Raw genomic sequence first — 72,089 nt, forward strand, 5'->3', positions numbered from 1 at the left:
GTGAACAGCAGAAGAATGAGCTACAGCCTCAACCATATCTCTAGGATAGAGTCACATCTCCTGTGATAATCCCTTCTCCAAGGAAAGACAGGAAACCAACTCTTAGACTTTGACATCCTTGTAGTTTTTGTTATTTACCTTCTGCTGCTTTTGTTATCAACTGACAGCCATCACTATTTTTTTTTCTTCTCTTTGTCCCCTTAAAATCAGCAAGACACTTGGCCTCACTGCTGGCACCCTCTTCTCTCTCTTTGGGATGCCACACTTCTCCCTGCTCTCTTCCCCCCCACCCCCACTCTCTATTTCTCTCTCTCTCTCAGTCTCTCTGCCTTTCTAAAGAATAAACTTTTTTACTTTTATATATCTTATAATAATTTCTGCGTGAGAACTCTTTCTCCACCCACACCATGAGCACCTACTAGCCTTTCCACCCTGACACTAACAATATGCTCTTTCTGCAAAAATGCTGGCTTGAGTTAACCTGAGAAGGGCCTTCCAGTTATTTTGGCTCCTTTGGCAACCTGTGAATGTGAGATCCTGTAAGCAATGCTATAGTTCTTTAGAACCAATAAATTCCTAAAGGGAGAAGACACAGATAAGAGCTCTCAAAATGTAGTCCAGATCTATGCTTGAGGGGAGGAGAAGAGTCGGGTCCTTTTGGTTTGCAAGGAGCCCACATGCCTTCATGATGGGCTTGGTCCTCTTATCCAGGGCATTTTAATATAACATCTCCACTGGCATTTCCAACATATGTTGGAAATGCTTCCAAGTCCAGGTTTTCTCTGCCATCCCCAGCTTACTTTCTTTTCTACTTCAAGGGCTTTCCTAGGGTTGACAAGGTATAAAAATACAACCCTTTGGCTGCCTCATTCCTGTCCTCCTTGAGTCTCCTGTATTATAGTTCCAAAAGCAGGAAATAATGACAAAGCTGCCACTTGGACCCACTCTTCTCTCACATGGCAATGCAAAGCGCACTGCTCCTGTTGTTCTTTTGTGCTTATGGCAAATACTTTCCAGGAAGGCACAGGAATCTCCAAAATGTATGCTGGGAAATTACTATGGGGGCACTTGGTTCCACCCTCAGCATATCCTGAGCAGTGGCCACATTTCTCTGTGGAAATCATGCCCAAGGTACACTGAAGATAGTGTGTCCTTGAAACATCACAGTCTTGACACTCAGAGAGATAAACATCCACAACCCAGCTCCAACTTCCCTACCCAAAGATAAGTATGAACCTGCAGGGTCGCCTAGGCTGTGCTGCAGTGGCAGACCAACAGAAATCTCAGGAGCTCAACACATAAAGTTGTGCTCATTTAAAGCCTTCCAGGAACCCATCTGCTCTGTGGGGCAGATGCTTTTCAGGCAGTGACACAGGGATCCCAGCTGGGCTGACTTCCCCTGAGGCTGTGTCTTCTCAGTGTGACCAAGCCAGTCAACATGGAAGGGCAAGTGGAAGCTGGAGGTTGCTTAGAAGCTTTGTGGCCCATGACAGGACGGGCATAGCTCAGCCCTCCCACATTCCGAGGGCCAGGACCAGTCACATGGTGCCAGCCCAACGACTGTGGGGAAACTTCCCCTTTCTCCCTGAAAGTCTGCTGAAAGATCAACTTACAATTAAGGTAGATCAATAAGAGAAAGAGGTTTATTTACCATGCACACAAAGAGTACCACAGAGTGATTACCCAATATGCTGGTGGGGTCCAGAAATTTATACACCCTCCTTTTAGAGGGGAGAGGGAGGTGAAGAATACAGGTAATTCTGTTTAAGGCCAATAAATGGTTGCTAGGGAGAATGAATACCTGGGAGAATGAATGAATGGATGGGGGAAACGGATTGACTTCTAAATGATTCTCTTTGCAAATTAAATGAATCTGAGAGACAGATATTATATTTAACATGATTTTGGCCAGGTCTGGTTGCATTCTTGATCTTCCTTCCTGCAATATATTGAGATAACAGGGAGGGGAAGGGAAGATGATTGTTCTTTTTGATGGGTCCATCTAGTTTACGCAGATAGAGGGAAAGCCCCTTTCAAAGCCTGTTGATCTTTAAGGGCCTTTCATTCAAAATACTCTTTATACCAAGGAGTCATATTTTGGGGTGAAATTTCCTGAGCTCCTTCACAGCAAAGGAGACTAGGAAGTGGAGGGCAGCACCTGGGTGTGTGATTAGCATTAAATGTCCCTGCTGTAACCCTTTTCTACATCAGGGAAAGCTAGAAGAAAGACTCACCTTCAGGAGTGTCAAATTTATTATAGTAATATTAGACTTTGATGCACAATACCCATTCTGTGCAACACCAGATGATTCAGGGATGCAGGAGGAAAAAAAAGGTGGTGATGTTCACATATCAATAGTTAGAATTATGGCCTTTTGATATCCACTTTCTAAACTCAACTACATTCATTTATATATCCCATTATAAATGATAAATTTTATTGGTTTTCCTAATCTCTTTTATTCTTTGTAGAGATGTTTAACAGTCATCAAAGTTTATTATAATGTACTTTTTAATGTTTTCAATTTAATTCAAGCATGAAGTAGGGTTTATGATATTTCTACAACCAATCTCATTATTAATTGTTTCTCCCACCCAACACCCTTGTTTTCCCTGTTATGTTTAATTAAAAATCCATCTGAAACACAACCATAGCCTTACTAATATTTCAAAAGCTCTACACTGCATGAGAAATGCATGAATCATTTCTCTAGATTGCATCATTCTCTCATTGTAACACTATGCTTTTTTATTATTTAGCACTTAAGAATTCAGGGGAAACATTCAAAAAGTTCATTAATCAGTTCACATTTAATCATATCTTTATAATTTTAGAAGGGTATATGTGCTTCATAGAGTAGATCATGCGCTTTCAGTAAAAATTACTTAGACTACTTTCAGGCCAAATTGAGAATATAATGCAATGATCCTTAAACAGCACCAAGCTGATTTGATAGAAAATTAATAATATGTCAAGTAAATGATAAGATTAACTACTACTTGCCTTCTTTTCTTAGTGACTCTTTTCCTATCTCTACTTGAAGGGCTATTAGTTCACTCAAATTTAAGACAGATTTAAATGCTTCAATAATAAGAGCATTTCTAACTACTCATCTGGGTATAGTTGTGAAGTGCTACATTATTGCTCTAATATATACAATACCACTTGAATTGGAAAGTCATATTTTGGTGTCTATGAGAAGAGTGATAGACTTAATACACTTAGTCCTACAAATCAGTTTAGAGGTGGGTTTAAAGATTCTTTGATGCCTAAATCTGTCTTCCCCTAGCACCTCTACCCTTATCTGCCTTGAAAAACTCACTCCTTCCAGAAAGAATTTTTTAAAAATTTAAAGGCCTTTTATTTCTAAGACATTCTTTTCCATTTTTTGTATTTTTTGTCTCATTAAGTAAACAGAGAATTTAGCTAAATGTTTTTTAAATATAATTTTTTCCAGTGGATAATATGCAAATTAGAAGAACCTTCTTAATGAAATAGTAACGAACATTAAGAGTTAAGAATTCTGAATCTCAGAATTGATGGTCTAGATCACGTACACTTAAGCATTCAGAAGTCAGTAAGTTGCATTGAAAGTAAAAAGTCTACTAGCAGGAAAGGGTGAAGGGGTATTGTTGCCAGTTCAGGGGCCAAGATGAGTTCAAGAAGTCTACGGGGCAAAGTTAGGACGTGAGATCAAAAGTGTAAAGCTGTAGAACTTTCTAAGGCCAGCGGTCGTGCTGGTAGCCAAGAAGATACATGGGAGTAGCTTCCACCACCGCAAACATGAAGGCTTCTACAAAAAGCGACTTTGCTCTCCTAGACTGACCGTCTTACATGATCCAAAAATGTGTTTTGTTTACAGGACACTTCCTGCATGAGTGACTCTGAAAGAAATCATTCTCTGAGTTCAGGAGCTCCTGATCTCTGGGCTGCTTCTCACTGGAGCTGACTTCTGAGCATCGTCCTGCCTGTACACAGCCTGGCAGGTACCAGTGTCACTAGAAGCTAATTTACCAGGGCAAATACAGTGTCAAAACATTCCTATATTAAGAATAAATACATTCTGAAAATGGTAGTGCCAGTTGAAAAGTTCAGAAATTTATTTGTGAGAAAGACACAAATTACCCAATAAGTAAAAAGATCCTGACAGAGACGTTGATGGGACCCGTCTTTCAGTCAAGAAGAAAACATGATTCTTGACATGGCAGGTTTACGTGCTAATCAGGTGTTTCACCTTAGCCATTCTTACACTTTCACCATTTTTCTATGTTTATTATTCTTATAGAGACTACCCAAAAGAAAAAGAAAAATGCCCTGGGTTTTCAGCAATATTTTTAAAAAATCGAACTATTTTGACTGTGACTGCTGATTTGGGCCCATCCCACTCACCTGGCCTCCGTGTTGCTTCACCATCATCTCACAGCTCAGGGAACAGCACATTTCTTTCAGGATCTGGTATTGCAGGTCCTGAATGAGTATGCCTGCCCAATAGTGAGGAGAAATACTTAGATTCACAGAACCAGCTATGTTTAAAAATGGCAAAACATGGTCCCCAAAGTAATAACTGACTTTGATAAAGATTAGAATTAAATCCTGCTGGTCTTCAGTTAAAACCAAGTTAAGTCGGCCTACTGGGAAGTATTGCTGTAATAAATAGTGAGGCCCAAGCCATCTGCTAAACCTGTAACTGTCAGATATAACAACTGCCTTCCTACCCTTTTCTGTCTTCCTTTCTCTATCCCTCCACTTTGCCTTTCTTCCTTCCCTACATGTAAACAAAACATAATATACACACAAATACACACATATTTATATACATATAAATATAATAGACATTATTTTATAGAGCATCTTTAGGATCATGGCAAAATTTCGGTCCAGAGATTTCCCATATACCAGCTACCCCCACATAGGCACATCTTCCCCTAGTATCAACATCCCCCACCAAGGCGGTACGTTTGTTACAACTGACGAACTTACATTGCTGCATCATTACCACAGAGTCCATAGTTTATATTAGGATTTACTCTTAGTATACATTCTATGGGTTTAGACAAATGTACAATGACATGTATCAATCATTATAGTACAATACAGAGTAGTTTCATTGCACTAAAAGTCCTCCGTGCTCCATCTATTTATTTCTTTTTCCCATCTAATCCCTGGCAACCACTGATATTTTTACTGTCTCAATAGTTTTGCCTCCTCCAGCGTGTCATATGGTTGGAATCACACTGTGTGTACACAGCTTTTCCAGATTGGCTTCTTGTACTTAGTGATACACATTTAAAGTGCCTCCATATCTTTTGATGGTTTCACAGCTCATATGTTTTTAGTAATATTCCATTGTCTAAATGTATCACATTTTATTTATCCATTCACCTACTGAAGGACATTTTGATGGCTTCCAAGTTTTGGCAATTATGAAAAAGCTGCTGTAAACATCTATATGCAGGTTTTTTGCATGGACATAAATTTTCAGCTCCCTTGGGTAAATACCAAGGAGTTTAATTGCTGGATTATATGGTAGGAGTATGTCTAGTTTGTAGGAAACTGCCAAACTGTCTTGCATAGTGGCTGTACCATTTGCATTCCTACTAGCAATTAATGAGTGTTCCTGTTGCTCCACATCCTCGCCAACATTTGTTGTTGTTAGTATTCTGAATTTTGGCAATTCTAATAGGTGTATAGTGGTTTCTCACTGTTTTAATTTCCATTTTTCTGATGAAATATGATATGGAACATCATATACTTATTTTCTATCTGTACATCTTTTTTGGTGAGGTATCTGTTAATGTCATCCAATATTTTTTAATCAAGTTGTTTGTTTTCTTATTGTGTTTTAAGAGTTCTTTGTATATTTTGGATAAGAGTCCTTTATGAGATGCGTTTTTAAAAAATATTTTTCCCAGTCCATGTGATATGCCTTTTCATTCTCTTGATGGTACTTTTACACAGAAGAAATTTTTAATTTTAATTAAGTCTAGCTTATCAATTCTTTCTTAAATGGATTGTGCCTTTTTTTGTCTTATCTAAAATGTCATCTCCAAACCCAAGCTCATCTAGATTTTCTCCTATGTTATCTTCTAGGAGTTTTACAGTTTTGGGTTTTGTATCTAGGTCTACAATCCATTTTGAGTTAGTTTTTGTGAAGGGTGTAAGGTCTGTGTCTAGATTCATTTTTTTTTACATGTGGACATCTAGTTGTTTCAGCACCATTTGTAAAAAGACTATCTTTTCTCCACTGTACTGCCTTTGCTCAAAGATCAACTGGCTTTATTCATGTGGGTTTATTTCTAGACTCTTTATTCTTTCCCATTGATCTATTTTTCTGTCTTTCACGAATATCACACTGTCTTTATTACTGTAGCTTCATAGTAAGTCTTGAAGTCAGATAGTGTCAATGTCCCAACTTTGTTCTTCTCCCTCTGTTGTGTTGGCTATTCTGGGTCTTTTGCCTCTCTGTACAAATTTGTCAATATCTACAAAATAACTCGCTGGGGTTTTATTTGGGATTGCCTTGAGTCTATAGATCAAGTTGGGATGAACTCTCATCTTGACAATGTTGAGTTTTTCTATCCATGAATATGGAGTATCTCTCCAACATTTATATTTTAAGATTAAGAAGTATGTTTGAAATCTATGCCTGCCAAATATCTGCTCACTATGTGAGCAAACTAGACAATGTATGTCAAAGGTAGCACTTCTTACATTTGATTTTATTTCTCTACTCTCTACCTTTCAGGCCAGCCACAGACCCAGACATCTACAGTACAAGAGGAGGAGGCATGGGTAGGTCTTCATTCTCCCAGCACTAGCTCAAGGCAGAGGGAGAAAAAGCAGTGCATTAATAACAGTTTAGATGGTATGTTGTGGTCTGGCTCTGCTGCTCTCTGGGTGGTCGATTTCTCTCCTGGGGTATTTTTCTGGGTTCTCTGGAGACCTCCCAACCTCACTCCACCTGCTGGGGAACTTTGATCCCAGCTCCCTGGCATGGGTGACATGTTCTCCAGTCTCTGCCTTGGGAGCTTCATCTCAGAGAGGCTCTCTGTCAATCACCTTGTCCTGGCAAGAGAGCCCCAGCCTGGCTACTTCCTGGCACCACTGTGTCCAGGCCAGAAAACCTGGCACTTTGCCCACCTGACTTGATGAGCCAAGGCTGCTCCATGCAGGCCTCTCTCTTGTAGCTTTGCTTGCTCAGGTCTTACCTGGCACCTCTCTCCTTTAGGCTTTTCTACTCCCTAGGCCCTCACACTCTAGGGCACAAGAGGTTTTTTTCCTCCAAGTGAGTACATCTGAAGCCCTCTCATTCTGTCTGAGGTAGAGATGTGGGGATGGTGGTGTGAGCACAGCACCCAGTCATTCGCGTTAGAGAGATTTTCACTCACCCATCTCCTCTGATCACACTCCTCCTATGTTTGGAGGTGGAAGGGAATGATTGGTCAGGTTCTTTGTGACAGTCAGTCCAGGGGCATGATCTGGCTACATTCTCTTTTACGAAAGTGTGGGCTCTTCTCAGCCCTTTGTTCTCAGCTTCTGGGTGTCAGCCAAAAATCTAAGACCATAAGAAAATTTACATCTAATGTCCCTTTAAGTATGGTTCATACAATTGGGCAACCCCCTCTCTTTTTTGGTGCAGGCACAAGGCATCACGTCATCAATCCACAACTATACCTGGCTAGGTCTGAGCCAGGTACTGAGGAAGTTACAATGGACGACTAGACGACTAGATTACAAGCCCTTGAGAACTAATCATTCCAATAAATAAAACAAATGGCTTTAATTTAAAACATATTAAGTAACAACAGACCTGTGCCAGTTGGCACAGCCTGATTAGGCTGGTGAGACCAGGCACATGAAAAGAGGGATAGGGGAGCTGCCTCTGAGGCCAGAGCCCCCGGAGGGGGCAGTGGGAGGTGATGTCCACTGGGCATGGAGTATCCCTCAACAACCCACAGGACAGTGGTCCAGCGGCCAAGGGCAAGAGCCTTGGAAGGGAAGAGGGTGTAAGGAAGGGAAGCAGGGGGCAGCCTGCCCGACCACACCGGAGACCTGGACATGTGCAAATACAGGAGGCCTCCAGCCAGTGGGTCACAGCAGCCTCTCCTGGGTCTCTCCTTCTTCAGGCAAGGGACTTTCCTCAGCCACAAACAGCCAGGAGAAGCTGACATGTATGTACCAAGTATCTGCAGAAAGTGGATGGAAGAGAAAAGCGTGGCTTTCACAGAGAAAAATGCAAGCAAAAAGTGAAAATTTGTGGGAAACAATCTTTTTGGTTGCTGGACTGTGTTTCTTTGACTGCATGAGACTAGATCATGTTGGTGGCATGTTATGAATGCTGTGTGTAAATAATCAGGAAGATGATGCAGTGCTAAATGGAACAGTAAAGATTATGAGCACAACAGACATTCAGAGAGTGGGCTGAAAAGAGTAGGCTGGAGTGGGAAGGGACCGACTTCATGGGACTTAGAGAACTGCTTAGATTTGGCTGGGCCAAGAAGGGCAGGAGAGTGCAAAGCAGGAGAGAAAACAGCTTTAGGAACCAAAAGTAACATCCATTGTCAAAAATCTTACTCTAACTAAGAAAAAACAAAACACTGTAATTTTCTCGTGTGTCTTTGTTCTCTCTTTAGTCTCAGCCTCAGGATCCCTCCTGGACATGGTAGTTTTGCCTGAAGTCTGCCTTACGTGCTCTAGGTTGGAAGCAAGTGGAACGCCTTTCTGCTTTCCTGTGCATTTTCCCCTCCTGTTTGGCTGTACCTTGCTGTGATTGAGGTAGAGACGTGCTTTCCATTTAAAATGCCGTTCTAGGTTTTCTTATTCAGGTCAATCTTTGAAGGACCTTAGGTCAGAAGTACAGGCAGATTGGGACTTTATTCACTCTCATAATTTATATTCATTTGCCATGTGCCCCTTCAAAGGAAATATTGGTTCACCATTCCCTACTCATCCATATTCTAGCTTGACTCCTTCATTTATTGTGTATTTATCTCTACCTTCATGAGTCAGTGGAGAGAATGAGCTTGCAGATCGTGCCAGACAGGAACAGAAGACATGTCTTACCTTCTCAAAACATTGCACCAGGACAGTCATGTTGAGACAAGCAGTTACAGCATGATTGTGGCAGAAATGTAGATGTCAGCTCCAACTCCACCCCGGTATGGTCTCCAAAGAGTTATAATAACATCACACGCAAGATCTGTGCTTTAGTTCGTTTTTTGTTGCTCATAAGAGAGCACCTGAAGCTGGGTAACTTTGAAGAAACAAAAGTTATACCTTACAGTTCTGGAAGCTGAGAAATCCAAGGTCAAGGGGGCACATCTGCTGAGAGCCTTTTTGCTGGTGGGGACTCTGCAGCGTCCTGAGACAGCACAGGCATCACATGGTGAGGAGCTGAGTGTGCTAACACACTAGGGCAGGTCTCTCTTCCTCTTCTTATAAAGCCACCAGTCCTGCTCCCTTCCCAACTCATTAATCCATTAATCAGTTAATCAATGAGTGAATTAATCCATTCACAAGGGCTCATGACCCAATCACCTCTTAAAGGGCTCTCAACACTGGCACATTGGGGACTAAATTTCAACCTGAGTTTTAAGGGACACACATTTAAACCAAAGCATTGTTTTTTGGCTCAGCCCCTTCTTTCCCTCCCTCTGTCTGTCTTTCTCTCTCTCTCTCTCTCTTTCCTTTCCTTTCTTCTCCTTCCTTTCTTTTTAAAAAAATTAGTTTCTTCTGAGGTATACTTTATATACTGAAATGTAACAATTTTAAGTGTGCAATCTGATAAATTTTGGCAAATGTATTGAGTCAGGTAGTCAGCCCACAATCGTGACAGAGAAGGCTTCTGCCACTCCAGGTGTCCCCTCAGAGCCCCTGCAGTCAGTCCCCTTCTCCTAGCCCTGTCCCTAGGACACTTTGTTCCATTCTTAAATATGAAGAGGGATGTTAATCTAAAAAAAGGATGGTCACGAAAATATCCCCTAAGGCTTCTTGTTCTCAATCTACAGTGATTTCACTTTGCTAATCATTTCCTAATTGACATCCTGAGCAATCAGAAATCATTAAAATCTATCTACCTTTTCCTCACTTATTAGGAGCCACCAGCTGGACTTGTCATTTTTGTTGACTTGCTCCATGTGTATCAAAGATATGTCATGCTAATTGGCATCCCCTCAGAGGCTGAAAACAAGCACTTTGAGCTTAAAGAGAAAGAGATGCACAATTGCAATTAAATGTAGTAAAGCCATGTTTCCTCTCTGGTTACAGTTCCTCAAAAAAAATGCTTTAGGATCTTGATCCCACTTGTTTAAAATTTCCACTGAAAACTCTGCTCTTGTCTGGAGCTGATCTGGGCGCAATGGTTTTGGCACCCATCGAGTGGAAAGTTTGCTCAACTTTAATTTTCAGCCAGAACTGTGTGAGCTGAACCAATTGAGATGGTGTTGGCTATTGTTTCTGCTGTTAATCATTGGTCTTCTTCAATTAGGGCATAAAAAAGATGAATTTTTACTCACAAATTGATATGGACGGTCTGTTGCTGTGGGCTTCATCCACAAGATCATCTTATACCTTGTTAAAATGAATGATCCATTTGTAAACTGTCGTTCATTTCTTTGGGGCATTGTCCCCATAAACTTTTCCTATGTGATTGCACCATTCTCCCACTCAAGCTTCACCATCAATTCGGTGTTTGTTCTTGCTTCAGTTTTCCCAGAATTCACGCTGCTCTGACAGGGGCCCTTTCCAAGCTGATGTCTTATTCTTCTAAGTGCCTCAAACTGGATCCTGTTCAGACATGCTGTAACAAGTTAGTATGAGTTTATTTTGGCACAAAATAGTGTTTAAATCCATGCATGGTTTGTTCATAGTACACGATTTCCATGAACTTTTTGAAGACCCCTTGTATAAAGAGATTAACAAAATGCATTATAAACCATTGATATTATGTGTCAAGCACAATGCTGGGTTCTGGGATACTAAACCAGAACAGGCTGCGAGTCCTGCCCACAAGCTTGTAGCCCAGACAATCAGGCAAAGGCGGTAAGTGTTCCGTGCGATGACGCCGGCAACACCGTTTGCCAGGGGAGCACACGCAAAGAGCAGGAAGCCCAGCCCTGTGGTCAGGGAAGCTTCCTGGAGATTGTGATATCTAAAACCAGGCTTGAAAAACATAAGGAATATAAAACCTGAGAATTTGTTTGTCAGGTTTGTTCACGGTAATAAGTGAGTCATAAAATAGAAATAGGAGAACGTTTAAAATTAAGTAGTATCATTCAGAGGTACTCAAGTGAGAAAAATTAAAAATCCAATCTGAATCAGATCATATTCAAATATAAAGTGATTAACTTGAATTTTAAAAAAATAGAGGGAGAGAGAATGAAAGAGACAGAGAGAGCATACGCCATGCCATGGAGCAGGCACCAGGTGAAGGCCCAGGCGCTGTGTGTGAGGGCCTAACACGCTTGCTCCTTCCCCATGGGGGCCCACGTCATCCATATCTGGGCAGTTGGCAGAAATCATGCTAAATAGGAACTGAGAGACTAATCTGGTTCCCAGTCTGGCTTAGTCTTTGAGGAACTCAGTTTATTACCTATAAAATCAAGAGATGGAGCTAAATTATCTCTCTAGCGCTCTAACCTCTAAGATTTTCTGATTTGATGTTCACTTGGCAGGTGTTTGTAACTTTGTCATGAGGTATAAAGATGTTAGGATATTTTTAGGTAACTTTATTAGAGGGATAATGATGGCCATATTCGCCCATGGCTCTCTGCAAAGGAAAGCAACATCAGGCAATTATTTTTCTTCAACTTGCTATGGCTTTTCCCATGTGTGTGGATGTCAGACAAAAATAACTCGGTTACCCTGGCTGAAATGACTCGGCAAGATCCAAAGACACCTGTGTAAATGTATGTGACAACTATATCATGCCAAGGAACTTGGCATGAAACACAACTAGTTTGAGTGACCCTGCCAGAGCTCTTCATGCTAGTATGAACATGAGACATAGAAGAAAAAGTGGGTTAGTAGAGCTGCTTTTGTATTCTACACCACCATGAGCCATTCTTTAAACACTTCATGATCTGCTGAACAATATAGTTTTAGAAATGCTGAGACACAGAATGACTCTGTAGTTGCTGAATATGTTCCTAGGGTTCTTCATTAACTGCAGATATTTTTGCATAAACACGCATCACCCACCGCAGGTGTGTCTTTTCTTTTCTAACTATGAAAACCTCAGGGAGAGGCAGGAGGCTGTCTCTGTCTGAATGAGGCTTATGGAAGACAGATGAGTAAGCAGCTTAGTTCTGCCAAGGGAATAGGCTATTCGGGAAGATACCCTGTAGCATAGTACAGTATTAGCAAGTTAATGCTGCAGAACTACATAAGTTCTATTTGCTTTGGGATGAAGATGATGAAATAAATTAGAAAAGTTGGCTTTATCACTTAATTAACTTGGGTTGTATTTTATTTGTTGAATTCTGATTAGATTTTTCTTCAAACTCATAAAAGCAAAAATTCTGGTTCTTGCTTTAGAAAAACTAGCTTTGTTATTGATCCTTTTCAGGTCAATTTGTGGGCATATCAACATTAAGTATGTGAAATAACATCCTGTAGAACAATGTATCTTATTTTATTAATATGATTCAATTTTGCTTAAAAATTACACGGAGTGATAATTCTAAGTCATCTCTGAAAATGTCTGGATTTTTTAAAAATGCCCTCTTCCTTGTGATTACCTTTTAATTTTCAAGTTCTGTTTTGTTTTTTTTTTTTTAACTCGAGGGCATAGTGAAATCTCACTGAGGACAAGATTAAAACCTTGTATACAGACTATAGAAGGGTTTTCCAAAATGTGGGAATTGTGACTGTCTAGGGCTATGAAAGGTCTGAGATTTTACCCTACTTGCAGCTAACAAGTGAGCCTGCTAGCTTCATGGGTGCTGGCAGAAGTCACCAGACTCTAGGCTCAGAGGCAAAGCCATTGTGACATTCAGTGTCAATGTTTTCATCTGTTCCTCAAGTCCCAGTTCCCACAGGGTGACGCCAAGACGGCCTTGACTTCTGCATATACAATGAGATGCATTCTAGGAAAGAACTTTGAGTTTAGGGACCCTGGATATGTTATAATTGGCAATTACCTTGCCTGGCCTTTGCCAGAGAGGGAGCCATTACCTATATTATTAATTCTTTTTTTTTTTTTTTTTTAATATATTTTTTTTGAGACAGAGTGTCACTTTGTTGCCCTGGCTAGAGTGAGTGCCGTGGCGTCAGCCTAGCTCACAGCAACCTCAAACTCCTAGGCTTAAGCGATCCTACTGCCTCAGCCTCCCTAGTAGCTGGGACTACAGGCATGCGCCACCATGCCCGGCTAATTTTTTTTTTCTATATATATTTTAGATGTCCATATAATTTCTTTCTATTTTTAGTAGAGACGGGGTCTCACTCTTGCTCAGGCTGGTCTCGAACTCCTGACCTTGAGCGATCCACCCGCCTCGGCCTCCCAGAGTGCTAGGATTACAGGCGTGAGCCACCGCGCCCGGCCTAATTCTTAATACAGGTAATGAAACCAGCTGGTCCTTTGCTCTAGAGGGAGACACTATCTCCATTTCCTAAGACTATTTGCTATACAAACATCCTTGGAAAGATAACATCCTTTAAAAGGGAGTCAGTCCCTCTGCAGGAAAGACCTATAGAAACACAAGAAACTGAGGTCGAGGCAAGAGGATCGCTTGAGGTCAGGAGTTCAAGACCAGCCTGATCAAGAGCAAGACCCCATCTCTACTAAAAATAGAAAAATTAGCCAGGCTTGGTGGCTTGTGCCAGTAATCCCAGCTACTCAGGAGGCTGGGGCAGGAGAATTGCTTGAGCCCAGGAGTTTGAAGTTGCTGTGAGCTAGGCTGACACTGTGGGCACTCTAGCCCTGGTGACAAAGCGAGAGTCTGTCTCAAAAAAAAAAAAAAAAAAGAAACACAATAGACTAACAGAATTGTCTCCCAGCAATGACCCATTAATGGAATCATGAAATCAATTTAAATAAAAGGGTTTAAAAATATACAAGAATATTTCATGTAGTAAGGGTAAGTATTGTTCAGTAAAGCTTTTGTTTGCTATATCTACTTGTAAAATGTATTTTTTCCACCAGCAAAAAGTTAGAGAAACAGTGTCTATGATATGATTATATTGAGTTCTTACATTCTAGATGGCATGACTTGACTTATTTTATATCCAAATCTGTGTAACAGCAATATGTATTATGTTGGAATTCTTCTCTAATATAAATTCCAAACACAATTCCACAGATCATATATTCTAATCATGATTGATGAACACACGCAAATGCAATTTTCTGCAGACTAAAACATTTTAGATACTACATTGTATTTGTATTTATTAAAATAGATGGAGTTTTAAGAAGATAATTTTATCTCAGTTTTCAGGCAGATAGTAGGCAAAATGCCTAATATAAGTTCAGATTACCTAGAGAATAAAATATAATGTGGGAAAATTTATATTACTGAATGAATTGGTGCTTTGCTAAACATTAGGATTTAATGAAGAGTATACACAAAAATAATAAATATTTGTTTGTTTGTTTGTTTGTTTTGAGACAAGAGTCCCTTTGGGTACAGTGCAGTGGTATCTGCAACCTCAAACTCCTGGGCTCTAGCGATACTCTTGCCTCAGCCTCCCAAGTACTTGGGGCTACAGGCATGCCCCACAACGCCCCACAACACCCAGCTAATTTTTCTATTTTTAGTAGAGACAGGGGTCTCACTCTTGCTCGGGTTGGTCTCGAACTTCTGAGTTCAAGCAATCCTCCCGCCTCGGCCTCCCAGAGTGCTAGGATTACAGACGTTAGCCACCATGCCTGGCCAAATATTTGATATCTTAATAAAGCCAAAGCAAATACATATTTCAGCTTACTTGTACATTGGTGAAACAAATGTTTTAAACAAAATGAATGCTGGGTCCTTAATGTGTTTGTTAAACTCAATTTTTTTAAAGAAACCCTTTACACAATAGACAACATTTCATTAAAACTAATTTTTCTAAGTCCAGTTTCATAAATAATTACTGAGTTCTTGCTATATGCAAAGGATCTGAGTTAGGTCAGAGGATATAAAAATATGTAAAATATTTACCTTATTTCACATTGTGCATATAGAGTGATTATAATTTCAAAGGGTTGTAATTATATCCAGTTTTTTATTGTATAATCAATGACCCTCCATATCCATGGGTTCAACCAACTGGATCAAATATTTGAAAAAAAACAAAAACAAAAAATAACAATGCAACAATAAAAATAATACAAATTTTACAAATACAGTGTAAAAACTATTCATAAAGCATTTACATTGTATTAGGTATTGTAAGTAATCTAGAGATAAGTATATGGGAGGATATGTGTAGGTTATATGCAAATACTACATCATTTTTTATAAGGGACTTGAGTATTCTCAGATTTTGTATCTGTGGGAGTTCTGGAACCAATCCCCCACAGAAAGCCAGGGACGACTATACCTACAACATTGCCTCTGTTTAATAACATTCACTGTTATTACTGTTAAGATCAGGGCCATAGTAAAATGTTATAATGCTAATATAAGTATTTTACCTTAATTGAAAAAGTTACTCATTTAATTCATTTCTAAATCTTGGGGAAAAATGACTTTAAGAATAGATGTAGATCATGTTTTAGAAACAGACTGTTTACAATCTTAACAAATTAAAGCCATTGTTCTCAGACTTACATTATCTGCCAAAGAGAGAACTTTAATGGCAGAACCAAACACCATATTACTGGATCTATTAAAAACTGGAATTATTGTCTGCATACGATAGAATTACTTAAGGGAATAATATGCAAATAATATTCTTCTTGGAAGTTTTATACCTTAAACAGAAAAATTCCATCAGTTGGTTGTTTGGTTTTCTTTCTCAGAAAAGTAGTAAAACCTCTTCTAACTAGGGTTCAGCTAGCCTGAACCTTTCATTAATTATATTGTACATTACAATGCACATTTTGAAGGCGAAAAGAAAAAATAGAAGGAAACTAACAGCAGAGATTAACTTAAAAAAAGTTTTCCCAGTGTAATTTTGGGGGTGAGGAGTCATTCAGACAAACCAAAGTGTCCTCAACATTTAAGATGCTAATACTGTTTCATAAATGGATATTACTTATACATAATGGAGAACACAAGGAAAAGTAGTATTTGTAGGAAAAGTAGCAACATCCGGACATTTAGAAGAGGTCCTTTGTCTGATATAATCAGGACTGGAGTGGGCCAGCTAACTAAGAAAACTGAATGAAAATGAGGAACTGTAGAAAAAACTAGGCATCTTCAATGTTTGAACTTAAAAGAAGTAAACATATTCATTTATCTGTCTTTCAATATAAAGCAAGTACTTTTCATTGAGTATAGTTACTAGTTGCAGTTTCAAGTTGTCTTTCATCAACCACATGTGTCATGCATCCTCTGGGATAAGCAGTTTTGCTTTCTTTAATGTGGGTTGAAAATGTAAAGATTCTCATGAAGCAATCTGATTTCAGCATCTGTTTGAAATTTTATGATTCCTTTTCCTCCCAATCAGCTACAGTTTTCACTGTAACACTTTTATCAAGTCACCCCAAGCTTTCACCTATTTATACCCATATTTGGTTTTACATAATATTTAATTTGTATGGTCATGCATCACATAATGATGTTTTGGTCAACAACAGACCACATATATGAGAGTGGTCCCATAAGATTATAATACTATATTTTTACTGTACCTTTTCTACATTTAGATATGTTTTGATACACAAATGCCATTGTGGTATAACTGCTTACAGTATTCAGTACAGTAACATGCTTCACAGGTTTGTAGTCTAGGAGCAATAGGCTGTACCATATAGCCTAGGTGTGTAGTAGGCTAGACCCTTTAGGTTTGTGTAAGTGCACTCAACAATATTTGCATAATGACAAAAATCACCTAATGATGCATTTCTCAGAATATATATCCCATCATTGAGTGATGCATGATTGTACTCATAATAATAACCACAATGGCAAAAAGGAGTTAGAAATAAATAAAACTGACTCTTGAGAAACATATAATATTCAACTAGTGGGAGTGCCCCAAGAGCATTTATCTTACTGGGTGTGAGCCCACAGATGCTATGGGCATCTGTAAGCAGGTTCAATGAAAGGAGTGGAAAGCATGGGTATGGCAAGCCAGTCAAGGAGAAATTGATTAGGAAAGTTTCTACTGTATGTCAATTCTTTGTTGCTATCAGTATTCGTACAGAAGAAATACTAGGTGATCCTCATCTTCTTTAATACCTTGGGAAAAGATTATTTTTGAAAGACCAGTTTACCTCAAATTCACAAACCTATTATTTTACATTTACTTTCACATGATTTTCATTAGTATCTATGCATTTTTTGAAGCTTCTGACAACTTGTTACTAATAAAGCAAGTTTCTTTCAATCAAGTTCCAATTATCACCTGAGTGCTAGAATGGCTCTTGGAGCTATGATCTTTAAACTTACTCTTCTTTTCACATGCCTTGGCATTTTCTCCCTCAAGTCTTAAATCCCCTTCCTGCAACAGAAATGCTCCAGAGCTTTTAGTATGTCCCTCGGTGGGCTCACTGATACCATGTATAGTGTCACAGTGAGAGTGGCATTATATTCTTTTCCAATATCTTTGGAAAACATTATCCAGTTTATTTTGATAAACGTTTCCAATGATGCGTTTAATAGTTTCATGACTACTACCCAACTCAAATCTTTTTGTTGATCTCATAGTGCAGTTTGAGGTGGTTCTGTTAAACTCAAGCCTTTATATTTCAACTCTGATCTTTATCTTTATCCCTGGGATGAGTATCCATAATTACTCTGCACCTTCACTTTCAGATTTCTTTTGAAAGCAGCTTTGCATAATTGCAAAGTTGCTCCAAAAGCTGACAAGAAGAACAATGCCAATTCCTTAAGTTCTGGAGCTAGCTGACACTCTAGGGATTGTTCTTTCATTGATTTGTATTAAGTATTTGTACTTGATTTTGTGCTGTGATTATTTTTAAGCTACTTACAGATTGCTGGTAGGGAAAGCCATTTTTTATTGAGAAAAGTCAGTGTTTACTGTATCTGTATAACCATTCCCAAATTCTAGAGATGCCCTGAACTCTAAGGAAATGGTAAAGGTCAGGTTCTACATGACTTGCTTAGCAATCCAAAACTTCAGTATGCTTGTGGTTTTTAAAGTGGTTAATGTTAAAATCCACTTAAAACCAATGGCGCTTAGCTAGGAACAGTAAAATAGGCTGCATTTTTATTTTTATGAGCATTTAACATTTAAGAATGATACTGCATATCTTAATTTTAACTTTTAAGATTAAAGATAAACATGAATATTTATAGTAAGTATTCACTATCATTGCTAAGATCAGTGCTACAGTAGAAGGCAGTTATTTCTGTTAAATACCTCTGTTCAGTACATTTGGAGAACCTATATTGACTCACAGATTACATATTCTAGATTGACCATCTCGGCAACCCTGATTTCAAGCGAACTCTGTCTAGCAACTCAGCTCCCCCCGCAGCCTCTGGTAGGAGGGCCGGGCTAAAGTGTCCTTGGGAGTGAGAGAAGCCGGTGCTTTCCTTTCACTGTGGAAGCCCTGGATCAAGGCATGTTTTTCAGCTGCTTAAAGGATGTTTAATTCTGGTAGGGTGAGGTTAAAGGAAACTATGTATATGCACATAACCGTTTAGATCACGACAAAGATATGCCAACAAAATAAAGAGCCAAGAAAAATTTCTTCCCCTCACCGCCCAGACCCCCGCCCTTCCTGGAAGAGCGCCGAGACGCGATTTAAAGCTACAGGGTCTGCGTACACATGCACCAGCAAAAAAAGCATATAGATTTTTTTTTTTAACGGCTTATTGTCTTTTCCTCCGTTTTTCAATAACCTGAGAGTGAAGGATGAGGGTGATAGATTGTCACTGTGGCTTTCTTTCAGCCATCCACAGTCGTAAAAAGAGAGATTTAATTTGAATATCCACGAGGCACTCAGTAGCCTCTTCTGTGTGGGAAGCAGCTTGCCACCTCCAGGTTTTCGAAAACCCGAATACTGTCGGACCCGACTTAAAGAAAGCCGCTCTGCCCAGCGCCTTCAAGAGCAGCCCCCAGGCCCAACCCCGCCCGAGGGGAGGGGCCCGCATCGCCCCGCCCCCTGCCCTCGCCCCGCCCCTTCGCGTAACCCGGATACACAGCCACGTTCCCCTTTCACCTCCAGGCCGTTGGCTAACGTGGAAGTCGGATCCGCCGGCCGGCGGAGGAGCCGGTGCTGTGCTGCCCGGGTAGTCTGGCGCGCGGGGCTGCAGCGGTGCTCTTCGCGGCGCAGCTCGGCCTTTCCTGGGAGGGAGTGATGGGGCGCACGGGCGCCGGAGAGCGGCCGCCAGTGTAGCCCACGCGGCGCCCGGCCCGGAGCGCGGCGGCGGGCGCGGGGAGGCCTGTGAGGGCCGCTGCCCCGAGCGCCCGGCCTCCGGCGCCATGGCCCCTATGGGCATCCGCCTGTCCCCGCTGGGGGTGGCCGTGTTTTGCCTATTGGGGCTCGGCGTGCTGTACCACCTCTACTCGGGCTTCCTGGCCGGCCGCTTCAGCCTCTTCGGCCTGGGCGGCGAGCCCAGTGGTGGCGCGGCGGGCCCCGCTGCCGCGGCCGACGGGGGTACCGTGGACTTGCGCGAGATGCTGGCTGTGTCCGTGCTGGCCGCGGTGCGCGGCGGAGACGAGGTGAGGCGAGTCCGAGAGAGCAACGTTCTCCACGAGAAGTCCAAGGGGAAGACGCGCGAAGGAGCCGAAGACAAGATGACCAGCGGCGACGTACTGTCCAACCGCAAGATGTTCTACCTGCTCAAGACCGCCTTCCCCAGCGTGCAGGTAGGGGTCGCGAGCGCCGAGCCCGGTGGGAGCCGACGGGAGGAGCGCCCTCTCGGGCCAGGGACCCTGGGAACGTGTTTTGGCGCTTTGACTCTTTGTAAGAGCCCTAGATTGTGGAGCCTGGGGATCCCACTTTGTAGATATGGAAATTGAGACGCAAAAGTAAAAGGTCATACACAGAGCTTGCGAAAGAGCTGAGTGAGGTTGCACATAGTCTGACTCAGGGCCAGTGCCCTTTTGGCCCCTCCCTGGTTGTGTGCGCGCGGTGTGTGTACCCGGAATCAGGATCCCTGAGCTCTAGAGGGGCTTTGATACGAAAATGCTGAGAAAGTTGACTGTGTCCGCTGCTTCATTCTCTTCTGTACAATGAAGAGTTGGACTAAAATCCCCGAAGCCCCTTATCCTTCCTTGATTTCATCACTGGAAGGTTCGAGACTGTAGAGTACACCTTTTCTGGCACTCTTGCCAGTAGCCAACTAAAAGGCCAAGAACAAGTCTTGTCTCAGGTGTTAGTATGTAGGGCATTTGAGTGCATGTGGTGGTGGGGAGGAGAGTATGCTTATGTACTATTTTATCTGTAGTTTTGTCAGGATGCTCTTAATGGTATATAGTTTGGGAGCCCTTCAAGGAAGTCTTTGGAAATACGCTTCTCAGCAACTTCATTTCAGCCCTTGATCCCACCTGGCACTTGGTTAAAGACCCATATTTACTCCAGAGAGTAAGAATTGAATAACATTTGCATTTTCTTTGGGTAGGCTTCTGGAGAAGGAGTTGACATTTTCTTAGGGAAATCCAGGCATTTTGGATTTGTTATTAATGTTTTTTGAATTCATCATTTCAGTGGAGCTGCAGTTGAACAAAGCTTTTTAAAATTTACTGCAATTCCAGAGGAAACACTTAACATAGTGTAGCAGTACCTTATAAATGTGTATCTTAACTCACCTAACAGTAGGTTTTGGCTACTAGGAAGAAAAATTGTTTCCAGTGGAATTTTATTAATTAGATAAACAGTGTTATCTAAACCCAGGCTTCTTTGGAGGATACCTAACTGACCTTTTACTTTGTTCTTGGAAGAGTTGGGAGGGTGTTGTCATTGTTGAATTACGTGTTTTCTGTAACCCTTCTTCCAGTCTCATATTGCTTTGGAGTTTTTTTCCTCCTTGCTCCCTCCCCTTTCTTTTGTCTTTTTCTTTAATTTTTTTTCCCTCCCAGTGGAAAGGAACATTGGGTTTCCTGTCATGAGCTGCTGGATGCCAGATGTAATTGACATTAGTAGAATTGTTTTCAAATTTCTGCTCAAACAAAACACAGAATATTTCTACTTTTTCTTTCTTTTGCCTTACTCTATTTTATCATCACAGATAATATTTATCCTTTTTTGCATCTAGATGTAAGATGTGCTTGTGAAATAGCTTTCTTTCTTCTCCAAAACACATGTGCTTCCTTCCCTAAGAATTTATAGAAGACATAGGAATTTCGGAGAAGTTGATATATAATAGTTATTACAGTGCTGATAATAACCAATTATTGAATGTATCCTAGATGCCCAAATACTGGCCACACAGGACTTTATTCGATCCTTACGGCAACTTTAAGAAGCAAAATTGTATTTGTGCCACTTTACATATGGAAAATTTGAGATTCATATACTCCACAGCTTATGTGATCTATTTTAACTGGATCTTTAGGAGGCTACTTAAAACTTATAGTATGACTTCCTGGTAAAAACTTAAAATTGTAAAACTTAAAAGCAGTAATAGTGAAATATGGCAAGCAGGGTTGAATTATTTTTTTAAAGCTAGAGACAAAAATATCTTAAATATTGAAAACACATCTGTGTGTGCATGTATATTCTCACTTATTAGCAAACAATAAGGGAATAGCTGCCAAGGGTAGTGAGCTGTGTTTTATTAAACACAAAGGCTAAGCTTTTGGGATTGCAGACGTTAAAGTTTCTGACTTAATGTAAAATAACTTTTTTGTTTTTCTTGTGACTGTTTGAATGTTTCCACGTACATCTGTAGTATGTATGTTGGGTCGTGATTGATGGAATAGAGGACGTTGTGTTCATTTACACAGTATCAAAGTAGGGATGGTGTCATGTTGAGCCATCTCCTCATACCCGTATGTTGTTTGACTGGAGGCCAAATGTAGCCATCAAAGAAGTAGAGACTCAGCCTAAGATTCTTTCTGCTTTTCGCTCAATGCCCAGAAGTACAGTCTTAAATACCTGGTTGTTTTTCAAGCCTCACTCAAATTTTTTTGGTAAGAAACTTAAATCACATCCCACTCATTTTACTTCCCAATGGAAAATGACCATTGAGAAGCAACAGATACTGCTTTCTTTTATCCTAGTGTCCTGTATAAGTGGAGAAATGTCTGTTTTCTCCCACTACTTTCCTATCTAGAGTCTGAGGTCTGAGCTTTCCTATCTAATGTTCACTCCGCAGTAAAAAATATATACCAGGATTCATTCTAGAGCACTCAACTGGGGCCAGTATTGCCCCCCAAGGGACATTTGGCAATGTCTGGAGACATTTTTGGCTATCACAATCAGGGTTGGAATGCTGTAAGCATCTAGTGGGTAGAAGGTAAACATCTTACCATGCACAAGACAGCCCCCCATAACAAAGAATTATCTAGCCCAATTTGTCAGTTGATGCTCAGGTTGAAAAAACATACTCCAGAGAAGTGAGTGCTGTTTTAACAAAACTCACGTTTGGCCTCGGATCCTTGGATTTCCTTCTGTCTTGAGTATTTCTCAGGTCAGGGACCTTAGGGGAACCCCCCTTCCTAAACACTTGAACAATGCTTGATTTCATTGAGTTAAAGCGATAGTAACTGCAGCCATTTGCATGGCATTGTCTCTGATTGTATCCTTGTGGATAACAATGAGAATGAAGGCAGAAGATAGTTTTGTGGAGTGGGTTTGCAGCCACAGAACAGACAAACTTAGATTTATAGTTTTGATTTAATGTATAGGTGACTTTTTGAGAGGCTGCTGTCCTCATCTTATTCAAAGTTTTGAAGATGACTTATTTGAAAGTAAAGCATGATACTTCAAGCTGGTTGCAGCAGCTTTGGTCTATGCCTTCCCTGATCTATAGGGTGGGAGTTAAACATGTCTCTTTCCATAGAAGTGCTCACCAGAAAAGTTTGAGAAGTACTAATATAATGCAAGGAACACTTGCTTTGACATCTTATCCAGTCACTAGCCTAGGTGATCCTGACCAGTCATTTAAGTTCTTTGAACCTTAGTGTCCTCTTCAGGATAACTAGTAATTGGTGCACTCATTAAGTACGGAAGGTAGAGGAAAAGAATTAGTTCAAAAGAGCAGGCACAAAAGAGATGGTAGCACAGCAAATTCAAGTAATCTGATTAGTTTCAGTAAGATGCACTTGGGTGAATTACTGTGGAAGAGATTAGAAAGGTAGGCATGGGCAAGATCATATTCCAAGCTCTAAGGAGTTTGGACCTGATCTTTAGTTTACTATTAGAGTACTAAAAGAATGGCAGACTTGGCTGACTTTGCTTAAGGCCTGCAATGTGCCATATTTTGGGCTGTGGGCATTTGGAGGTAGATAAGACTAGTTAAAGAGACTATTAAAATAGGCCATGTGAGAGATGAGGACCAGAACTCAGGCAGTGGGGAAGTTATGCTCAGCGTGTTTTACAAGCTAACATTTATTTAGCCCGTAGCAAGTAGCAAACACTGAATTAAACTTTTTAATGCAGTTATTAATTTATCTTCGCAGGAACATAAGATGTTAAGTTCCATAGCCTCCAATTTTTGGACAAAGAAATCAAGGCTTGCAGAGGTTAAATAATTTGCCACAGGTTGCACAGCTAGAAAATAATTTTAGGCTCACCGAGATTCACTTAATGGTCAGAGAATCACCTCAAGTTTGTTTAATTCTGCATATAAGGAGGTGTAACAGGAGTGTACTCTTAACTGCAGTGTTTTAAATGAATGGAAGAACTCACATTAGATACTTAGAGAATAGTTTGGAGGTGAGCAAAGTAGGCACAAGGAGACCAAGTAGAGACTTTTTCAGGTGAGAGATATATTTTGATTTGGAGTTATGGTTATAGAGAAGATAGATGTAGAAGGATATGAAAGAATTTTTAAGGTTGTGTCAAAAATAACTCCTACTTATAACTTTCACAGTTGGTGTTTTATTGGTGGTGAAGGAGTGTGAGTGATGACAAATTGGGTAGGGGGCAGATTATGAGCACCATTTTAGATTTGTTATGTTAGATGTGCCTTTGATATGTCCAAAGAAAGATGTTAAAGAGGCTCTTGAAAATGTGAATCTGAAGAGATATCTGAACCGGAAATTACAAATTTGTGAGTCATCAATGTTGTGATGTTAATTGAAGCTATTTGTGGACAGGATTGTTTAAGGAGAGAATATAACATGAAAGGGAAATATCAGGGCCTAGGACGGAGATAATGAAGACTAAAACCAATCATTTAATAAGAATAATAGCAGCCAACCTTTATTAAATGCTTACCTTTCTTAAGCGCTGTACTAAATTTGTTTTACCTTTTCTATTTCTTTGAATTCTCTTAACAGCCTTATAGGGAAGTCTTTATATTGCCCCTTTTTACCAGTGAGGTAATTGCAGCTCAGAAAGGTTAGGTGGTAGCCTAAGTTGGTCACATACCAAATAAATTGAGGAGCCGGAATTTGAACTCAAGACAGTCTGTGACTGGGAGGTAAGGAAGTGGAGACAGTGAGTAGAGACAAGTCTTTCAAGAAATTGGGCTTCTGAGGAAGTTGGCTAGGGTGTTGTATGGGACTAAGAAGTTTCTGTGGATTTTTTTTTTTTTTTTGGTATATTGTTTTTAAGATGTGAATCACTACAGCACGTTTACTTGTTTATAGGAATATGTTTGAAAGATAAGTAGTTGATAATGAAAGGATTCTATAAAGGTGGGAGGAGAATAGGACAAGTAGAGGGATGTTTGTTTATAGATTTAGAAAACAGTTATTGAATGCCTACTGTATTGGTCAAGGTTTTCCAGAGAAACACAACCGATAGAGATTTATTATAAGAAATTGGGTCATATGATTTTGGAGATGAGGAAGTCCCATGATCTGTCATCTACAAGCTAAGCTGGAAACCCAGGAAAGCTAGTGGTATCCAGTCTATGTTCGAAGGCCTGAAAACCAGGGGAGCCAGTGGTATCTCACTTGGAGGGCAGCAGAAGACTGATGCCCCAGGTCAGCGGTCAGGCAGAAGAAGGGGCAAATTCTCTCTTCCTCCCCCTTTTGTGTTCTACTCAGGCCCTCAAAGGATTGAATGCTGCCCACCCACATTAGGGAAGGCAATCTATTAATACTTTACTGAGTCTACTGATTCAAATGCTAATTTCCTCTAGAAACACCCTCACAGACACAACCAGAAATAATGTGTAGTTTTTCTCTGCGCTCCTCATGATCCAGTCCAAATTGACATACAAAATTAACCATCACACCTAGTCTGTGGTTGGCACTGTGTGAGAAATATTGTATCCAAAAACTTAATAGGATATGATGATTTACTGAGAAATGCAGTAAATCGTTGATTCCTCATTAAGGCATTAACCAAAAGTCCCTTCAGCCTCAAAGTAACTGAGCTGTAATACTAATAACATTAATTGTGTTTTGGGGCCTTGAGCTTTGACAATATTGATGAAGAATGGTTTCCTGCCAAATCAGCAAGAAAAAAATCAACCCTATCAAAATGTGGGCAAAGGACATGAGTAGAAATTTTTCAAAAGAAGACAGAAGTATGGCCAACAAACATATGAAAAAATGCTCAACATCTCTAATCATCAGGGAAATGCAAATCAAAACCACAATGAGATATCACTTATCTCCAGTGAGAATGGCCTTTATGAAAAAGTCTCAAAACAATAAATGTTGGCGTGGATGCGGAGAGACAGGAACACTCATACACTACTGGTGGGACTGCAAACTAGTCCAACCTCTGTGGAAAGCAATATGGAGATACCTTAAACAGATACAAGTAGACCTACCATTTGATCCAGCAATCCCATTACTGGGCATCTACCCAAAAGAACAAAAGACATTCTATAATAAAAAGACATCTGCACTTGAATGTTTATAGCAGCACAATTCACAATTGCAAAGATGTGGAAACAACCCAAGTGCCCATCAATACATGAGTGGATTAATAAAATGTGGTATATGTATACCATGCAGTACTACTGAGCTATAAGAAACGATGGTGATATAGCACCTGCTGTATTTTCCTGGATAGAGCTGGAACCCATTCTACTAAGTGAAGTATCCCAAGAATGGAAAAATAAGCACCACATGTACTCATCATCAAATTGGTTTCACTGATCATCACCTAAGAGCACGTTTAGGAATAACATTAACCAGGTGTTGGGCAGATGTGGAGGGGAGCAGGGATGGGTGTATACATACATAATGAGTGCAATGTGTACCGTGTAGGGGATGGACACACTTGAAGCTCTGAATGGGGGGGGGCAAGGACAATATACGTGACCTAAACTTTTGTACCCCCATAATATGCTGAAATAAAAAAAACAAATAGTTTCCTGCCCCTTTCTGGAACCTGAGATACAAACCTAGCCTAAATACATGCATATGTATATATGTTTTATATGTATATGTACATGTAGGTATATATGTACATATAATTAAATAGTAGGCAGACTTGTCTTAAGAACCTTCGTACAGATGGTCCCCAGCTTAAGATGGTTCGTCGTAATAATTTTTTGACTTTATGATGGTGCAAAAGCAATATGCAATCAGTTAGAAACTATACTTTGAGTACCTGTATAACCATTCTGTTTTTCAATTTCAGTACAGTAGTCAATGAATTATATGAGATGTTCAATACTTTATTATAAAATAGGTTTTGCCTTAGATGATTTTGCCCAACTGTAGGGCAGTGTAAGTGTTCTGTGCATATTTAAGGTAGGCTAGGGTAAGCTATGCTGTTTGGTAGGTTAGATGTATTTTGACTTAAGATATTTTCAACTTACAATGGCTTTATCCAGATGTAGCACAGTCCTAAATTGAAGAGCATCTGTATTCAATAATTATGTACTGACCCGTCATGTGACTGTGCTAATTTAGGTATTGTTAATATATAGATTATTCGGTCTTTTTGTGCTATCATGTAAATTCAGAAATGGCTTGTCCGATTTCCAAGGAGAAGGAAAAAAAAACTAGGGATTTTGATTGGAGTTATATTTATGTGCAAGTTCTTTTGAATTTTCTTAGTGCTCAGTAATCAAATGCATATTATCATTTTGTTTCTTCCTTTCTAATCTCTGTACCTCCCCACATGCCCCTCTTCTCTGTCCCTCTAGCTGACTGCAATGGCTAGGACCCTTTGCACGGTATTTACAGAGGTTATGATGGAGGGCTGCTGGCTCTGTGTTGTGGCCTTCAAGGTCCTTCACCATCTGGCTTCCATTACTCTCTGACCTCATTTCCAGTGCCTTTCTCCTTGTCTTCCTCTGCTCTAGCCTGCTGGCCTCCTTCCTGTCCTCTGAACACACAGGGCACATTCCCACCTTAGGGTCTTTGCATTTGTTATTCATTGGGCTGGAATGCACTTCTCCCATGCCTGCCAGGCTCACTTCCTTTAGATCTTCACTGAAATATCACCTTTTCAGTGAGGGCTTCCCTAACTGCCTTATCTTTTTTTTTTTTTTTTTAACTATTACAGCATAGTTTATATAATATATCATGTAATTTGCCTATTTCTTTTTTTCTTTTTCTTGAGACACGGTTTTACTTTGTTGCCTGGGCTAGAGTGCGGTGATGTGATCATAGCTCACTGTAGTCCTAAACTGGGCTCAAGCAATCCTCCCTCCTGAGCTTCCGGAGTAGCTGGGGTTACAGTACCCATACACCACCATGCCCAACACTTGCCTATTTCAAGTGTACAATTCAGTGAATTTTAGTAGATTTGCCAGGTGGTGCAACTATCGTCATTAATCAGTTTTAGAACTTTTTCATCACCCTAGTAATGTCCCCGTACTCTTTTACTGTTAATCCTTATTTCCACTCCTTACCACAGGCAACTGCCAATCTACTGTCTGTCTCCATAGATTTGCCTATTCTAGACATTTTACATTAATGGAATCATGCAGTATATGGTCTCTTGTGTCTTCTTTCACAGAGCAAGGGGATTCAGCCATGTTCTAGAATGAATCAAACTTCATTCCTATTTATGGTTGAATAACTTTCCCATTGTATGCATATACCAAATATGTTTATCCATTCATCAGTTGATAGATATTAGGTAGTTTCCAATTTGGGGCTATTATGAATAATCCTAGCCACCCTTTCTTAAAGAGTAACCATTCCTATACTCTCCAGCAACACACTTTCTGTCCTTATTTTCTCCTCCTCACCACTATTCAGCATACTGTATGTTTTACTCATGTATCTTGTTTTTTGTTTATCTACACTAGGATCTGAGTTCCGCAAGGCAGAAATTTTTGTTCCACAGTGATCACTGTTATATCTTTAGGCCCTGAACTATGACATATAGTAAGCAATCAATAAACGTATGCTGAATTAGTAAAGGCATAAGTGAATGGATAAATTGGATATTTACTGTGTTCTTTACTAAAATATTTTATGATTTAAGTGGTTTAATGTTTCTGGAATATTACTATTTTTAACCTCCTCTATGACAATTTGGGATGTTTCAGGGTACCTTCTAGGGATTGCTGATAGTTTTGGGGTTTTTACCCTGCTCATGATTTTTTTACTCATGTATTGTCAGTGCTATAATCCCTCTGGCACTGTAGCATGGGGTCTAGGCATGGCATCACATGCAGTATAAACATGATGACCTACTCTGGAAAGGGAGCTTGGCAGAAAGCACAGGACCCAATAGCCGGTTCTGCTTAGGCTATTAGGCCTTAACTGAAATCCACATTTTGAGTACATTTTTCTAGTGTCTGTGAATATTATGATCTGATAGAGGAAGTCTTGTGATGAGGTAGTATTTGAATAACATTGACAGTTTGTATTAACTTAATTCTTAAAGTGCAGTCAAGTCTTAGATTGGTCCATTGGCATATACCAATTTATAAAAGTAAGTGCAATTCTAAAACATTGTTTTTAAAACATTATTTTACAAATAAGACTATATTTTAGGTATGCATTAAGAAGCTCACTATTTAAAGCAGTGATTCTCCACACAGGATGGAGCAGAGACATAGTTGGAAATGTCTGAATGTTTTTTGTTGTTACAACTGAGGGGTGGTTCTTCAGGCATCTAGCCAGAGATGCTGTTAAACATCCCCCAATGCACAGGACAGTCCCACAACAAAGAATTATCCAGTCCAAACTGTCAGTAGTGCCAAGGTTGAGAAATCTTCAGTTTAAAGGAATCTAGTGCATTTGTGAATGAATAGCATACTTATTATGTAAGGTACTGTACACACACACACACACACACACATATGCACACAAACACACACATTCTCTCCTCACCCTATATATCTATATGGTAAGTGAGGTTTATTTTATATTTAAATTTTGTTCCTAGTAAATAAAAAGTAGAAAATTTGACTTTACCTCCCTATTCTGTGACATGTCTTTGGTGTGTAGTGAAGGCTAATCTTTTGTTTATGTCTATTTTATTTAGGATTTATAACATACTAGCTAATTATCTGTTTCATCATTTCCAGGTTTCCTTTTCTTTACTGGTGGTTTTAGATGATCACTTTTCTAGGATATTTTGTTTCAACATTCTTAATTCTCCATTTTTAAGGCATATTGTTATTTAAGTACATTATCATTTTTTTCCTAACTCTAGTTGCTTCTAACTCCTAACTCTAGTTGCTTGTGTTCAGTGTTTCAGAGTATTATCATACTTTAGAGATATTATTTTTCATAAATCATCAAGCTTTAAGTAGCTTTTTTCTTTGATGCTTAGTTTCTCTATAATATCCTATATTTGAATTACCTGTCTTAGCCAACAAACTAAGCTTGAACATTAGTTTGGAAAGTATTTGAAGACAAGATGTCACTAGAATTTCTTTTACAATATATTTTCATTTTGCAATAAGGAGCTTCAGAGTAGAGATTTAGTTATTTACAATTTATGTGATTTTTGTCTAAAATGTTTTTTTCTTTTGTGCTTTATTAAATAGTGATTTTTTTTTTCTTATTTTTTAACTGTGTACTATTTTTAATGCAGATAAATACTGAGGAACATGTGGATGCAGCTGATCAGGAGGTTATCTTATGGGATCATAAGATTCCTGAGGATATCCTGAAGGAAGTGTCCACCCCTAAAGAGGTACCAGCAGAAAGTGTTACTGTCTGGATTGACCCACTTGATGCTACACAGGAATATACAGGTAGTTTCATAATTGATCTCAAACTTTCAATTGCCATTTTATGTTAGAGAACTAGAAGTAAGGCAGGTGATACATACACGGTGGTAGACATTTTATAAATCCAAGATAACTTTACCAATTAGATTTTAAGACAGAAAGCTGGATTAATACCACATCATAGGAAATACTTGGACTGGATTAGTGATTCTCAAGCTTTTTTTAATGTTTGCCCCAAACCACTATATTATGGCATACTTCACGTAGGTGATAGTGGCTTACTAAGAATCAGTGACTCACTTATCCTTCAGTAAAGGAACATTTTTTAACAGTAGCAGCAAAATGGTTTTCATTAGAGAACTATAATTGAGGAAATAGATTTAGCCAGACTATATAATAATTACTTGGGGTATTAGGAATTTAGGTTTTATGCATATACATCTGACCTTGGAATTCAAAATAGTAAATTCTAGGTACACAGAAAGCAGGAAAGTAGCAAAATAGAACTACTGCCTCCAAACCCCTTTTTACCTAGTCCTAGCTCAGATTTCTTTTCTATGGATCTTCTCTCAGGCCTTGTTTCTTACTCAGAGATACCTAGTTCCTGCTTTTTCTCTCTTGGTATATATGTTAAAGTTAGTTGTTTATTTCTTTGTCCTGCTAGATAGTAAGCTCCCTGAATGTGAAAGCTTATACTTGTTCATCTTTGTATTCTAGTGCTTGTGCACTGAAAGTGAACCATAATAGATAAATTAATAGATAGCTATTTAGAGAACAGGGAGGAAACACTAGGTGTATATATCTAATAGTAACTGAAATTATAAAACAGTACTTGCAGGAGTAGGTAATAGAAATATGGAGTATTGGCCGGGCGCGGTGGCTCACGCCTGTAATCCTAGCACTCTGGGAGGCCGAGGCGGGTGGATTGCTCAAGGTCAGGAGTTCGAGACCAGCCTGAGCGAGACCCCGTCTCTACTAAAAAAAAATAGAAAGACATTATATGGACACCTAAAAATCTATATAGAAAAAATTAGCCGGGCATAGTGGCGCATGCCTGTAGTCCCAGCTACTCGGGAGGCTGAGGCAGTAGGATCGCTTAAGCCCAGGAGTTTGAGGTTGCTGTGAGCTAAGCTGACGCCACGGCACTCACTCTAGCCTGGGCAACAAAGTGAGACTCTGTCTCAACAAAAAAAAAAAAAAAAAAAAAAGAAATATGGAGTATTGAGGAGTTTGTTTACAAAAAGTTTTTCCTAAACTTGAGATTGGCCTGATCATGTAATAGTGATAATATTTAGTGAGGACATCCCTGTTTAGGGGACTATCTTAAGTGCCTAATTTGATTTTTTAGTTTACTAAAATTAAAAGTTAATTTATACCTAAAGATGAGTGCTTAATTACTGTCTGTATCGTACAGATGAAGAAACTGAATTGAAGTAGTTTGCCCAAAGACATTCAGCTAACAAAATGGTGGGCTGGGAGAATAACCCAGGTAATCTGCCTATAGAACCAGAACTCTTAACTATTAATACTTCCATGAACTGGCTTTCTTCCCTGGACTCTGTTTGCTTGAGGGGAATATTGTCCTGAAAAGACATTTCATGTACATAAATTTTTCATGAATTGAAGTGTAACATCTTGAATTTATGCACATTACTTTAATCGTTGTATATATTGTTTTGTTTTTTTTCTCATAGAGGATCTTCGGAAGTACGTCACTACCATGGTGTGTGTGGCTGTAAATGGTAAACCTGTGCTAGGAGTTATACATAAGCCATTTTCTGAATATACAGGTAGGAAATTTGCTAGGGCTTTTAAGAGTCAATGTTATTGAGCCATTTGTCTATAGTACCTACCTACCATCATGTCCCCAAAGTTATGTCCACTGCGATATTAGTTTCCTAGGGCTTCTGTAACAAAAAACCCCACAAAATCTGTATCTTAAACAACAGAAATGTAGTCCCTCACAGTTCTAGAGGCTAGAAGTCAAAAATCAAGATGTTGGCAGAGCCATGCTCTGTCTGAAACCTGTAAGGGACAATCCGTTTATGTTTTTCTCTTAGCTTCTTTCTGGTAGTTTGCCAGCAATCCATTGGTATTCCTTGACTTGTAAGTGCATCACTCCAATCTCTGCCTCCATCATCATATGGCATTCTGTCTGTGTCTGTGTCTCTTCTCTTCTTGTAAGGACATCAATCATATTGGATTAAAGGCCCTCTCTACTCCAGTATGACCTCATCTTAACTAAGTACATCTGCAGTGACCTTTTTTTCAAATAAGGTCAGATTCTGGGGGTTCTGGGGGTTAGGACTTCAACATATTATTTTGGATGACACAATTTAACCCATAATCCAAGAAGTTACAGTAAGTATCAAGATGAGATCATACTGGATTTGAGTAGGCCTTTAAGCCAATGAGAGTGTTTTTATAAGAAATAAAAAAGATACAGAGTAGCAGACAAGGGATAACGTTATGTGAAAGTGGAGGCAGAGATTGGAATGATGCCTTTAATAAGCTGAGGATTGCTGCCAGCCACCAGAAGCTAGAAGGCAGGCATGGAACTCATTCTCCCTCGGAGCCTCTAGAAGGAACCAACCCTGCCAACACCTTGATTTTAGACTTTTGGCCTTCAGAACTCTAAGAAAATAAATTGCTTTCGTTGTAAGCCACTGGATTTGTGGTAAAGATTGAATATCCCTTATCCAAAATGCTTGGGGCAAGAAGTGTTTCAGATTTTTTTTTATTTTCGAATATTTGTGCATATATAATGAGATATCTTAGGGATGGAACCCAAATCTAAATACGAAATTCATTTATGTTTCCTATATACCTTATACATATAGCCTGAAGGTAATTTCATACAACATTTTTAATCATTTTGTACATGAAACAAAATGTTGACTGTGTTTTGACTGCGATTTGTCACATGAGATCAGGTGTGGAATTTTCACTTGTAATGTCATGTCAGTGCTCAGAGTTTCAGATATGGGAACATTTTGGATTTTGGATTTTTGGATTAGGGATACTCAACTTGTAATTTTTTTATGGCAACCCTAGGAAACTAACAATGGACATTTCATACAACTCTGTCACTCACTCCAGCCATCCCTATTGTGTCTCAGGGCTGTGGCTGACACTGAACAAAAAGACTGTCAAGTGGAGAGAAACAGACAAGATTATTTTTTGATTACTCCCTAGTCATTTATTTGCTTTGCTGAATGACTGTGGATCCCAAATTCCAGCTGCCCTGAGATAGGCTAAACATATATTTGAGTGTTGGCTTTGCATTTCAGAATCATATCTACTTTGTGCTATCAGACCTTTTATCTCCTGTTCATAATTCAGATAGTTTTTAAAGTTGACACTTTGATAAGCTACAAAAGATTTATGCCATTGCTGTGACAGTGTACCTTAAGATTAGTTATATAATTGCTTCATGGTTTATGGATTACTTTCACATATTTTCTTTAATCCTTAGTGAATTAGTTAGGATATAGGTTACCAAAACATAGGAGATTGAACAAAATAGTTTATTTTTGTCTTCTCTAACAGGCAGTATGTAAACATTCCAGGGCTGCCACAGTAGTTCCCTGGTACCAGGCATGCAGGCCTCTCTCTCTTGCCGCTTTGCTGTGCTAACACCTTTTTCCATCCTTTGCATGACTGAGGATGGCTCACTACTTCGTCCCTATTCCACCAGTTGAGAGGGTAAAAAAGGAGACATGAAGGTCATTTCCCCCTAAGGATTTGACCTATGAGTTACATGCATCACTTTAGCTCACACCCCATTGATCCAAACATAGCTAAAAACCATTCACTAGGGAGGATAAGAAATGTAGTCTTTATTTTCAATTGCCATCCAAATTAAAATTTAGGGATTCTGTCACTCAAGGAAATAGGAGAAAGTGGATACTAGAGTATGACTTAGCAGTACTATTATATTTAGTGTAGCCCATGAGAGAGGGACACAATTTCTTAAATCAGTACTTCCACAGATGAGAAAATGAGACCCAGAAATGTAATACATTCCTCAAGGTCATCCAGCTAAATTGGTGATAGAGTCATCACTAGGAATTTTATGTAGATCAATATATCATACCATTTTCAAAATACTACCTCCATGATTCCTAACATTTGTATAGTGATACTTAAATGTTAATCTCATTTGAACATTTTGGTAACTGCATAACAAGGAAAGACATCGTTATTATCTTTTTTTTATAGATGAAGAAAATGTACTTAGCAGCTCCTGTCATGAAAACCATATAGCTCAAAATGTTACTGCAAGAACTAACTTATTATCTTGCAATTATTTAATATTTTCACAGTTTTCGAAGGGTGTTGACATGAATACTTTCATGAGTTATAGTGGCTTTTGTTTAAATTAAAAAAAAAAGGCATATAAAAGTTAAGTGCAGAGCTTAAGTCTTTGAAACCCTGTTTTTCTTTTGACACTGTCCCTCATTGCCTCTCTGTGTCAGTTAGGATTGCATTTAGCTACACATAATGTAAATCTGTTTATAGTGGTTTGACAAGTAAGGTACATTTTTCTCAGCCAACAAGAAGGCTGAAAGGTAGGGGTGGTTCAGTGGCTTCAGTGCTTTAAAGGACCTGACTCCTTGTTTTGCTTTTTTTCTTAGAAGGTGGCTTTCTGTTTGCATGCTCACAAAGGGGGGGTTCTCATATTTACCATGGCACTCTATTCTTGGCAGGACAAAGGGGAAAAGAAGAGGATAAAAGGTATATCCCAGACATTCTTTGTATTAGGAAAAAATAACCTGAAGCCCTGTCCCTTAAATCTTTGCTTCATCTCTTTGGCTAAGTGTCACTTAGCACCCTTAGCTATGCACAGAGCCTGCTTCTCCAAAGAGAATGGAACCCCAACAAAGGAACTGAAGAGGAAGTTGATATTAGAGAGGCAAATAGATTCATTTTCTTTGTGCCTTAGTTTCCACTTCTGTTCATATCGGGGGGAATGATAGGGATAATAAAATGCTCCTTTTTAAAAACCTTTATTTAATAAGAGTACGTATTCCACCTCTGTCCATAGGCTTACCCTCCTTAAATAAGCCAAAAGTCTGTAACTTAGAATAAATTGTTTCCAAAAATGTCTTTATAAATTAGTGTTATAACACCTCTTCTTCTGTAATGCCACTAACTTGCTCAGTATAGTGGAACATAAAGGTTCCTAGTCAGTAGACACTCTAAAAGAATCAGTAAGTTCGTAATTATGTATAGGTTGACCTTTCATTCCTGGATCCAAGGTGTTTTTGCCTTGTGCCCTTGTGTTATTTTCAGATCCATCCTGTATATTGAGTTGGCAGAATACCAATTGTCAAGTATTGTATATTTACCAGAATTTAGGTATACTCGACAGTAATGAGAATGAGATATTATTGTTGGCAATATTTGGAACAAAACTGATCAAAATTCTTGTCAGACTTAATTAGAATTTTTTTAGTTTGGAATTCTTAGAAGCAAGAGATACATACTTGAATAGTGTTTTAATGAAGCAATGTATAAATGTATCAGTATGTAAGTGTAGTACAGTTGACCATGGAACAATGCAGGGGTTGGGACACTGACTTTGCACAGTTGAAAATCCACATATAACTTTTGACTCCTCAAAAAATAAACTGCTAATAGCCTACTTTTGACTGGAAGTCTTACCAATAACATAAATAGTCGATTAACACATATTTTGTATGTTAAATGAATTATGTACTGTATTCTTGAATAAGTTAGAGAAAAGAAAATGTTATTAAGAAAATCATAAGGAAGAGAAAAATATATTTATGATTCATTAAGTGGAAGTGGATCCTTATAAAGGTCTTTATCCTCTTTATCTTCATGCTGAGTGTTGCTGAGGAGGAAGAGGAAGAGGACAGGTTGGTCTTGCTGTTCCAGGGGTGGCAGAGGTGGAAGAGGTGGAGGAGGTGCAAGGGGAAGCAGGAACATGTTGTGTAAAGTTACATGTTGTGTAACTTTAAGGAAATACGCTGTACTTTCCGTGTGATGGTTTTGTTTTATCATTTCTCTAAAAACATTTTTATATGGTACCAATCTTTCTTCCTCAGTTTGTTTTAGTTTAAGTGCCTATATCATAGAAGAGGCTATGTCATAAAATAAGTCAAAAGCAGTCTTGAATAATTAGGACATTTCTGCCAGATTATCTAAAGTCAGTTTGTTTTCTGGCACCGCTTCTTGTACGTCTTCTTCCTCATCTGGCACTGGTTCAGAACACTCATCTCCCTCAAATAATCTTCTGTTAATCCCTTTGGTGTGGTGTCTGTTAGCTCCTGAATTTTTCCAAGAACCATATCTTGTAACTCTTCACTTGCCACCTTTTTTTTTTTTTTTAAACAAATTTTTAAAAATTTTCTTATTTCAGAATATTACAGGGGTACACATGTTTTGGTTACATAATTCGCTTTTGTACAGTTTGAGTCAAAGTTGAAAGTGTGCCCTTCACCCAGATAGTGTGCATTATGCCCGTTAGGTGTGAATTTACCCATCCCCTCCTGCGCCCTCCCATCTACTTGATTTCCATTGTGTTTTACTTCCATGTGTGCACGTAAGTGTTTAGCGATTAGTTCCAATTTAGTATTGAGTACATGTGGTGTTTGTTTTTCTATTCTTGCGATACTTAGAAGACTCATTCACCACCTTTTTGCCATATTTACAGTGTTTTTCATGATTTCTTTAATTGTCTCTGTTGTAAGTCCTATGAAGTCTTGCACAACATCTGGACACAGTTTTCTCTAGCAGGAATTTATTGTTTCGTGCTTTCATGGCTTTCATGGCTTTTTCTATAACAACAGTGGCATCTTCCATGGTGTAATACTTCCAGACTTTCACGGTGTTCTCTCTATTTGTATTCTCAACCATAGCATTGACAGTCCTTTCCATAGAGTACCATGTGTAATGAACCTTAAAGGTCCTTATGATCCCCTGATCTAGAGGGCAAAGTGGAGACTTTGTGTTTAGACGCAGGTAGACCACTTCAACACCTTCAGGATTGAATTCATGGGGTTCCTGGTGGCCAGGTGCATTGTCTAATATCATTAAGAACATTAAGAGGCAGTCATTACTGGCAAAGTACTTCCTGACTTCAGGGACAAAGCATTGATAGAACCAATCCAGAGGGTTCTTGTTGTCCAGTCCTTCCTGTACAATGAAAAGACTGGCAGCTGGTGTTCATCTTTTCCCTTCAAGGCTTCAGAGTTAGCTGCTTTATAGATAAGGGCCATCCTGATCATAAACCCAACTGCATTTGCAGAAAACAGTAGAGTTAACTTCCTTTCCCTTCCTGCCTTAAATCCTGGTGCTCACTTCATGTGGCATTTTTTTTTTTTTTCCCCCAGAATAGGACACTTTTGTCTGCATTAAAAACCTGTTCAGGCTGATACACTTTGTCCTCGATGGTTTTTCTTAATGATGTCTGGGAACTGATCTGCTGCATCTTGGTTGGCAGAAACTGCTTCTCCTGTGATCTTGACATTTTTAAAGCCAAACCTCTTTCTGAAACTAACAAACCATCCTTTGCTGGCATTAAATTTTTCAGCTTTAGATTCTTCGCCTTCCTTTTTCTTTGAGTTGTCATATGACTACTTTTTCTTGAATCATATTAGAGTCTGTAAGATGTGCCTTTCTTACAGCAATCCTGAAACCACATAAAAGCTGCATGTTCAATACAAGATAAAAAGGATTTCACAGAAAGAGCAAGGTTTTTGCACCTGCTGGTGTAGCTGCAGCTGTGGCTTCACAAATTTCTTTTCTTTTTTATAATGGTCCTTATACTAGATTCATTTATCTTGAGATGGTGGGCAACCACAGCTGCAGACCTCAATCTATGCTATATAGCAAGCAATTCCACTTTTTCTTATAAAGTAATGACTGCTCTGCTTCTTGGGAGCACTTCCAGCATCACTAGTGGCACTTCAAATGGGTCCGATGGTGTTATTCAGGGTTTTAGAGTATCACTCTAAACTCAATGAAAAATACCTGAGAACTGTAAGAGATCACTTTGTTCTGTGATAAGCAGTTTTGTGGAGAGACAAACTGCTCTCATGGAAATGATTAATATCATGTGTTTTAAGGGGATACTGGCAACTGGAACTCACCAGAATAGCAACAGGAAGTGGGTACACAATTGTTAAGGTAGTACAGTATGTACCACAGTTAATTTTATGTGGTTATGATTTAATACTGCATTTTTACATTTGTTTATTTACATTTCTCTAGACTTCCAGTGGAGCCATGTGTGGTCTGTAAATGCTTGTGTACATAAGTTTTGATAAATTTTTAACTTTTTATAATTTATGTATATTTCATGGTAGTAAATGATAAAATAGACTAGTATTACATATATTTTATACCTAAGTTTTTTAAAAGTTTTGTTTGGTATTTCTAGACTGTGTGTGGTGCATCCACGAGTTTTTTGAAATTGTAGCAAATCTCCAAAAAATTTTTTAATATATTTATTGAAAAAAATCTTGGTATCAGTTGGCCCACGCAGTTTAAACCCGAGTTGTTCAAGGGTCAACTTGATATTCACCCCGTGGAAATTTGTAGCTATTAATAGTAAGTTATAATGTTTGACGTCTGTGTAGAAAAGCACCAACCATTTTTTATTTCCTACTGGGCTTTTTAGCATATCTCACAGATAAACTACATTCTGTAGCTGCTGTTTTACTATTACCTTATCGTTATCAATCATTTATATTTATTTAAGCATCTACTGTATTTTTTTAGGCACTTGAAATAATTGAGTTTATGTGCCAAGAAGTACATTTTTAAAAAATGTTAAGTTAGTAATTTTTATCTAAAATTATTCTGGTAGTATCTGAGAGATGCTATTTTTATTCTCTTACTCAATACTGACCTCTAGAGATATAGCATTATAAATTCACTTCTTAGTAAAACCATGTTTTTTGAACATTTATAAAAATAATTTAGAGGATTTTTTTCTTTTCCTCATTTCTTTTTTTTACTTTTATTATAAATAAAATCAAAGAAACATAAAATTATAATTAGTACTCAAGTTATTTCATACAGATTTAACATTTGATAACATTTTTATATATTTGCTCCCATTTTGGGGGGTGGTAATGTACTTTAAAGAAAATTGCAAGGATCATAACATTTTACCCCTATATACTTCATTCAGTACCCATGTCTAAAAAGTAAGGACATTTTTCTCAGATTGTTCCTAAAGTGGATTTTACAGCTGATTACTTCAAACTGAGATCCAGTCAAGTAATAAGTATTTCTTTGGGTTGATAAGGTCTCTTAGTCTAGAAAAACCTCCAGGTACCTTATCCTCCCACGACATTTACTAGCTGAGGAGAAAAAGTCATTTCTTCTGTAGAACATTCTGCCTTTTGAATTTGTCAGATTGTTTCCTGAAGGTGTCATTTAACTTGTTTATTTTTATATCCTCTTTTTCTTATAAAGTGCAGATTAGATCTGAAGCCTTGATTGGATTGAGGTTAAGCATTTTCGTTAAGGATGCATTGTAGGTATTCTTCATATACTTCCTACCACAACATGTTGCATACACTATCTCTTTGTCTCACCATAATGATGCTCCAGTGGTTAAAGTGTTCACAACCAGATCTCTCAGTTATAAAATTATTTTGATTTTCTGGCTACCAGGTGATAAATTGGAGAGAGATTTTTGATATCATTTGAGATCCAGTTTCCATTAAACCTTTCACATAATAGTTTTAAAATATATTAAAGAAGTTTAAAAATGAGATTTTCTAATTTTGTTGTGTTTTCTACATATATTAGCATGAATTCTTCCATAGAGAACTTTTCTCTATCAACCGAAGTTTTTATCCTGAAATGTAGTTGCTTCTAGAAAGGCAGGATAAATTTTTAATTCTTTTATTTACCAATTTTCAGAGTAAGGAGTTAGGTACAAACCACCTACAGTGGGAACAAATGTTTTTTCAGGGAAGGACAAACTTTCTTTTTAAACTACCCTTATGATCTCATGGATTTTATATATTCAGTGTGATTCAAATGTCGAACGTAATAAATGACTAAGACAAAAATCCAATCAATAGAGGTTTATTAGGTCTCTTAAGAGTTTTGAGTGTGTGCCTGGCAAAAACTCAACCACAGACAAGCTGTGGCTGTTTTTCCAAAGGAGAGGTTGGAACGAACCTTCATTATTTAAAAGGTATATGGAGAGAAGGAAAAAGAAGCCCCTTCCCCATGAGATAGTGGTTACTACATTCTCTTGTCTTGTTTGTGAGGCTCAAGAAATCTACATTTATGTAAAATAAGGGAGTGAAGGAAGCATCAATTATGTAGATGTCCCTGGGTAGGTAGAAGAATGTCTGATTCTGTCTTGTCTTCAGTTTTGTTACCTGTAAGATAAACTTGTAATCTGTTATTAGTGTGGGATCAGATAGACTTCAGTTTTAGTTGCAAGATCTAGGTATAATTTGCATGTCCTTGCTTATGAGAAGCTAGCAAGAAATTTATGAGTGATCTATAGAGCCATTTATGAATGATCTCACAGGTGCCTGAAGCTTTTACCTTTTCTTTTGCATAAGGAGTTGGAGGTGTGGGGGTGACCCTGAGATTTTGATTTTCTCTTCACACAAACAACTACAGTTACTTTTAAGTTAAATTTGGTTTTTGTTGCTCAGTTTTACTAATACTGTTATATATCCTTTTTTCTTTATACACTATTATATAGTTGTTTTCTTTAGACCTGTCTCTTGGTTCTCTACTATAAGCAACAATTAAATTAGCATATCTTAGCCTTCTTCTTGACCACCATCTCATTTTTTGATACTTATCTTTTAACTGGCCTAGTCAGCTCATCGAATTTAAATGGTTTCGTTTAACTGTCATCAGTCAACAATGAGATAACATTTATACATCTTTATTTTTCCATTTTATTTGCATCTTTGGTTTCCTCTTAGATCCACAGTTAAATTTATTCAATGCTAACAGTGCTTTTGCTAAGGATTCCTTAGTCATCTCTTGGTTGAATAAAGCTTACCCTGCAATAGGTTACTTCAGAAGAGCTAGATCATGGGTGTGGTATTAGCTGAGTACATGTTAAAAATTTTTTTTATAGCCTTAATGCTTGAAAAACTATTTGGCTAGTTATGCAGTTTTTGGTTCACCCTATTAGTTTTCTAGGGCTGCCATAACAAATTACTACAAATTAGGTGGCTTAAAACAGCAGAAACTTACTCTCTCGAAATTCTGGAGGTCAGAAGTGTGATATCAAGGAGTCTCTGTAGGGCCACGCACTCTCTGCAGGCTTGTGGGAAGAAGCCTTTTTTTTTTTTTGAGACAGAGTCTCACTGTGTTGCCCAGGCTAGAGTGAGTGCCGTGGCGTCAGCCTAGCTCACAGCAACCTCAAACTCCTGAGCTCAAGCGATCCTCCTGTCTCAGCCTCCCGAGTAGCTGGGACTACAGGCATGCACCACCATGCCCGGCTAATTTTTTCTATATATATTTTTAGCTGTCCATATAATTTCTTTCTATTTTTAGTAGAGATGGGGTCTCGCTCTTGCTCAGGCTGGTCTCGAACTCCTGAGCTCAAACGATCCGCCCACCTCGGCCTCCCAGAGTGCTAGGATTACAGGCGTGAGCCACCGCGCCCGGCCAAGAAGCCTTTCTTTCCTCTTCCAGCTTCTGGTGGCTCTTGGCATTCCTCAGTTGGTAGCTGCGGATCTTGGCCTCTGTCTTCACATGGCTACCTCCTCTCTTTCTCCTCTCCTCTTCTTATAAGGGCAGTAGTCATTAGGTTTAGAGCCTACCCTATTCCGGTATGACTGCAACTTACCTAATTGCACCTGTAAAGACCCTATTTCCAAATAAGGTCACATTCTGAAGGTCCTGGGTAGACATGAAGTTTGGTAGGACACTGTTCAACCCACCAAACTTTGTCTATAAAGTCTAAAAATATAACTATGATGTGTCTCAGAGCTGGCGTTCTGGGCAGATTTCCTAGGTACTCAGTATGTCTTTCATTGTAGACATTTAGGTCCTCTTTTATTTCAGGGATATTTTCTTGAATCGTGGTTTTAAAGATTCATTCTATCCCATTAGTTTGTTTTTCTTTTTCAGGGATTCCTTATATATGTATGTTGACTCTACTTTCACTGGTTTCCATATCTATCACTTTATCTTTGGACCCTTTTAGCTATTTGTTTCACTTTTTCTTGCTTTTCTCATTGTTTGCTATACTTTTGAACAAATCTGTAGTCCTTTTATTATAAATCCTGTGATTTAGTACTAAGTCTGCAGTGATTTTGTCTTTTTTCCCCAATTTCTTTCTTGTATTATGTGGGTTCCCATTTCACATCTTTCCATTGTTTAGCTTTTCTGAGTAGTTGCTTTTTTGTTTGATGTCATTCCTTTCATATTTTGTTGTTTGTTTATTTTTAATCATGTTGGAATATTGGTTTATAGTTTTCTTCTGCATTGTGGAAATTTTCAAGTAGCCTGAAATGTTTTAATCTGCATTCTGTATGTTTTCTTTTTGTATTTTAAAATGGACATTGCAATGTTATATTTCTTTCGTATTTGGGCCAGCTACTGAGGGATTGGTGGGAGAGTGGGGGCAGGAAGGGAGTTGGATAATTCTGAGTTCAGGAGCTTTCTTTTCTGTTAGTGTGAGGAAGGCTTTATCTTTATTATCATGGACACTTTTTTGTTTTTAGATTTCTTCTTTCTTTGATCTTATTTTGTTTCAGTAAGGCCCCTATCTTCAGTCCTTTACTTCTCTTTAGCTCTAGTTGCTGCCTTCTAAATGACAAAAGATGTCTTGTGTCATCATTCCCACCTTATCTCCCCCCCACCTCCAGGTGTTCTTGAGACAACTATTCTGGTCCCATGTCTTCTCGGAACCTCTTCTCGATGCTTTGTCGCCACATTTCAGGTCTACTTTCAATAGTTCCCATTTTAGAGGGGACCTTTTTCTTCTGGGGAGAAGTCCTGGCTGATATTATCTAAGTTCTACCAGCACTGAGTTCTCTGGCCTCTTGGCACCTCTGTGAAATTCCTGCTGTAATCCTCACACTGGGGTGGGCTTCAGTGCTTGTTCTGCTGATCTTCAGTGTTTACTCCCCTGCTTTCTCCTACATTAGTGCGGACAGCTCTCCTCTGCCTCCTAGTTACTCTGTAGGTACAGATCAGTATTTCTATTTGCTCTCCTTGTTGCTGTGCGCAGTTTTTACAAGGCGTATGGAAAAAGTCTAGGAGACTGCCATCATCTTTGGGGAACTCAGAGACCCAGACTCTGCTAATTTTTTTGATTTTTTTTTTCTGCAGCCAGGAATAAGCTGGTGATGCAGCTGCTTTCATTGCTAGCCATGGTGGACTCTATTTTATCCCATAGTGAGTGACAGCTAGAACAACAGTCTAATTGGCATAATTCTGAGTAAGTTTATTTACTTGTATAGTTTGACAGTGAAGAAAACTTATAAACTGAGAACATCTGAAGCCATCTGTGACATCATCTTCCCTTTTTAAAAATTCTGTTCTATTTTGAAATCTGAGTCTTTCTCTTTTTATACACTGATAAAGCTGATGTGTAAACCTGATTCACTTACCTCTCCCACACTGTTTTCTGTTTATAAAGTTACTTAGGAGATTGAGCTAATGTGCAAATAATTAAAACCATGAATATATTACCTCAAGTAGAGGTAATATAGGAGGAAAATGAATTGTAAAATTTGAATTAGTCACAGAAGTTAGTTGTGCTTATGTTACAGGTTGTGTTCCCCAGGAATCACGCTTTGAGATGGAGATTAGCTTTAGGATGTTTATTAATTAGGGAGTGCTCTTGGGGTTAAAGTTATGGAAGAGAGGGAAGGAAGCTGTGTAGATGCAAGGAAAGTTGAGTTGCACTGTGGTCCCATTGGAGACTCAGCCAACACCCAGTGGGGAGCTCTGGAGCATGGGAATCCTTAAGCCAAACGTTTAATAGCCATTATCTCTGGGTGGGCTGGATTACATGGCGTTTTTTAGCATTGTCTTAATACATGTCTTTTTTAATGTAAAAAGAAAATATATTTCATACTCAGAAAAAAGATAAAACTTTCTGTTTTAGGAAAAAAATACAAGTAATTTTTTGGAAGAGGACATTTTGTCAGTCAGTTGGTACTTTGCATTCCAAAGAGTGTAAGTAACTTTTAGTTTTAAAGCTTTAGTTCTATTAATGGATATTATATTTGCTTTTCAGCTTGGGCAATGGTAGACGGTGGTTCAAATGTGAAAGCCCGCTCTTCCTACAATGAGAAGACCCCAAAGATCGTCGTGTCTCGCTCACATTCAGGGATGGTCAAACAGGTTGCTCTTCAGACTTTTGGAAACCAGAGTACAATTATCCCAGCTGGTGGTGCTGGTATGTTCCTATTTCCATGTGATTCCCAGAGACTGTTACTGACATGGTCAAGGCTATGTTGGGAGACTGATTTGCTTGTCCCATGCTAGGGAAGAAAGTGAGAAGGAATGGAGTGTACTCTCGAGGCAGGCTTGGTCTCCTACTTGGGTGGGATTTCAGTCACACTGGCCTCCTTGCGGAAAGAAACAGTCTCACAACAGTGATTTCTCTTCCTTGAATACTACAAAAGAATCTTCCCATCAGTCATACACCATCAGTGGTTGCATTTATACAATGCGATTTCAAAATAATTGCCCTATTAGTTTAACTGTGGGAATATCAGAGACAGGAAGAAAAATCAAGCACCTAAGATGGATGCTTCCTATGACAGAAGGATGCCAGGAGTCATTATAGGTATTATTGGAATGACTAATCCCTAGGTCACTCTTAACACCCCTGAACTCTTCACTTGCATGCATAGGATGAGTGAGAGTAGTACTCACCTAGCTTACTGTTTATTGTGCACTACTGTTTACCTAATTACAGATCGGAGGTCAACACAGTTTTTCTGAAAGAGACAGATAGTATTTCAGGCCTTATGAGCCATATACAGTCTCTATTGCATACTATTCTATGCTTTGATTTTTTTTAACCACCTTTTAAAAATATTTTTAAAAAATTTTTATCTTGAGAGCTTACAGTCACAGGCCATGACCTGAATTTGGCCCAAGGGGCTATTTGATGACTCTTGTTATAAATACTGTTTAACATGTCAGAAGTGTTTTAATTCAGGTAAGTTATGGGCCAGAAAACACTTATGTTCAGAAAACCTTTTCAGCACAGTAATATAGGAAGATGTTAACAGTTATTAACTTTTAAGACTAATAGTTTTAATTTGCTGATTCTATATATGTATCTACCTTCCTTAATGTGGCTTCATTATTTTCTTACAGACTCTCTGTTAGGTTGGTTAGGAAAGGTATGTCCAAAATACCCAGTAGGGATGAGATAAACTAGATTCTAGACCCAGTTTCTTTGGCATTTGTTTTATTTTATTTTTTACATTTTGTCTCATTACAAGAAAGGACTTAGGCTGGTAGTATTAAACTTTTTGTTTTCATCTTTCAAATCAAGCCTGCCTAGATGTTTAAGTGAAACTTGTAGGTGTCATATGTCATTCCATAAAAAAAAGAGCACATACTGAATGTGTCCTTCCATAGAAAACAACTACAAAGTAGATTTACATTGAAAAACTTATATGCATATATTGGTTACACTTGAGACTAGCTTAATAAGTTACTTTGCAGTGTATTTTTGCTCTGTTGAGTTTAATGTTTGTACTGTTACTTTAATTTTTTAATTTGAAATAATTTTAAACTTAGGGAGCAGTTGCAAAGACAGTACAACAAGCTCTTGCACACCCTGTCCTGTTATTTTTAACAATGTACTTAATCAAAAAAGTATGCTACTTTCTTAAAATCTTTTGAACAATAACCTAAACTCTGTGTTTATCTTTTATAGGTTATAAAGTTTTAGCACTCTTGGATGTGCCTGATAACAGTCAAGAAAAAGCTGATCTATATATCCATGTGACATATATCAAAAAGTGGGATATATGTGCTGGCAATGCCATCTTAAAAGCCCTGGGGGGGCATATGACTACCCTGAGTGGTGAAGAAATCAGTTATACCGGTTCAGACGGCATTGAAGGCGGACTCCTCGCTAGTATCAGAATGAACCACCAGGCTCTGGTCAGAAAACTCCCCGATCTAGAAAAGACAGGACATAAATAAGCTTAACTGATTACAGGGTGCCACTCTTCCAGAGCAGAAATGGTTAGCCTGAAATGCTGGAAGCTTCAAAGGATCGGTGGAGACTATGCACAGTTAAGGCCATCCCAGACTTTTTAAAGTATTTATGAAGCATCAGAGACTTATTTTCCCTATAATACGATGCAAGATCAGGGAAAATGGGTTGCTTCGTGTCTCAAGTATTGTCTTTATTTTTGAGACTATTTTCGTACAGTTGTCATACACAGGCGCATATATATATTTGTGAATTAAAGTCTATAGCTAAGTCTACACTGTTATGAGTCACCATCTTCACACAACATCGTGAATTTTCACTATTTGTTAGTACTTTCATATGGAATTGGGCTGAAGGAAAGATTGAATTTGTGTAGATGTTTAACTTTATAATTATATCTCATTGAAAATAAAGTAATTGGGGATTTTTACCTTTAGTTTGGATGGAAAGCACAAGAAGCCACACATTTATTAATATGCAACACAGGTTGTATTTATGTTACTGAATATTCTATGTATTCAAATAGAAAAGATTTAAATTGGTTTTTTCTTTGAAAATTTAATAACAGGTTCACCAGCTAGTAGAAAATATATCATGAGTTTGCATTGTAATCATAATTTCTCTATGTGTGTGTATGAGTGTGTATGTTTTGTTCTTATAAAAATTGTGTTTGTGCCCATTGGTTCAACATTTATGCCATCTTGATGTTGATTTTCATTTTCCCTGCGAAAGAAGCATGGTTCCATCCTTTCTCTTCTCACCAACATTTTAGTCTTTAACTTGTAAGGTTTGGTTTAAGGTTTCAAGTTAGCACTATGATTTGGTATATTTTCTCATTTGGGATAAAATATGCTGTAAGACACTATAAGAATATAAACGATTCTAATTGAAAGTTACTTGACATATGAATTGAACTAGCTTTCATTATTTTCAAAAACTTTGTTATAGTAATTTTTTTTAAATGTGCCAGGTTTATATATAGATTTTCTCATTATCAAGAATGAGTATGGTTGCTCATATTTTGCCATGATTGCTTTTACTATTATTAATAATAAATGTATCTAACCTTACCAAACTATTAAAGTAGTAATTTTGAAATACTCTATATTCCCTTCAGATTAAAATAATGAAGGTTAAAGTTACTTTTTGATGAAATTTTTTCTATTCAGCCTTAGAATCTGGTTGGAAAAAAGGTTGTGACATATTTATTGTGTCACTATATCTAGAATCTTGCTTTGTGAACTATCTTTCATTGCGATGTGTGGTTTCTCTCAGTGTGATACCTGGAAACTTCATGTAAACAATCACACTATTTCATATGACTTCAGTGCCCTTGTATTCCATAGCACACTAAAGAGAGAGATTTCTCATGGTCTTGGTGTATCTGTCTCTCTGTCTCTCTCCCCAGGCCCCCCGCCCCATTCATTTTTCCTGTCTTGAAGGTAAAATTCAAAGAATGTACATTCTAGCCTGATTGAATGCACATACTTTAGGTTTGTATGTTACATTGTCCAAAGCCCTTTAATTCATCATTAGTAAACTGAATCTAGTTTGATACAGAAGTTTTCAGCCAATCTGTAGCAACTGGTCACAAACTTGGTAAGGTAGTAGGCCTCATTAGATAGGCCTTTTTTTTGTTCTGTGAAAATTTATTCAAAGTTTTAGTAGTTGGAACACTTGATACTTAAACAGGGCTTGGGAATTTTGAAAATAATATCAGAAACCTCATCTTTTTTACTTTGTAATAAGATGAGGAAACCTTTTATTCCTCAGGAGAGATGGCAGAGGCATATGCCATAGAGTCCTGTGATGTAAGCATTTAATTGTTGTATGTCAAGAGTTAGAGAACTGGGACTGGCAAGTAGAAAATGGAATTTAATTGAATTTTTTCAATATTATATGGAAACTTTATGATTTTGTGGAAACAAAACCATATTAGCAAGCTTGATCTTTTAGTTTTAATTTTATTAATCTGCAGATAGATAACAACTTTGTGAAGGATGTGTATTGTGTGCAAAAATTAAGGTATTGGCTGAGAGTTAAATACATTATTTTTCTAATTTGTTAGGTATAGTCTAGTTACTAATTTAAGTGCTTTTACAGAAAGTTCATTTTTTAAAATTTTGTTTCTAAAAGCCAATATACATTGCAGAACTAGTGTAAGTACAAGGAACAGTATTTATATTTATTTATATGAGACATTATTATGCCAGAACATACCAGTAAAACACCTTCTGAACAAGGCATGTAATATTTCCCAGAATTATATAAAATTATTTCTAAAAATAGCAAAATAAGTATAGTTTATTTTTAGTGATCTATACCTTCCCAACTCCTGGCCTTCTCTTTTCTTCATCTTTGCCCTTATTTAAAGGAAAATTTTCCCTTAACATTGAGTTTTATGTGTCACATTTAGTAGAAGCAGTGACATCCATAATCTCAGTGGCCATCAGCTGTCCCTGTGGCCATGTCCTCTGCCCTGTGACCGTCTCCCCTGCCCGTTAACGTTCTCCTTCTGTCTCTGCTTCTCTTTCTCAGCCAGTATGCTCCCCCCAGATGCTTTTATGTACACATTTCTCTCTAGATTGGCCGCTGAAACCCATCTCTCAAGAATGTAAATGTATTAATAGAAAATACAGGAGAGCTGAGTGGATAAGCCTGCTTGAGCACATTTGCTTTTCCTGGTTTCATACTTGGCTCCCCCATTGCAGTAGAATGTACAAGGGCCTTTGAGATGGTCAGATTTGTCTTTGGTATGTGATTGTCTCCTTACCCCAATTTTAGTGTTTCTTGATTTTTAAATCAATAATATTCAGATGGCTTGTTTTTGACTATAAGGAAGTAACAAAAGCATTTTGGTTTCTATGTTTTAAGTAACAGTTGTACAAATTCTTTCTGTTTGCTGGGTGCTCCCTTTGGGTATTTTGTAAATGGTGTCAGAGGAGGTGGGGCAGGGTGGCGGCTAAGTAGGGTGTGGGAAGGAAGATCCCGGGAAGCTGAGGGGAAGGTAACAGGGAAGATGCAAAGCACACTTCTGCCCTGACCCTCAGCATCAAGAACTCCGCCCTGGTCTCTGATGTTGAACTCAAAAATTGGATTTCACTCAAGCTTTGAAGGTGACAGCGACCTCTGATAGCCTGAGCATAAGTAAAGAAAGGTGGAGTGCACCACAGAAAGGAAAACATCCACCTTCTCCTCTCGGATCACACCTTGAAGATGGCCTTCTGGAGACAATTGACAGGTTAAAACAGGAAGTGTTGGGATTATTCTAGCTGCAACTACCTTTCTTGGCTATGTGTTGACTGGTCCTAGATAGAAACAGTGATTTTTAATTTTCGATCTTGGTTGAATTCAAGATGTATTTAATTATATGTCTACAAAAAGTCTGTCTTTTAACTGTTGTGTAAGATAAACCTAATCTATGGTTTCATTTTTATCATTAAAAAAAGTTGTGCCTTAACAATAGGGCATTGTATGTTAATAAGGGAAAACAAAACCTTTTTTTAGCAGGTGGGGAAAATAGGAACTTTTTGCCATTAAAATTTAAGTTCTTTTAATGTTTTTAATGTTAGAGATAGGGGAAATTCATTAAAATTAAATAAAATTGATATAAAATTATTTTTTCATAACAGCATTTACAACTAAAGTATGTTTTTATAAGAACTGGCATCTTTGATGTATATAGGTCTGAAATGATAATTCATCTTTTGGTTTTTAATTTTAATAATATTAGACCTGGATAGATCACATTTTTACAAATCTTACTTTTAAAGAAATCATTTCAGTATGCTATTTTATCTGTTCTCCTAGTCCCCTAGAGTCATTTTGGTCTAAAAAATAGGTATTTATTCATGGTAGCATATCAATAGTTTGTTAATGTTAAAAATACTGTATATTTTATGACACTACAAATCAGAACAGTTCCTAAAGGGGAGAGGATTATAATTATGATTAGTAGTTACTGAGAGGGCAAGAAGAATTGAACTTTGTACTTCAAAAGGAGGTTTTGATTTTATGAGGTGCTGGTTATGTAAATTGTTTATTTTTATTTCATTAAAGCGTGGCAGGTATATGCATTCCAATTTACCATTGGCAAAGCTTTATTTATTTATTTTTAATTTTTAAGGTTGCGTGGTTAATTAATTTTGTGGGAAAGTGAGATTTATAAGTAGTTTTCCTTTGAGATAATATAAGCCAAACTTTCGGAAGTTAAGGATGGTGAATAATATTAAAACAACTTGTTATGTATTGTGTTTGTAAGGGTTCCCTAAAGTATTATAATTAACATAATTTGTGTAAATTGCAAAAGCAAAAACTGTGTTTGATTAGTAGTATGTTCCGTTAAAATTTATTTTGAGATGTATGTTATACACATAGTAAATTTTTATTCAGGAACAACTTGCTCATCTGTATTTTTTTAATAGGAAATAAAGCATCTGGGTTATCATTAGATCAATTAACCTACAAGAAGATTCCATCTCTTACCCTAAATTATCTCCTATAGCCGCCTTTCTTCACTTAAGTTGTGTTAGGAGGGGACATTTATGGACTTTTATTTTCTGTGTGCCCTGTTGCCCACTACCGGCAGTAGCCCAAGCTAGCTCCTTCAGTCCCACAGGAGAAGCCACATATTGCCATGAACCCTGGCACTGCCAGGGCTGGTTTCACTAGTTTGATAGTGTGAACTTCAGCAACTAGATGTGTTTGTGCTAGGGGTTGAGTTTCCTGTCTGTGCCCCTGCCTCTTCAAACTTTTTTTATTGTCATCCTCACTTCCTGTTAATCCCTTTTTTATACTGGGCTAACAGTGATGAGAGAAATTAAAATAAAAATACTTGACCTTTGAGTACTCCTTCCCGTTTCACATATTTGAAGCCGTGGAAGAACTAGACTAGACCATTTGCTATTGGCAACACATGCTTAGACATCATTTTCTTTACTTGACATGTTATAAACTGCCTCACCCCACACCACCAAATTCGAGTGAGTCCCAATTTCAACCTCTACTAGAAAGTTAACTCTCCTCTATGTTTTTAGAGCAGATTTTTTATACCTCAAAGCACCATTTTTATGTCCTGTTACTTGATTGTAAACTTCTTAAGGATAGGGATTACGTCTTGGTGATTTTTTTATATTTCCATCTCAACCCTGACACCTAGCCCAGTCTCTTGCACAAGTCAGGTGCTTAGTGTGTGTTAAACTAGATTGACTGAAGGATTTCTACTAGTATTAGCATGTTCATCCCTCAGTTGTATAAGCTCATTTTGTTTCCTTGGCAAATCTTTATATTATGGTTTACACCCCATATGCTAAATTGTTACTGAAAGTTTTGCCTTCAGATACTACCCTAGGCCAATTCACTATAGAAAATGTGATTGCTTCCAATGACATAATTGTCCCAAACTCTCTGTCCCGGATATATTTTGCCAAACAGAATTCCCTGAATAAATTGGTCATGTTTGAAAGAGATGGGGTGATGGATCTGTTCTCTTTCTCTCTCTCTGTCTTTTTTTTTTTTATTAATGGTTAAAACATGAAAGTTTACCATTGTAATCATTTTTAAGTGTACAATTCAGTGGCATTGAATACATTTATAATGTGCAATCTTCACCACTATCCATTGACAGAACCTATTCATCATTTCCAAACCAAAACTCGGCAGGGGATGCTCTATACTCATTGAGCAATAACTCCCCATTCTCTGTTGCCTTACCAGCCCCTGGGAGCTCTGTTCTGCTTTCTGTCTCTGAATTCATCTGCTTTTGAACTCTTAAGATAGGATTCTCTATCTTCTTTCTCCCCATGTGTGGGAAAGTCATCTATTTGAGAACGGTTGTATATGACAAACAGAACAAAGCTATAACTTGAAATCTTTATTAGTTTTTTAAAGTAACTAAGAAGGAGGATAGAAAAAGGAAAGCAAAAGAAGAAAAGAACAAAACTGTAGAAAGGTGATAATATAAAAAATATAATGAAAAAGATATCCAAGGCATTTGTTCTCAAGTCTTGTAGATGATGAACAGACATCATTCAGCCTCTTTAAGATTTTTATTACCCACATTACCTGAATTTCTTCAGCTACACTTCTTAAATATTAAATATAAATTGACATTTTTCAAATGCACGATTTTTCTGAAATTTTTCTTGAGAAAGTATATGTCGACTTGTAAATATAGAAGGATGGGGGAGCCTAGGCTGGCTCCCAAATCCGGCAAGCCCTGTCCCAGCTGCGAATGTCTGGGTAGCCGGCATTCTGGCGTGCACGCCTGCTACTTCCAGGCATTCTCTAGGCTGCCAGTTACATAAAGAGGCAGAAAATACCTGTTTGAGTACAGCAAGAAGCACATGGCCTTCTTGATGCCTTTTTAGAGCTCTGAGATATGATTTTATATTGCCTATGAGTCCTTTGGAATATTGAGTTCATATTAAAATATACTATAATAATCGTATTTATTGTTCTAAATGCAAAGTTCAGGAAAGGGCAGTTGGTGAGTGGTGTACTTTGTCTATCTAGCTCTCTTTCACTTGTTATGTTTTCTTTTTCTAACCACTGGTGAGATAGGGGAAATTTAAATCCCTAGCAACCACTTTTAAGTCCATGCCATCTATCCAGAAAATACCAGGCATTATCATGGTTGCTGGTGAGGTTTTTTCACAGTATATTTAATTTCATGGAACACTGCAGGTCACCTCTATGACTCTCCTTTGTGATTCTGTTACCATGCCTGTCACAGATCCTGACATGAAAAAAAATTTCTGTTCCTCAATAGCCAACATAATAAGGTAGCATCATTTGCTATGGCCCTGTGCCGCTACCCAAGTGTAAGGAGAGTCCAGCCTCTTGCACTGGAACAGCTTTGGTCATGGGCTATGCAAAAGGCTGGAAGGTAAGCCTGTAAAGAGGGCAGCGGGGGTTACTTGTCTGCCTGAACTTTGTCGTGGTTGAGTAATCCTTCCTGGAAACTGTCTTGATTTCATTTCAATGACCTCATTTTCTTCTGTTTTCCTCTTACCTCTGACTTCTTTTCAGTTCCTTTGCTGGGTCCTCTGCTACTGTCCATCCCTTCAATGTTTGTGTTTGAGAGGTTCCATTCTTGGGCTGCTATTCAGCATATTCTCCCACGGCATTTTCAACTATCACTAACGTGCCAGTGACCCCAAATTTGTATCTCCCTGCTTTAAATTTCTCCTACACCTTAGACCCATATTTCAAAATACATACCTTTAATTGACTACGCTGTGTGATCCTCAAATTCAGCATGTTCAAATCCAAAATAATTATATTTCAACACCCAACCTCCAGTAATCTCCTTAGCTAAAGACGTTTCCAAAACGTCTCCCAAATTAGAAAACAGAGAGATTTGTTCATCCACTTTCTCTAGTTGCCTACCCCTGTTTTCACTCTATCATCTCCAAGAACTTGTTAAACCTATCACTGTCCTTTGTCTCTTTTTCCATTTCCACTGAACAATTTTAGAATCTATCACTAAATTAGTTTAAGAGATTTTAAAATTTATTGTGTGTAGGACTGGAGGTGGTTTTTATTTTAACTAAGTTTTCTTCCTAATTATAAACAATGCATGCTCGAAAAGAAAATGAATAAAATACAGATAAGCACAAAAGATAAAACTGCCCTAATCCCACCACTCAAAGATAACCATGATTCATGTTTTTACATGCGTGTTTTTTCCTGTATTTTCTTTGTATGCTTCTTTCAACAATAATAAAAATATGGATATTTTTCTCTGCTTTTCCACTTAGCAACATAACTTTGACGTTTTCATGTCAATAGACAGTCTTTACAGCATATGTTTTAATAGTTAGATCAGCCAAAATTGCAGAATCCCCTGTATGTAACATTTTTTTGGACTGCTTTAAGAACTTCTGTTTCTCATGGAATTTTATCAGTTTAGTTATGATGTGCCTTGGTGTGGTGGTCTTTCTGCTTATCTTGCTTGGGGTTTGTTGACCTTGTTGGATTTGTATCCAAAGTATCCTTGTTCAAAAGGATACTTTTGAACAAACGTAAAAAAATTTGTGCTCATTATGTCTTCAAATAATATGCAGTCCTCTCTTCTCAGCTTCTCTCCTGATACTACAGTTACTTTTAAGTTAGGCTGCTTATATTGCCCCAGCGGCCACTGACAGTCTGCTCATTAGCTTTTTGTTTTTTAGTATTTTTCTGCTTAAATTTAGATATTTTTTATTGTCATGTCTTCCAATTTACTTCTATTGCTCTGTATCTAACCTATTAATTCTATCCAGGGAATTCTTTATTCTGATACTGTGACTCTCAGCTTTAAAGTTTCCCATTAGTTATTTTCTAGTTTCTATTTGCCTCCTCATTTTATTCATGTTTTACTTTAAATTCTTAAAAATATTTATAATATTTAAGTCTTGTCTGATTATCCATCAGCTGTGTCATTTCTATATCTTTTCTATTGATTTATATTTTCTTCTAATTCTGGACAATATTTTCCTGACTCTGCATGTGTAGTACCTTTTGATTTCAAGAAATGAGCATCTTGAGCAATAAAAAATTATTTCAACAAAATTTTAAATTAGTTTAAGAAGGCACATATCTTCTAGAGTACATAATATTTACTCTAGCTTTATTTTGTTTTGTTTTGTTTGGTTGAGACAGAGTCTTGCTCTGTCACCCAGGTTGGAGTGCAGTGGCATCATCACGGCTAATTGCAATCTCAAACTCTTGGGCTCAAGGGATCCTCCTGCCTCAGCCTCCTGAGTAGGTGGGACTATAGGCACATGCCACCACTAATTGATTTTATTTTTTGTAGAGGGGTTCTGGTTATGTTCCCCAGGCTGGTCTCAAACTCCTAGGCTCAAGTGATCCTCCTGCCCCAGCCTCCCAAAGTGCTGGGATTACAAGTGTGAGCCACCTCACCTGGCCTGCTCTAACTTATTTTTAATCATCTTGTTGAGTATCAGTATTTTGTCACTTGGTTGTTGTGAAACATCAGGAAAAAAAAAAAAAAGAAAAGAAAGCATGATCTACAAATAGTTTCTTTACTATTTTTTTCCTTTAAGACCATGAATGATGGATTCAGTTATAATAAATAAAATTTGATGATTACTGTTTTGAGAATTACTATGCACTAGACTACACATGTAGTCTAACCAAAATGTCAGGATTACTATAATGCACACAATTTAAGCCATTTAGTCATGGGAGTATAAGAAATTTTACACTCTAGACTTTTGTTTTCTGAAGATGAACCTCCTCTATTTTTATAATTTGCATGAACTTGAGTTATATATTGAATTTTAAAGCTATGTATATGGTAATAAAATCAGAATAACAGTCAAGTTAGAGCTTGAGCTCTGTCATTTGTGGAGGCAATAAAAAGCATTTCCAACTAGAAAAGAAGAAATCTATTTTTGTTCAGAAAGAGTGCCTTTTTTTAAATCTTTAGTTCATTCAGAGACAATGTTTGAGGACTCCAGCAATTTGTTAATTATTGAAATCAGGGGGACAATAATCATCTCTATGTCAAGAGGGTTCCAGGTCTACTTGAGAAAAGTTTTTTTGCTTAAATGGAGAAAGAAATTAGTAAAGCCTGGGATGCACTATACACACACAAGAAAAGGTTGTGTAGGCTGAATACTAAATAAAATATTAAAGTAAAAGTTGGCCGAAAAAAATCAAGACATAGTGACTTCCGTACAGCAAGACAAAGAGTAGCACATGCCAGTCACTCACTGTGCCAGCCGAGCACCATGTCCCTTCCCTTCTGTGAGGGAAACTGCTTGCTGGTCCTCCCTCTCTGAGCACTGGATCTGTTCCACAATGTTCACGTGAGGTATGCCAACAAGATACTGATAGGTAGCAACAGAAGTGATTCAGTTTGGGACTTTATGAAAACAATGACTGTCCAAGGGCGTCCTCCCCACACTATGAAATGAGACTTCACAAGCTTTAGGTAGTGTAGGTTACCCATGCATGACAACCATGAATGTTTTTGGGGGGATTCTAATTGTAATTTATGAATCCATCTCTCAAAGAACTACTAAAACAACAACAAACTTTGTGACAGGTACAGCAGCCCAGAGAGCTGTTTCTTCTCTGTTGAGGCAGTGAAGTGTAGTGGTTGAAGGAGCTCAGAGAATTTCACTCCAAAATATGACTCCTTGATACAAAGAGTATTTTGAATTAAAGGCCCTTAGAGATCAGCAGGTGTTGAAAGGGGCTCTTCCTCTATCTCGATAAAGACCACAGGGACCCATCAAGAAGAATTGCCTTTCCTTCCTCTCCCTGGTATCTCAATATTTGTTGCAGGAAAGAGGATCAAGAATGAAACCAGACCTGGCCCAACCCATTTAAAAATAATGCCTGTCCCTCAGGTTAATTTAATTTCAAAGGAGAATCATTTATAAGTCAACCTGTTTCCCCCCCACCCATTCATTCCCCCAAGTATCTAGTCATCCTCCCTAATAATCCTTTATTGCCCCTCAACAGAATTACCCATATTCCTCATCTCCCCCACGCCCTCTAACATGAGGCTATGTAAGCTTCTGGATCCCATTGGGATATTGGGCAATCAGTCTGATTCTTCCCATGTGCACAGTGAATAAATTTCTAATGCCTTTCTCTTATTAATCTGCCTTATTGTGAGTTGATCTTTCAGCAAACTTTCTGAGGGCAAAGGGGAAATTCTTCACCCCAACATGGTGAACACAGGCACAGAAATCAGATGGAATAGTTTCCCATCTAGTTGAGTGACCTTGGACAAATGATTTATCCTCTATATGCCTCAGTATTCTTATCTGCAAAATGAGGATAATTTTGTGTCCCCATAAAGCTAATCATGAGGCACCATATCACCTATAAAAGTTAACTATTGTTAACATTTTTAAGTTTTCTGATTCAGCCTCATCTGTGGGCCCCATACGGTCCATGTCTCACAGGAACCAGAATTGCCACACTTGCTTCCCTGAATTTGTCCCTGGTATTGAACTGGAGAACATTCGCAGTTTTTCAGAATGTAAGTAAGTCAAATTCCAGACCTTACATTCAGAGCCTTCACTGATTACTTAAAGAAAGTTGCTTTCCTCTAACTAAATACCGGCCACCTGCTACTCATTATCATTGGAATGATTTCCTTTCATTTTCTCAGCCCTGCAGGCTTTTGTTTCTTCTTGGGGGTTCTCTTTCTGACCCTCTGCAGTTTAGGATCCGATTTCAGCTTTATGTTACCACAATAAGGAGGGTATTATCTCCTTGCTTTTGGGGGGTAGAGGCACAAATCCTTCCACACTGGGTGCAAGCTGGCTGCCCACTAGGAAGAGACACGGGTGCTTTTACGCTTTCTGTAGCACGAGATTGACTGCCCTTCCTATCTATTGCAGCTCAGCTCCAGGTTTGGTATTTAATCATTTCACACACGTCATCGTAAAGGCCACATAAGTTTGTTTGGTCTAAATGTGTAAAAAGCATTGACTGACCGATAATTGCAAAATCATAATCCATACAAATAATTGGGTATAACAATTAAAAAGTATGACAGGAATTTCATATAGGTAGAATTACCTACATACCCATTTACTCAGAACAACCCTTATTAATGCCTGTTGTCTAGGCATTCCATTCAGTCAAGGATCTGCCCTAGGTTTTTAACATTTTTTTAATGAAGCATTTACTAATTGCATTAACATGAGCCAGGATAGTTCTGGGAGCCCTCCACCTTGTATTTCCAGCTCCCATGTGAGATGAACGTGCAGTGAATAAAATGCTCACTTTGACATGTGATTAAATCTAAAAGACAAGTGCCAATTTGTCTTAGTCAGCTCAGCCTGCTATAATAATATAGCATAGACTGGGTGGTTTAAACAACAAACATTTATCTCATAGTTCTGGACATTGTAAGTCCAAGATCAGGGTGCCAGCAGGGTCAGGTTCTTGGTGACATCCCTCTTCCTGGTTTATAGACATCTGACTTCTTGCTGTGTCCTCACAGGGCAGAAAGAGAGCTAACCAGCTCTCTAGCTTCTTCTTATAAGGGCACTAATCCCTTTCATAAGGCCTTCACCCTCATGAACTAATCACCTCCCAAAGGCTCCACCTGCTAATACCACGACATTGGGATTAGGGTTCCAACATGTGAATTTGGGGTCGGGCACAAACATTCAGTCCATTGTGTAACCCACTCTTTTCCAGATTCTTTCTGAGGTAGGGAAACAGCAGGCCCTGCTCGATAAAGAGTCATAAGACCCGACTCAAGGTCTCTGATAAAACAGGACACCGTAGAGAAACTGGACAAAACCAGCTAGAACCAAGATGGCCACAATAACCTACCTCAGCTTACACCCATTGCTCATTATACCCTGCTTATAATGTATTAGTGCACTAAAAGATACGCCCACCAGTGCCATGACAGTTTACCAATGCCATGGCAATTCCCAGAAGTTACCCTATATGGTTTAGAAGGGGAGGGACCCTTAGTTCCGGGAACTCCCCACCCACTTCCCAGAAATCTTATGAATAATCCTCACTCTGCTTAACATAAAATTAAATAGAAGATTACTTTATTACTCCATGAGCAGGGGTAATGATCTGAGGGGGGTCTTATCTCTGGTGCTGCTTGGGTCATCCTAATTATTTCAGAAAAATAAAAAGGCAGAAGCTGTGGCTGCATGCCATGTGACTCAGGCTACATAACCCTGTTCCTCTCAAGACTCAGAATAATTTAAAGTTTCACCAGCTTTAAGTTTGAATTATTGGCCGGGCGCGGTGGCTCACGCCTGTAATCCTAGCACTCTGGGAGGCCGAGGCGGGTGGATCGCTCGAGGTCAGGAGTTCGAGACCAGCCTGAGCAAGAGTGAGACCCCGTCTCTACTAAAAAATAGAAAGAAATTATCTGGCCAACTAAAAATATAAAAATTAGCCGGGCATGGTGGCGCATGCCTGTAGTCCCAGCTACTCGGGAGGCTGAGGCAGTAGGATCGCTTAAGCCCAGGAGTTTGAGGTTGCTGTGAGCGAGGCTGATGCCACGGCACTCACTCTAGCCAGGGCAACAAAGTGACACTCTGTCTCAAAAAAAAAAAAAAAAAAAAAAAAAAAAAAAAAAAAAGTTTGAATTATTTAATTTCACATAATTGTTCTACAGTAGTATTGTACTTTTGTAAACAAATCCACTAAGTTTTAGTTACTTTTTGTTCAAAATTATTTCAAAATGAATTAATCATTTAAATCAAATTATTTAAAAAATAAATGAAGCCTCAAACATTTTCATTCTTGGAGCTTTCAACAAATTACAATTATTGAAACAAGGATTGCAAACAGGAAAATATTGAAAGTTATTCCTAGAAAAGCAATGGAGGAATTGAACAAATTAAACAAGCGCACAGCAGCATGTAAGATTTAGTTTTGAAATTCTACAAATGCACCTTGGACTATCTTGAATTGAGGTAAAAAACCTTTTGATGGAGATACTCTTTTATGTTAGACAAATTTATGTTTTGTGCTAGAAAGAAATAAAGAATGCACACAATTTTGCAGTCTTTAAATGTGGAGTGACATTCAAAAAGAATTATAAATACTGATGGCTTATTGGATGACTTTTGCCTTATAAATATTTGTTGGAAAAAGTTATTCTAAATGAAGAAAAAAAAAGACAGTTACACTGTCTCTGGAAATTTTGGGCTGCGTTATTTACCTATTTCAATATGAACAAAGTTAGAATTGACAACAGATTTCATTTTCTTGAACTTGCACTGAGCTTAACAGGTTCTTTAGCATCTGTCTAAAGAGCATTTTCTGAACTAAAAATATAATTTTACTTTTAAAAAGTCAATTTTTCTCTACTGAGAAGGGAAACACCCCAAAGCATAGTGACTTAAAATAATAATTACTTATTAGCACAAGATTCTGTGGGTTGGCAATTTGGACTGGGCCCAGCTGGGTGGTTCTTCTGCTGGTCTTGGATAGGCTCACTCATGTGATTACAGTCTCTGGCAGGTTGGCTGGGGAGTGTTTGGTCTTTAATGGCTTCTATCATAGATAGGATGGTTGCTGACTGTTAACTGGTGAAGGCTATTTTTACCCAGATGAAAGGAGTGACTGAGATGCATGTCTCCAACAGGTTATCTTGGGCTCATTTATATGGTAATGAATGCAGTGTTCCCAAGAGCAAGATGAGAGGCAAGCCCAACCAATATTCAAGTGTTTTTTAATCTCATGCTTGCATCACATTTGCTGATGCTCTATTAGCCAAAGCAAGTCACTTGGGCAAGCCTAGATTTAAGGGATGACACAGTCACAGTGCACAGGGATATATATGCAAGTGGAGTTGAGAATAAGATATATACAGTTTTGCAGTTATCACAGATGTCAACAATTTCTAATAGAATAAAACACCATTTTCTATGTTATGTAAAGGTGAAAATAAGGTCCTATTGAAGAAAAATAATCTACTCAGAAAAATACCAGTGACACAATATTAAAAACAGATATGGCTATGAAACTGATTAAGGAATGTAAGTTTTACCAAAAATAATTGTTATATTATTTTCAAGTACTTACATAATCAATATAAATAAGTGCTCCTTTGCTTTAATACATTTAGACATGTTACTTTTAATTAAAAATAATTTTATTTTTGAAATAGGTAATTTTTCACTCCTCACCCCCACATCTTCCCTTTTCAATCTCCAATGTCCGTTATACCACTCTGTATGCCCTTATATAGCCACAGTTTAACTTCCACTTAAAAATGAGAGCATGTGGCATTTATTTTTCTGTTTCTGAGATACTTCATTTATAATTGGATAATGACCTCCAATTGCATCCAAGTTGCCACAAAAAGTGTTATTTCACTCTTTCCTATGCTGAGTAGTACTCCGCAGTATATATTAATATATACACCACATTTTCTTAATCTACTTATCAGTTGATGGGCACTCTGGTTGATTCTAAATCTTTGTGATTGTGAATTGTGCTGTGATAAACATACAGGTCCAGGAATCTTTTTGATATAATGATTTATTTTCCTCTGGGTAGATACCTAGGAGTGAGGTTATAGGATCAAATGATAGACCTACTTTTAGTTCTTTGAGAAATCTCCATAGAGATTGTACTCATTTATATTCCCACCAACAGTTTATGAGTATTCCCTTTTCACTGCAGCTGTGCCAACATCTGTTGTTGTTTTCACCTTTTAGTAATGGCCATTCTAATTGGAGTAAGATGGTATCTCATTGTGGTTTTAATTTACATTACCCTTATGATTAGTGATGTTAAGTATTTTGGGGGGGAACATTTGTGTATCTTCTTTTAAAAAATGCCTGTTGGCCGGGCGCGGTGGCTCACGCCTGTAATCCTAGCACTCTGGGAGGCCGAGGCGGGTGGATTGCTCAAGGTCAGGAGTTCGAGACCAGCCTGAACGAGACCCCGTCTCTACTAAAAATGGAAAGACATTATATGGACAACTAAAAATCTATATAGAAAAAATTAGCCGGGCATAGTGGCACATGCCTGTAGTCCCAGCTACTCGGGAGGCTGAGGCAGTAGGATCGCTTAAGCCGAGGAGTCTGAGGTTGCTGTGAGCTAAGCTGACGCCACGGCACGCACTCTAGCCTGGGCAACAAAGTGAGACTCTGTCTCAACAAAAAAAAAAAAAAAAAAAAAAAAAAAAAATGCCTGTTGATGTTTTTTGCTCACTTTTTAATTTTTTTTTCTTGCTGAATTATTTGAGTTCCTTGTTGATTCTGGATATTAGTCCTTTGCCCAACACATAGTTTGCAAATATTTTCTCCTATTCTGTAGGTTGTCCATTTACTCTTTTGATTATTTCTTTTGCTGTGCAGAAGCTTTTTAGTTTAATTAAGTCTCATTTGTCTTTTGTTTTTATTGCATTTGCTTTTGGGGTCTTAGTCATAAACTCTTTGCCTAGGCCAATGTCCAGAAAAGTTTTTCCTAGGTTTTCTTCAGGATTTTTTATTGTTTGAGATCTCACTTTTAAGTCTTTACCATTTTGTGTTAATTTTTGTATATGGTAAGAGATAGAGATTCACATTCGTTCTTCTGTATATGGCTACCAAATTTTCCAAGCATCATTTATTGAATAGGGTGTCCTTTCCCCAGGGGTGTATGTTCTTGTTCACTTTTTTTTTTGTCAAAGATCAATTGACTACAAGTATGTGGTTTTATTTTTGGGTTCTCTATTCTGTTCCATTGATCTATGTGTCTATTTTTAAACCAGTACCTAGCTGTTTTGGTTACTATAGCCTTGTAGTATAATTTGAAATCAGGCAATGTGATGTCTCCAGCTTTGTTCTTTTTGCTTAGGATTGCTTTGGCTATTGTGGCTCTTTTTTGGTTCCATATGAATTTTAAAATTGTTTTTTCTAATTCTGTGAAAAATGATGTTGGTATTTTGATAGGAATTGCATTGAATCTGTAGATTGCTTTGGGCAGTATGATCATTTTAACAATATTGATTTTTCTGATCTGTGAGCATGGGACATTTTTCCATTTGAGTGTCATCAATGATTTCCTTCATCAGTGATTTGTAGTTCTCCTTGTAGAGATCTTTCACTTTATTGGTTAAATTTATTACCAGGTATTTTATTTTATAGTAGCTACAGAAAATGGGATTGAGTCCTTGATTTGCTTCTCAGCTTGGTCATTGTGTACGTATACAAATGTTATTGATTTTTATGTTGATTTTATAACCTGAAACTTTGCTGTATTCATTTACCAAAGCTAGGACTCTTTTGGGAGAATCTATAGGGTTTTCTAAGTATAAGATTGTATCATTGGCAAACAGAGATAATTTGGCTTTGTCTTTTCCAATTTGTATGCCATTTCTTTCTTTCTCTTGCCTGATTGCTCTGACTGGGACTTCCAGTACTATGTTGAATAGAAGAGGAAACATTGGGCATCCTTGTCTAGTTCTGGTTTTCAGGAGAAATGCTTTCAACTTTACCCCATTCAGTATGATGTTGGCTGTGCATTTGTTGTATACAGCTTTTATTATTTTGAAGTGTGTTCCTTCTATGCTTAGTTTCTTGAGCATTTTTATTCATGAAAAGATGCTGGATTTTGTTGAATGCTTTGTCTACATCTATTGAGATGACCATATAGTTTTTGTTTTTAATTCTGTTTATGTGGTGGTGAATTACATTTATTGACTTGCATATGTTGAACCATCCTTGCATCCCTGGGATAAAACCCATTTGATGGTGGTGGATTATCCTTTTGATGCACTGTTGGATTTATTTTATAGCATTTTGTTGAGAATTTTTGCATCTATGTTCATCAGAAATATTAGTCTGTAGTTTTCTTTTTTGTTGCATTATTTCCTGGCTTTGGTATTAGTGTGATACTGGCTTTGTAGAATGAATTAGGGAGGATTCACTACTTCTCAATCTTTTGGAAGAATTTCAATAGGATTAGCACCAGTTCTTTTTCTGTACATTTAGGATTTGGCTATGAATCCATCTGATCCTCATCATGTTTTGGTTGGAAGATGGTTATTACTGTTTCAATCTTGTTACCCATCATTGATCCATTCAGGAGCTCTATTTCTTCATTATTTAATCTCAAGAGATTGTATTTTTCATGAATAGTTCCATTTTCTCTAGATTTTCCAGTTTGTGATCACATAATTATTCATAATACTCTCTGATGATCTTTTATATTTCTATGGTGTCAGACATAATGTCTCCTTTTCCATTTCTGATTGTATTTATTTAGATCTTCTCTCTTCTTTTCTTGGTTAGTCTAGCTAGCGGTTTATCAATTTTTGTTTATCTTTTAGAGGAATCAACTTTTCATTTTGTTGATTCTTTGTGGGGTTTTCTTTCTTTTTTTTTTTTTTTCTGGTCTCTATTTCATTTATTTCTGCTCTGATCTTTGTTCTTTCTTTTCTTCTGCTAACTCTGGTTTTAATTTGTTCCTGTTTTTCTAGTTCCTTGAGGTGTGATGTTAGGCTAATTTGTGGTCTTTTTCCTTTGCTGATGTAGACATTTAATGCTATAAACTTCCCTTTTAGCACTGCTTTGGCTGAATCCCACAGGTCTTGGTATGTTGTGTTTTCATTTTCATTCTTTTCAAATAATTTTTTAATTTCTGTTTTGATTTTGTTTGACCCAGTGATGGTTCATGGCATGTTGTTTAATTTCCATGTGTTTGTATAGTTTCTGAAGTTCCTCTTTATATCAATTTTTAGTTTTATTTCTCTGTGATCAGAGAAGATACTTAATATGATTTCAATTTTTAAAAATTTGTTAAGACTTGTTTTGTGACCCAAAATGTGCTCTATCTTGGAGGATGTTCTATGTGCTGCTGAAAAGAATGTATATTCTATAGTTGTTGGGTGAAATGGGCTGTAATTATCTGTTATGTCCATTTGATCTAAAATCCCATTTAAATCCAATGTGTCTTAGTTGATTTTGTGTTTCAATGTTCTGTCTCGTCCTGTGAATGTTATATTGAAGTCCCTCACTACTATTGTTTTGCTGTCTATCTCTTTCTTTAGGTCTAGAAATATTTGTTTCATCAATCTCTGCTGTTGGGTGCACATATATTTAGGATCATTTTATCCTCTTGCTGAATTGATCCCTCTATTATTATATAATGCCCTTCTTTGTCTTTTCTTTTTTTACTCTTTTTAATCTAAAGCTTGTTTTATCTGATATAAATATAGCTACTACTGCCTGTATTTGCTTCCTGTTTGCATGGAGTATCTTTTTTCACCCCTTTACTTTCAGTCTATATGTGTCTCTATGGGTAAGATGAGTTTCTGTAAGTGGCACATAGTTGGATCATATTTATAAATCCATTATGCCAATCTATATATTTTAAGTGGAATATTTAATCCATTTATGTTCAAGGTTAACATTGATATGTAAGGTTTTGTTCTTGTCATATTGTTAGTTGACTTCTAGTTGTTTTATAATTTCTTTGTTTCTTTATCTCAGTCTTTTTGTCTTTGTGGTTTGCTGAACTTCTGCCATGTTGTCATTTAATTCCTTTCTCTTCCTCCTTTGTGCGATTGTTTTATAAGACCTGTGCATTTTATATTCTTGTGTGTTTTTGTGGTGGTGAATATTGACTTGTCATTTCCATGTTTAAGATTCCTTTCAGTATTTCCTGTAGGGCCACTCTAGTGGTGACAAATTCTCTCAGCCTTTGCTTGTCTGGGAATGATTTTGTTTCTCCTTCATTTATTAAGCTTATCCTAGCAGGATATGAAATTCTTGGCTGGCAATTTTTTCTTTCAGCACTTTGAAAATGCTATCCCATTCTCTCTGGTCTGTAAGGTTTCTGCTGAGTGGTCTGCTGTTAGTCTGATGGAGTTTCCTTTATGAGTGATTAGAGGCTTTTCTCTTGCTAATTTTAAAATTCTCTCTTCCATTTTAACTTTAGTCATTCTGATTATAATGTGCCATGGTGAAGTCCTTTCTGCAATGTATTTGCCTGGGGATCATTGGGCCTCCTGTATCAGAATGTCTAACTCTCTTAGTAGTCCTGGGAAGTTTTCATTGATTATTTCCTTAAATATGTTTTCTAAACTTTTTGATCTCTTTTCTTCCTTGGGAATACCAATAATTCATAAATTCAGTCATTTTATGCAGTCCTAGACACTTCAAAGTCTTTGTTCATTCTTTTTTCTTCTTTTTTCCTTATTTTTGTCTAACTGAATTATTTCAAAAGAACTGTCTTCAAGTTCTTAGATTCTTTCTACTGCTTGGTCTAGTCTATTCTTGAAGCTTTCAAATGTCTTTTGTATTTCCTTCAATGAATTTTTTAGCCCCAGAATTTCTGTTTGTTTGTTTTTATAAAACAGTATCTATCTCTTTAGAAAATTTCTCATTTGAATTCTAAATTAATTTTCTGGTTTCTTTGTATTAGTTTTCAGTTTTCTCTTCCATCTCATTGAACCTCTTTTAGAATCAGTATTTGGAATCCTTTATGTGGCATTACATGAAATTATTTTTGATTGAGATCCATTGCTGGACAATTGTTGTGGTTCTTTGGTGATGTCATATTTGCCTGCTTTTATATGTTTCTTGTGTCCTTCCATTGGTATCTGCACATCTGATGTAGCAGTCACTTGTTACGATTTTTGGAAATTGCTTTTGAAGGGGAGAATTTTTTCATGAAGGTGTATACATGTTGTTAGTTGAATAGGTCACTGGCTTTGATTTTTTGTGCCTGAAGTAGTGTGATCTTTATAAGATTTCTTAGGCAGTAGAGTCAGTGTAATCTGTGATTTCTCGGTAGCTTATGGAATAGTTATATTAATTGAGGCTGTGGTGAAGTTTTGCTAAGTACTTGAATGATAGCCAAGCTAGTCTTTGTGCCCCAGTGGTGGAAGCAGTGGACTGAGTATATCTGATTTTAGGCCCCAGAGCAGCTTACACTGGCAGTGGTCTTATTGTGTCCTGGGGGCCCAATTCTTGAGCCTTCAGGTGGCTTTCTCAGAAGCTAGTAGTTGGAGCAGGGAGTTGGGTGTGTGCCCTGAGATGTTGTGAAGTGGGAGGTGGTATGAGCAGTGGAGGAGCCACCTACTAGGACCAAGTGGTCTGTGTTGGTGTTATTGGTTACCGCAATTGCTTGGACAGGCTGGTCCCAGTCCCACAACTTCCTGTAAGACATTGCTGGGTATTCTCCTAAGTGTACATAGAAGAGCTGGGTCTCCCCTGTCCCTTCCCAGACAGGTGGTGGCTGCTGTCATGTCACTTTGAACTTGGTCTGAGAGTAAGGCAAACTGAATCTTAAACTCTCCAAATTGTGCCAGATGTTGGCCTGCAATCAAAGATGGCAGGACCCCTTTGGGCAGGTGGCATGGGCGAGAGACTGTGGGGACCCCAGTCCACTCATGTCTCAGTCTCACAGGAGCCCATGGTAGGGCAGTGGGTGAGTAGGGCACGAGTGTGTGTGGGAGAGCATGGGTTCCCCTGTTCCTCTGCAGCTGGGCAGGGCTACAGCTACATCAGCCTGAACTCAGCCTGAGGGTGGGGTGCTACACAGTTTTGAACTCCCAAACTCACACCTTGGGCCTGTGGTCAGGCACTGTGTGGCCCCTTCCTGGCAAACAGTGTATATGGGATGCTGGGGGCAGTGCCATCTGCTCACAACTTGGTTCAATAGCAGCTGTAAGCAGAGCTGTGGGACTTGTCCTAGGTGTATGTAGGAGAGCTTGGGCTTTCCCATCCCTCTTCAGCTGGGCAGGGCTGCAGCCTGAATTCATCCCGAGAATCAAGTGCTGCATGAATTCAAACTCCCAAAATAGTGCCCTAGGCTTATAACCAGAGAGGGTGGGGCCCTCCTCAGGCAGGCTGCACTGGCAGGAAACTGTGGGGAATGTAGTTTGCTCAAGATCTGGTCCCACAGCGACTGGCTGTAGGATGGGGGCAGTGTCCCAGATGTGCACTGGAAATCCTGGTTTCCATGCCCCTCCCCAACCAGGCGGGGGCTACAGCTGCATCAAGCCCAAACACAGCCTGAGGTTGGGGTGCAGCCCAGTGTCAAACTCTCAACATGGCACATTGAACCTGAAACCAGAAGGGCTAAGGTCCCACTCAGGCAGGCAGCATGGGCAAGAAACTGTGGAAAATGCTGTCTGCTCACATCTCAGTCTCAACAGCAGCCTTCAGCAGGATGGCAGGAACCTTCCCAGGGCTGCCTGGGAGTGCCTGGGCTCCTCCATCCCTCCTTGGAGCTATGCAATGGCTGCAGGTACCCCCGAAATTCCCTGGTACCTAGGCTTTCAGAATGGTGCCCAGCTCAAGTGGCTCTAGGCTTGCATGCCTGTGGGATCCTGCATGGATTCCCTTTCTGGAGCAACATCTCTGTGCAATCTCCAAGCAGCTCCCTATGTTAGGTCTGAGACCTGCATGAATTGGGGGGTTCTCTTGTAGCCAAGATCATAAAAGCTCACCTTGGCTAGTGGAGCCTTGGGGGCTTCTCTTACTGTTTCCCCATGTCCAGGAGCTTCTTCTGGCTGTAGCCAGCCCCCATCCTGCCAAATTGCCCTGACCCCTCTCCTTACCCACTTATTGTGTTTCCCATTGTTTCCGTGGTGACTCCTTGTGTTCTCTCCTAGGTGATCTGTTTGAAACATGAGAATCTGCTTACTTTTCTGGTTCTTCTCTGTGGATGAGGCACATACTACTTGTGTCTAGAGTGCTATCTCTATCCTATCCCCCTAATTTTTTTTTTTTTTTTTTGGCAGAGTCCCACTCTGTCACCCGGGCTAGAGTGCTATGGCATCAGCCTAGCTCACAGCAACCTCAAACTCCTGGGCTTAAGCAATCCTTCTGCCTCAGCCTCCCGAGTAGCTGGGACTACAGGCATGCGCCACCATGCCTGGCTAATTTTTTCTATATATTTTTAGTTGTCCGGCTAATTTCTTTCTATTTTTTAGTACAGACGGGATCTCACTCTTGCTCAGGCTGGTTTTGAACTCCTGAGCTCAAACGATCTGCCCGCCTCGGCCTCCCAGAGTGCTAGGATTACAGGCGTGAGCCACCGCTCCTGGCCCCTAATTTGGTTTTAAGTTAAAAGTCTGTAGCACAAGCTTCCTTCTTCTGTAAAATATCTACATGTGAAAATTCTGTATTTGCACATATTAATATTCTGAATTATTTTTTAGTACCAAGTATATTAGAAGCATTTATGAAGCTTCTAATTGCCTTGTCTTTGTCCCCTGATAGATTTTGGGTTTGTAGGCTATTTTTAATGCTACTATTATTGCCACCAAAATAGAAATAAATTAAACATGTAGAGTTTAACCTGATGCTTGTCTTATAAGTTTTCCATTGTGCCCATCATCAGAGGCAGCTTCCTGGGTGCTGGGGGCTGGTGCCCAGCTGCTACTTAGTGCTGGGTGCTGGTTCCAGTACTCAGGTATGGATAGTAAACATGTGACCTGTCTGGGAGTAGTGATTCCTGCTCCTTCTTTACATACTATCTGTTCCTGGTAAGTTATGGCTCCCAATACTTGACTCAAAATAGTGCAACACTGTTACCCTTAACTGCCCCTTTCTGTAGCATGTCAACAAGGGGATTTGAAGCTTATGGGATGGGGACATATATATGCCTTAGAGGAGGACAGGGAATTCTGAACTAAAACATACACATTTGAGAGGGGTACCAGAGGTCAGAGAGGAAATACTCAGAGAACTTTCATCTCAACACTGCATGGCTGCTGTAGGAAACCATGTGGAACCAGGTGAACAGTCTGTTTTCACAGATTGATCTTATCTGGCAGAGGAGGCTTCAAAAGTATCTCTTTCTTCAACTAGACAAAATACTTGTTTTTAAGCAACAGACAATAAGGGGTGCCTCATGGAAGTTATTGGTTAGAGACATGACAACTCAATGCGGTTCCAAATCTTTGGAGATTTGTGACCTTAGAAACCACTGATGCAGAAGTCAAAGATATTAAATGAACAAATTCATAATTGTACTTTTAAAAATGGTTTTTATTTGTTCATACAAATAGACAGTAGAGAATTCTATTCTATATCCTAATAAATATTAAGATGTGGATGATTATTTTGAAAATTACTTCTAACAATTTAGTATTTTGAAAGTATAGAAACATTTTCAAAAGGCTTGGTTCTTTAACAATTTCAAGGATTATTTTCTTCCTTCCCTTTGACTCTGTTGGGTGACTTTTATCAGGAATATCATTCAGATTTTCCAAAGAGCTTCAATGTGGACTCAAGTTTTACTAAAAGAGTGGCAAGTACCTCCTGATATTTCAGAGATTATATCTGATTTTTAATGTTTTGTAACTTTCAAAATTTCAATTTGTCTTACTCAAACAGTTTGGAGTTTGCACCAAATGGAGGAAAGCAAGACTCACAGGGGATTCACTGATGGAGGCCGCCGACAGTCTCCATCTACTTTCTAGAACTTTCATTCCTTCCTCCTGGCAGTGCTGTTTGCTTTGGGAATGAGAACATCATGAAACTAAGGATTCCAGGATTCCGTCTCGTCAGACAGAGAAGCATCGCGGGTTCTTTCTCAGACCAGATTTCCTACGGTGAAGCAAGGTTCCCACAGCCCGGGTGGGAGTCCTTCCCAGATACGCTCAGGGTCAGATCTTGTTTCGCAGTAGGAATGCACACGGCACATTCGCCCCAGTTTTGCTTTCTGTTTTCAGTGAATTTAGTTCTCGAGCTGGATTAAGATCTTTGGTTACATCAAATCTCTAACTGGCAGAAGCCCAGACCTAGTTTTTCAAAGAGAACATTGTCATGGAAAATATTTTAAAAAGTGGATGTCACTGTGCCAGGAGCAGCTGTGGGGAGGGGAGGCGCTGAGTGGTGCGGATCACAGAGAAAGAACCCTTATCAAACACTCTTTTTCCTCTGGAGAAGTGATAAAACATTCTTCAGTGTGCCAAACACTTGTTTTGGACTCCAAGCCAAATACACCCTGGAAACCTCAGCCGACTGCATGTCTCAAGAAAAGGAAACTTTTAAAACTGTAAGGTCTGTCACACAACAAAATGATCCTGCCTTGAACAGTAAGAGCTGGATTTCGAGTAGCAATAGGACACTCTCTGCCCCGGCCCCCTGGGGGCGATGGGATGGACCTGGGAAGCCAGTGGTCTGTGTTTAACTCAACGGTTTCTGAGCCGAGTCAGAGGCGGGAGTGAGGAGCCTCTGCAGGTGAGGGCAGGGCGTTGAGCGTGCAAGCGCTTTGCAGGACTCTGGCGGGGTTGGGGTCGTGCACCCCTCTGCCTCCGACCGGCCGCGTGGTCTTGGGCAAGGCACTCGGCTGCAAACAGGAGGAACAGCAGTGCCAACCCCTGGGTTACTGTGAGGACAAAGTGAGATGAAATATGGAACCATCTTAGTCACAGAGCCCTGAGAGACCCGCACTCTCTCCCCTACGCCCTCGTTTACGTTTGTCTGATCCAGAGGCCTTTGCCCCTTGCGGGACTTATTCGGCAGGACCCTCTTGCCTTCTAGAGAGACAGACGCGCTCACCTTGAACTAAGCAGAAAGTGATTCACGGAAGTGTTGAGACAGATGAGACTGGGCAGAGGAAACAGTGGCCATTGAAGCTCAACCAAAAAGGATTTATCAGTGAGGATGAGGTGAGGGACCCCCCCCAGATAGACGTGTCCGTCTGTGAGGATGACGAGGGGGACCCCCATCACAGTCAGTGTCCGCCTGTGAGGATGACGAGGGGGACCCCCATCACAGTCAGTGTCCGCCTGTGAGGATGACGAGGGGGACCCCCATCACAGTCAGTGTCCGCCTGTGAGGATGACGAGGGGGACCCCCATCACAGTCAGTGTCCGCCTGTGAGGATGACGAGGGGGACCCCCATCACAGTCAGTGTCCGCCTGTGAGGATGACGAGGGGACCCCCCATCACAGTCAGTGTCCGCCTGTGAGGATGACGAGGGGACCCCCCATCACGGTCAGTGTCCGCCTGTGAGGATGACGAGGGGGACCCCCCATCACAGTCAGTGTCCGCCTGTGAGGATGACGAGGGGACCCCCCATCACGGTCAGTGTCCGCCTGTGAGGATGACGAGGGGGACCCCCATCACGGTCAGTGTCCGCCTGTGAGGATGACGAGGGGGACCCCCATCACAGTCAGTGTCCGCCTGTGAGGATGACGAGGGGGACCCCCATCACAGTCAGGTCCGCCTGTGAG

The 72,089-nt window shown here is 38.7% G+C and overlaps 1 protein-coding gene across 1 annotated transcript; it reads left to right on the top strand.

Moving 5' to 3' along the window:
• The first annotated feature begins 19,290 nt into the window (after positions 1-19,290).
• BPNT2 (3'(2'), 5'-bisphosphate nucleotidase 2) lies at positions 19,291-50,465 on the top strand. The gene is made up of 5 exons (XM_069465577.1): positions 19,291-19,930; positions 30,141-30,303; positions 31,974-32,069; positions 44,498-44,659; positions 46,160-50,465. Exons 1-5 carry the CDS (start codon positions 19,544-19,546, stop codon positions 46,429-46,431), a joined length of 1,080 nt encoding a protein of 359 aa, XP_069321678.1. The 5' UTR covers positions 19,291-19,543; the 3' UTR covers positions 46,432-50,465.
• Positions 50,466-72,089: the final 21,624 nt, after the last annotated feature.

This window comes from Eulemur rufifrons, chromosome 3 (assembly GCF_041146395.1).
Source record: "Eulemur rufifrons isolate Redbay chromosome 3, OSU_ERuf_1, whole genome shotgun sequence".
NCBI lineage: Eukaryota > Metazoa > Chordata > Mammalia > Primates > Lemuridae > Eulemur > Eulemur rufifrons.

Excerpts from the sequence above, each read along its gene's own strand:
- BPNT2 (XM_069465577.1), top strand. The coding sequence starts at position 19,544 with ATGGCCCCTATGGGCATCCGCCTGTCCCCGCTGGGGGTGGCCGTGTTT. Across the intron at positions 19,931-30,140 it reads CCGCCTTCCCCAGCGTGCAG|ATAAATACTGAGGAACATGT; the intron begins GTAGGGGTCGCG and ends TTTTTAATGCAG. Across the intron at positions 44,660-46,159 it reads TATCCCAGCTGGTGGTGCTG|GTTATAAAGTTTTAGCACTC; the intron begins GTATGTTCCTAT and ends TATCTTTTATAG.